Here is a 72089-nt window from a genome sequence, read left to right on the forward strand (position 1 = left end):
AGACAGACAGATGAGTGGCATCCGGAGCAGGTTCCTCGGCATCCACAAATGTTTAATGTAGGTAGGCAGACGAACGGGTTGTCCTTTTGTGACGCCCCCGATTCAATCGTACACTAATCATACACGCAAATGTGTACGATCAAGATCAGGGACTCACGGGAAGATAACACAACACAACTCTAAAAATAAAATAAGTCATACAAGCATCATAATAGAAGCCAGGGGCCTCGAGGGCTCGAATACAAGTGCTCGATCATAGACGAGTCAGCGGAAGCAACAATATCTGAGTACAGACATAAGTTAAACAAGTTGCCATAAGATGGCTAGCACAAACTGGGATACAGATCAAAAGAGGCGCAGGCCTCCTGCCTGGGATCCTCCTAACTACTCCTGGTCGTCGTTAGTGGGCTGCACGTAGTAGTAGACACCTCCTGTGTAGTAGGAGTCGTCGTCGACGGTGGCGTCTGGCTCTTGGGCTCCAGCATCTGGTTGCGACAACCAGAGAGAAAGGAAAGGGGGAAAAGGGGGAGAAAAGCAACCGTGAGTACTCATCCAAAGTACTCGCAAGCAAGGATCTACACTACATATGCATGGGTATATGTGTAAAGGGGCTATATCGGTGGACTGAACTGCAGAATGCCAGAATAAGAGGGGGTAGCTAATCCTATCAAAGACTACGCTTCTGGCCACCTCCATCTGGCAGCATGTAGAAGAGAGTAGATGGTAAGTTCACCAAGTAGCATCGTATAGCATACTCCTACCCGGTGATCCTCTCCTTGTCGCCCTGTTAGAGAGCGACCACCGGGTTGTATCTGGCACTTGGAAGGGTGTGTTTTATTAAGTATCCGGTTCTAGTTGTCATAAGGTCAAGGTACAACTCCAAGTCGTCCTGTTACTAAAGATCACGGCTATTCGAATAGATAAACTTCCCTGCAGGGGTGCACCACATTACCCAACACGCTCGATCCCATTTGGCCGGACACACTTTCCTGGGTCATGTCCGGCCTCGGAAGATCAACACGTCGCAGCCCCACCTAGGCACAACAAAGAGGTCAGCACGCCGGTCTAAATCCTATGGCGCAGGGGTCTGGGCCCATCGCCCATTGCAAACCTGCACGTTGCGAGGGCGGCCAGAAGAAGACCTAGCCTAGCAGGCGTTTCAGTCCAATCCGGCGCGCGCCGCTTAGTCGCTGACGTCACGAAGGCTTCGGCTGATACCACGACGCCGAGTGCCCATAACTGTTCCCGCGTAGTTGGTTAGTGCGTATAGGCCAGTGGCCAGACTCAGATCAAATACCAAGAACTCGTTAAGCATGTTATTTGAAAATAACCGTGAATGCCAACCAGGGCCAGGCCCACCTCTCGCCTAGGTGGTCTCAACCTGCCCTGTCGCTCCGCCACAAAGATCCACTCGCGGGTACTCCTCGAGCCGACCCGACTTTAGTCACCACAGGTATCATGTAAAGTATATAGATATATACCCGTGATCACCTCCCGAGTGATCACGGCCCGATAGTATAGCAAGGCAGACGGACAAGAATGTAGGGCCACAGATGGAATACTAGCATCCTATACTAAGCAGGTAGGATTGCAGGTAAGGGTAGCAACAGTAGTAGCAAGGACAGGCTATGCATCAGGATAGGATTAACGAAAAACAGTAACATGCTACACTACTCTAATGCAAGCAGTATAGAGAAGAATAGGCGATATCTGGTGATCAAGGGGGGGCTTGCCTGGAAGCTCAGCCGAGAAGGAGGGGTCGGCAACACCGTAGTCGTACTGGGTAGCAGCGGCGTCGGTCTCGATGTCTAGCGAGAGAAGAGGGGGAAGAAACAATAAATACAATGCAAATAAATGCATGATTATGCATGACATGACAAAGCATGATGCTAGGCGTGCCCAATCGCGGTAGTAGGTGATACCGGCGAAGGGGGGAACATCCGGGAAAGTATTACCGGTGTTTCGCGTTTTCGGACAGATGAATCGGAGGGGGAAAGTTGCGAGTTCAATAGGTTAGGGATGTGTGGCGGATGAACGGGCTGCGTATCCGGATTCGTCTCGTCGTTCTGAGCAACTTTCATGTAGAAAGTATTTTCATCTGAGCTACGGTTTATTTTATATGATTTTCTAAAGTTTTAAATCATTTTTAGAATTTATTTAATTAATTTAATTCAACATTATCCAGAATAGTGCATGCTGACGTCTGCATGATGTCAGCAGTCAACAGAGGTGTTGACTGGTCAAACTGACGTGTGGATCCAGTGGGACCCACCTGTCATACTCTATTTAGGTTTATCAGGATTTAGCTAATCTAATTACTGTTTAACTAACCTAACTAGTTAATTAGATTAATTAAACAGGATTAATTAACTTAATTAATTCATTAGTTAATTAATTAATTAATAATTAATCTTATTAATTCATTTTTATTTTTATTTATTTAATTATTATTTTTACAAAAAACGTTCTGGGGCGCTGGGGCCCGTTTGTCATAGGCCCCTGGGGCCAAACGGGCGCGGGCGAACGGGTTACGGGGCGGGCGGCGCCAGGCGCCCGACGGGGCAGCCCCGGGCACGCGGGCGACGGCCGCTGGGGCGTGACGCGGTGAGGCCACCGCGGCTGGGCGGGGCAAGGGGCAGGAGCAGGGCGCCGGAGCGCCGGAGATGGCCGCGGGCGTGGCGTCTTCGCCGGCACAGGGGGTGCAGGAGCGGGGCGAGGTCGACGCCGGCGGTGGGGCGAAGGCGAGGCGATGCAAGGGCGCGCGCCCGGCGGAGCAGCGGCGGTGCGCGCGGGGTGGCTCGTCGGAGCCGCCGGGAGCAGCGGCGGGCGGCCGGGCACGACGAGGCACCGGCGGCCAGGGCTAGCAGCGAAGCAGCAGCGCGCAGCAATAGTTAAAAGCAGCAGCAGGAGGAGGAACGGCAGCAGCGCAGCCGCAAGCAAGCAGCAGGAGCAGTTGCCACGGGAGCAGGGGCACGGCCCAGCGAACATGCGCGCGAGGAGGGCGAGCAGCGACGGGAGCGGGGCCGCGGCGACGCACGGGGTTCCAGGGGCACGGGCGCGCGCGCCCGGGCGCGTGCAGGGGTGCGCGGGGCGCCGGCCATCGCGGGCAGGGGGAGGTGAGCGGGGGGAAGCGGAGGGAGGCGGGGCCTCACCGCGATTTGTAGGGACGGGGGTCGAGGTGGGGAGACGGGGACGATGCGGCGAAGAGGAGGCAGGCCGGTGAGGAGGAGGAGGCAGTCCGGCGGGGAAGCTCCGGGCGCCGGCGTCGGCGTCGGGGGTTGAGGGGCGAGGGGATCGGGCTCCTCCCGATCCAGATCCAATCGAGGGGGAGTGGGGGAACGAGTGGGGCGACGGGGGAGAACGGCTAGGGTTTCGGGGGGGTTATGGAGAGGGAGTGGGCCGGCCGATTGGTTGGGCCAGGTGGGCCGGTCGGGCGGCCTGGTGGCCTGCTATGCCCGAGCCCAGTGGGGGGTTGCTTTCTCTTTTATTTTCTTTTAGTTTTTTTTCTTTTATTTATTTTCCTTTTCTGTTCTATTTATTTTAGAGCCTTTTAGCATTTTCTAAAAATGAGTTTCCTTCACAACAATTACCTACATAATATTTGGCACTAACCGAACATTTTTGTTCTAAAGTTTGAAAACTTTTGTTGTTTGCCATATTTTGAATTGATTTTTGAATCGGTTTTGAACTAACGAGAGATTAGCAACAGTAACGGAGCTGACGTGGCATCATTAGCAGAGTTTTACTATAGCTTAATCATCCGGGCGTTACACCTTTGAACATAGAGCAGTCACATGCACCGGGCAGTTTGGGCGGCGCTCTCAGCAGGCACGCCGCTTCAATGCTGGAGCAACGTGAGAGGTCATGTCCGCTATGGGCTGGCATGAATGCGACACTGGAGCGATGCTGACTGCTTCGGACGGGAGAAGGCATGGGCGAGGGAGAGGGTTTGCGTGGGCTAGGTTTGACCGACGTTTGTGTCGAAGCGGTCCAGATATCCGCAAAGCCTGGGGCTTGCTTCCAGTTTTGCCGGAAAAATGACGCTCGAACCGTCGAGCGGACTGAAACAGAACCGTGTTGGATGACAAAACATGTTCGAACCGCATGGTCCAAACGATTGCGAGCGATTTGAGAGTCGACATTGAAAACACTCTAATAAGTTTTCTTCTAACTTCAAATAGGTTATCAAATGCAACGGCAAATAAAGAATAAGAAAGTGCCTAGTTACTTCCCAGCTTCCATAGGTATTATGAGACACTTGAATCGTGACACTGTCAGAAGGTTTGCTTTTTTAAGGTATATCGTGCTTTACTGATCAAGAATAATTGAAAAAGTTAGGGCATCTCCAACACCGTCCCGCAAATCTTCCTCATACATCTAGACTGTGTTGTCTAGACCGCGGAAGCCGTCCAACACGGTCCTGTATCGGTCCGCGGCGCGGTCCAGACGTACTTTCTCCCGCAAATTGAAGACAAATGGGGGTGGTTTTGCGGGATTTCGAACCGCTCCCCACGCCCGCTTCTAATCGCCCTGGCCCACCCAAACCCCTCCTCCTTCGCCTGCGCGCATTCCCGCCCGGTGCCAGCTGCACGCATTCAAGCCCTTGTAGAGCGCACTGCTCCACATTGAAGACGACTCAGGCGGGCGCGACCTCCGCCACTGAAGCGGCAGGCTGGCCGAGGGCGCCGCCCGCGATGCATTTTTCGTTGTCCGCGCCCGTTTAATGCCGGAGAAGCGTGACTGGACAGGACGCGATAGATATCTACCACGCCCGTTCAATGCCCCTTCCCGTCCGTATGCCACCATTAAGCAGGCTCGCCGGCCGAGAAACCCACTCCGGCGCCGCGCATTGATGCACCTGGATGCCTCGCCTCACCGGAAATTGCTATTTAAAGGCGGACACGTCCAACTAACTCCACACCAAACACAAGCCGCTCCCCATCCTCCTCCCTTGCAGTGCATCTGCCATGACTACAGGCGGCGAAGCTCTGTGAGAGAGCCTTTCTACGGAGATGAAGCACACCGTGGCCACGCTTGCCGCCGTCTAGCAGAGTTGCCGTGCCAGGCGGATCGAGGCCGGCTTGCCGACCAGCTCGCCCGAGGTCTCCGACAACGAGGACGACATCACGATGGAGACGGGCTCCGATGACACCGCCTCGACTCCGCGCCTCCTATGCACGCCGGCTTCACCATGGAGCAAGAGCAGGCGCACTACAACGCCGCCATGGCGGAGGTGCAGCCTGCGTCGGCGCCTTTCTCGATGTTCCAGCAGGCACAAGAGGAACAACGGTACAACATGTTCCTCCTGGAGCAACACCGGCTGATGGAGGGCCAGATCTACGGCGAGCGCGTGAGCGAGGAGGCCGTGGAGGCCATGGCCACGACGAACCCTAACTTCATCACGGAGCAGCGTGCCATCTAAGATGTCGTGCGCGCTTAAGCCGCCGCTCGCCAAGAAGCCTCGATCGCGAAGGAGAACAATGCCAGTTGCGCCTCCTACGCGCTGCCGACGAACTATCAGGCGGCCCGGTGGGAGGACGCCAGTGCCGACGCTACCATTTCCATAGTGGACCTCACGACCACTGACGACGGACAGGCCGTGGACTCCTTCAAGGATGAGTAGGCCACAGGCATGAGCGAACCTTTTCAGAGCTGGTTAGGCGGCAGGTCCTTATGTCCCATGTGGTCCGGTTCGTCTCCCGTGTTCTACTCTTCCTCGCCGGAGACCGCATCTTCACTTCACGGGTCTTATCGTCGATGTTCATGGAAACGGCGGATGGAGGACGACATGGGCTTGGACGCCGGGCGCCGTCGCCATATGATAGGTTTAGGGCCGGGTGGGTTTTTTTGTTCTAAATGTAATGAAAATCCGTCGTGTTTGTATGAAATCCATCATGTTTATACGATATCAAGGCGTGTTTTCACGAATTTCCTCCGGGTTGTCGAAAAGGAGTTTGAAATGTATGCGGCTACGGTTGGATGTCGGCCTCCCGCATCCATGTCCGTCGACTTGCTCTCCCTGTCCGCGGACGGATGCGGGAGAAAATTTGCGGGTTGCCATTGAAGATGCTCTTACTAGGGGACTGAGAAGATGTAGTTAGATATGTGTTGTATCATTCGACGAACGGTTTATACATGACTAAAGCGAACGGACGGAAAGAACGACACCAACTCCTTGATATCAGCAATGATGAGCCCCACTGGCGAGCGACCAATCACCAAAACATTGGTTCTTTGAATAACGGACAAACAGTTTGACCGGAAAACAACCCTCGGAAATCTTTGCCTGCGGATGAGAGCCACCGCACATCGTAGTGTTGGTGCTTCAGCTAATTCTAGGGTGCTAAACTTGTCGGCGTGCTAGCGGCAAGCCAACAAGCAATCTCCGATGTGATTCCTAATCACCACGTCAATTCTCATCCGTCGAGACTTTTTAAAAAGTGCAGCATCCACATTGACCGTCACTACATCTGCTGGCGACGGAACCCATTTAACAGGAGATATCTGGATATCACGCCTTGAAACAATTGTAGTCCTACCACACTTCTGCACAATGAAATCAACAAAAGCTAAAGCGTTCTCAGCCATTCTACGAGGATGCATCCTAAAATCATTGTTTCTTCCAACATTTCAGGTCTCTTAAATGTGTCAAATTATTACTACCAAAGTCGTGGCTTTGAGAGAGGTGGCTCTCTTAATAAAACCAAATATTCATTGCGTGGTATGAACTATTTGATCTTAATAAAGCTAGTCATGATGGTCTTTAAAAAAAAATTACGGCGTAGACGGAAGCCTAAATTCGGCTTCAGAAGGTTTGCTAGACGCGTCAAAGAAATGAAATGGTCGGCGAATTTGGACGTGATTTACACAGCTCAAACCGGTCGCGACCCGGAATGAAAAGTCGTCTCACCGCGGAGATCGGGCTCGTCTCCTCTGTGTCGGCGCCAATGGGCAGCCACGACCGGCAGAGAGACCCCCCGCGTCGTCTCGCCCAAATCGGAGAATAGTTCCAACACATCGCACGTCGCACAGAAAAAGCTACGACTACGCGTCCCCTTTCCCACTGGTAGGAAGGAACCAGCATCAACTGCAGCGGCCTCCACTAGCAGCAGGACCAGCCGGAACGCGGGCGGGGATGGCGAACGCGTCGTCCATCTCGCGTAGCCTCCGGCGATCCCTCGCTCCTGACGCCCTCCACCGCCTCCTCCTCCAGCGCTCGCGGGCGTTCGTAACGGCTGAGTGCCACCGCCCCGTCGTCCTTCACAAGCGCGGCCCCGACATCCTCCACGACCCATGGTTCAACCGGGTACGCGCCTACTCGCTCGTCGTCGTCTCCTCGTTCCGTTTGCAGAGGGTGGCCTGACGCGCGCGGGTTGTGCTGCTTCTGCAGGGAACGGCGTTCTCGATGACGGAGAGGGACCGGCTCGGCCTCCGCGGCCTGCTCCCGCCCAGTGTCGTTTCCTCGCAGCAGCAGATCGACCGATTCAGTACGACATGATACCCCGCCGCTTCAATTCCTTCATTGCTTACTCCGTGTCTCGTTTACGGCTCTCCCAAAATTGGATTGGTCGGTGCCGCGCAGGGAGGTATTTTGGATGATGATAACCAGATCGGTCCATTTTTAGGGGTTTGGAGGGTGAGTGACTTTAGCTAGTACTCCAATTCACAGACATTGAGTGGGAACGACACTAATGTTGCTCAGTATGTGCGTTGCTGAATCGTTGCTGAATGCCGAGGAACTGCAGGCTAAACTTTTTGGTTTGATCTCTAGTCTAGTGTAAATGTGTGATTTGTGTTTAGGCTCCAGCTTGGAATAATTCCAAATTTCAAAACCGGCTTCTAGTGCTCTACAAAGCTAGGTCAAACAACTTCTCTGAAATCTAGAATCAAGTATAGCCGATGGCCCGATGTACCGGTTAAAGTTCAAACGGCAATCACAAACTCAGTTGAAAAATTGTCCAAACTACCAAGTGGCTCCAATGCTGAAGCTGCAAGTTTCACTCAGGTCTAGAGATGTACTCCCTCCATCCGAAAAAACTTGTCCCTCAAATGGATGTATCTAGCACCAAGTTAGTACTAGATACATCCATTTGAGGGTCAAGCTTGGGACAAGCTTTTTCGGACGGAGGGAGTATGAGGGTTTAGTACTAGCATACTAGGGGCTAAGGGTTTAGCGTCCATCGTGCCGTAGACGTCCGATGATTGTACTGGGGCTGAGTATACCCATTCCCTTTCATGCTCGCGCTAGCGATTACGCCATCCTTGTGTACGTAGCACTCTAGCCCCCCCCCCCCCCCCCCCTCCTCCTCAATGTACGTTCAATACTCTACCTATCAATGAATGATACGCAAGCTTTGCGTATTCGCGAAAAAAAAGTTAACTGAGGTTCTACAAGTGCTGATTTTAGCAGTGGATTTACCTCTTCTTTTATTTTTATTTATTTTGATTATAGTGGGTGACCTTAAACGGCTGGAGCAGAATGCAAGAGATGGGCCATCTGATACTTACCAACTGGCGAAATGGCGTATTCTTAACAGACTGCATGACAGAAACGAAACGATGTACTACAAGGTGTGCAACTCCACATCTCACACATTCTTTTAGGCGCAAACATATTTCTGTTGATGGTGTTTCTCTCATTATATGGTTGTGCAACCGCTTTGTTAACTCTATTGTATTGCAGTCTCAGATGTAGGCTCCTTTTCAAAGTGGTTACCTTATTTAACCTTATTTTGATTCTTCAATAGGTCTTAATAGATAATATTGAGGAGTATGCACCTATTGTTTACACACCGACTGTTGGCGCTGTTTGCCAAAATTACAGTGGCTTGTTTAGACGGCCTCGGGGAATGTATTTTAGTGCAGAGGATCGTGGTGAAATGATGTCCATGGTGTACAACTGGCCAGCTGATCAGGTATGCATTTGTTCTTGTCCATTTACTGATTTGGTCTTCTGTAGTTCAACTCTTTCAGTGTCTTAAAGTTATAAAGCTCTTTTGCTAAGAGGCTAAGATATATCTTTTGCCTTTTGAAGATCTCCTAGGGCTGGGAGAGCATCTTCTGACGACAAGTTTCTTATATTTCAAATAAACATAAGTGACTAATCTTTCACAGGTCGACATGATAGTGGTGACTGATGGAAGCAGGATATTGGGCCTTGGTGATCTAGGGGTGCAAGGTATTGGCATTGCTATAGGGAAGCTGGATTTATATGTTGCTGCTGCTGGAATAAATCCCCAGAGGGTATGCTTTTGTTACTCCTTAGGAAACTGTTAGACTTACCTTGTTCTCTATCTTCCATTTTTTACATCTATATTTTCATATTTGATATCTCTAATTTCAAATAACTATAGTTTGATATTTGAGCTACACGGATTTTATTCACAACAAAATAACGTTTTGCTACTTAATCTGATTGTGCCAATCAGCCTCTTCTCATAATAATTCAGGGAGATAAAATTTCTTTTCTTTTAGAATGTTATCAGTTTGGCTTGCTTTTGTACTGAACCAAGATAAATGATGTTTATCAAGCTGAAGCTTCAAATACGACTCTTGATGATCGCGTTTGTGTTGCATGACCTAACAGCTACAGCGCTGGTTGCTTAGATATTATGAAGTTGCAAAGTGTTCTACTGCTATCTATTTCCTACTCGCTCCGTTTCTTTTGTAAGACATATTTTGATTTGTTCAGATAATGCTTGAATAATAAATACTCTATTAATAGGTGGTGCATGTGAATATGTGATACAAATCACAATCATAAGCAATTACGTTTGTATTAGAATCTGATGACACCTTATGCTATATAAATTGCATACTGGTAGAGTAATTGATGGTGAAAGCCTTGTCTCAAAATACACCCTACCAAAAGCAACAGAGGGTGTATTATATTCTGTTGGTATAGTTTATATTTATATGTTCCATTGTTTAATATTCTTGTAGGTTCTTCCAGTTATGATTGATGTGGGAACTAACAATGAGAAACTCCTCAAGGATCCTCTTTGTAAGTTCTTCTTTGAACATTTTGTTAGTTGCGCATACTTTTCTCTAAAACATTTGACCACCCTTGTTCTCTAAAAGGAAAATAAATAAATATCAGAGTCACCTACTCACTATTATAGCTGTATTTTAGATTGATTCAGATTCCAGGAAAGATGCATATGTGTGATGTTGTAATCTTTACTAGCTCGTGAGAATCAATGGCCTTTTCTGTTCTTTGTTACTCTCAAGCATTATTCTAGAATTTCTTTAGAATATGATGCAGGCAATTGCACCTTTTTACTAGATAGTGAACAAGAGATCGAATAGTCTTTTCTGCTATTGTTTTCCTAAATTTTGTGCTGTACAGATCTTGGGCTACAAGAACACCGTCTTGAGGGAGAAGAATATGTTGAAATTATTGATGAATTCATGGAAGCTGTTTTTTCTCGTTGGCCCAATGTGATTGTACAGGTGCTATTTTGGTGTTTGGTGCTTGCTCAACTTTTTTCTGCATGTGGCTTTAGCTGGAACATTTTTTTTTGAGGGCTAGCTGGAACATTTTCAAAATTACTTTTTTATGTCCTCTAGTTTGAAGATTTCCAAAGCAAGTGGGCCTTCAGGTTGTTGCAGCGTTACAGGAAGACTTATCGTATGTTTAATGATGATGTGCAGGTAACTAGTTTGACTTATGCCAGTTATGTTTTTCCATTATGTGTTGTCTTGTGCTATGATATCTACATGTTCCTTCTGGCACACCAACACTTTTCATGGCTAAGAACGTTTTGTTCAATTACTTTCAGACTTACAGTCAAAATCAAGTCTGTTAATCTGAGGTTTTGACATCTCAGCATTTATATTTGAGAATGTGCAGTCTAGCTTCCCTAGTTGGAAGGTCCTTTTCAGGAAGATATCACTCTTATTTCCCTTAGAATACCTGCCCACAAAAGACAACCTCTAGTTGATTGGATTAGTCCTTCGTTGTAAATATGGGGGATCTCCCCCCCCCCCCCCTCTCATGTACATATGTTTGTTTCCTTCCTGATATAATTTTAAAAATACTGTGGGGGCATCCCACGGTCTCTCGGATCAAAAAAGATGAAGAAACTTTTTTTTCTATTTATTGCATATTTACTTCATTAACAATTGAAATAGTACTCCCTCTGTTTGTTTTTATAAGGTCTATCGTTTTTTGTATCCACTGTCAGAAATTAATGCATGCACATTTTTTTTTCAGAAGGTTTATTGCTATTTTTCCATTCTTGGCATCGTTTATCACATCTTCCCACCTTTATAAGAATAGAACCACAAACTGTTCGCTCTTCCATATCCAAGATATTTAAATAAGAATAGCATAGTCATTTCTTTTGATATTTTTGTTGGCTTATATACTTAATCCTTTTCACTCACAATGTGCAATATATTTGAAAATTCGTGGAGTAAACTTATCACACTTGAGATGACTATTATTTATGTACAAAGGGAACTGCTGGCGTTGCAATAGCTGGTCTTCTTGGAGCTGTAAGAGCACAAGGAAGGCCAATGATAGACTTCCCAAAGCAAAAGATTGTTGTCGCAGGTGCTGGCAGGTTCGGATAATTTCCAATGTTCCAGAACTTATTACAAAATTAGAGTATAACTCTTTCATGATTAATGACTGAATTGATCCCATGCACTAACTATGATGTTACTGAAACTTGATTACATCAATAAAGATCAAAAAATTATCATAACCTTTGATCAAGTGCATTTCAGAAGTATGACGTTAATTACATTTCACCTTTTGTAGTGCTGGGATTGGTGTTGTGAATGCTGCAAGCAGGACCATGGCAAGGATGCTGGGAAACAACGAGGTTGCTTTTGAGAGTGCTAGGAGCCAATTCTGGATAGTCGATGCTCACGTGAGTCGGATCCCTAAGAATTTTTCTTATGCCTGCTGGAGTTTTCTTGTATTTGTATGATAATAGTTTCAATAAGGATTACACTATGTTGTTCTATCAAAAATTAACTGCATGTTCTATCAAAGTCCACTCCACTATCACATTGCTTGTGAATGATTATCATGCTTATCAGCCAATCATAAGCTGAATAATTTGGCAATGTGTTGACACTTGACACGGTCTAGAATTTTTGTATCTTCACGATTGATCTTCCTTGCATGCACTTTTGTAAACCTTACTACATTATCTCTATTCTATTTTGGCCAGGGTTTAATAACAGAGGAACGTGTAGACATAGACCCAGATGCACGTCCTTTTGCTAGGAGAAAGAGTGAGCTAACTCATCAAGGCCTAAATGAGGGTGCAAGCTTGATTGAAGTGGTATTTATCTAAAGTTTATATTTATTATATTAGATTATAATAGATGGTTCTTTTCACAGCATATGTACTGTTAGGCATACATCTTACTGACTACCAAGATCCATGCATGGTAATATGTGCATGCCAGAGTTTATTCACTATTAGCAAGATTTTTTTCTAGCTTATTCGCTAAGTATAGTTGAATATTTTAGAAGTGCTCTTTTTAATGAGTTTTAAAATGAACCTAGATGCAAAATGTTCAGAAATACTACTATCTCTAGCGATCTCTCCCTACAGCCAGTGCTTGTATTATCTGGTATTCGCTGTTGTAATGTCTTTCACGAATTTTGTTGGCCTAGAACTAATGTCATTCACAAAGTCCACATTCCATGTGGGAGTATAACTCAGATTGCAAAAAAAAAAATCTGTTACAAAAAAACCCTAGGGCTCTAATACCATGTTAGGAAATATGCAACTTGTAATCCCATGAGGCCATAGGCCAGTATATATACATGTACAGGTGTAGGATATGCAGAAAGCCCCTTATACAATGGGGTAAATACAAAAGGCTACATGGCTATATAAATAGTACTCTTAACAACTTTTAACCTCTTCCGGTCTGGTGCCGCCACCAATGGTACTGTGTGTTTCTTTTACATTTTCCCTGAACTTTATTTACGAGATATTGCATTTTTCAAGTTATATCAGTATAAGCTTTCCATCGAAAAGCCAGCCTTAAGTCTGTTTAAAATTCACATTTACCTTACCGAAATAAAATTCAGTTCGTGAAAGAATAAGACATGTGGAGTTTAAGACTGATGCATATGAATAGTAGCAGTAGGATATATTACTGAAGCTCCAAATGACCCCATTAGAATTTAAGATTGTCCAGCTCATGCATTATTTAGTGTTGATCCTCTATAGTTTTGAGTTCAAGTTTTGGTGCTGCTGATGCTCAACTATTTATACTGTACCATGTGTATCGAACAGGTTAAAAAGGTGAAGCCTGATGTCATACTTGGACTATCTGCTGTTGGTGGTTTGTTCTCAAAGGAGGTATAATATTTTACAATAACTGCATGCCAAGTTTGTTCAGCATTGATTCCAAGCAAGTTTCACCGAAGCTAAAGCCATAAGCTAATTCACGATCTGTGTCCTATTGTTGTTACCGCCACTAGTTTCAGTGACTAGTTATATGACAGGACATTTAATATGTTGCAGATGGCAGAGCCATTAACTTCCCAGTTATGTCCGGACTGTTGTTAGTTAAATAATGAAATTCGTTATATTTATAGTACCCTTAGATTGTACTCCCTCTGTAAACTAATATAAGCCGTTTTAGGTCACTAAAGATATAAGACGTTTTAGGTCACTACTTTTACAGAGGGAGTAGGTCTTTTTTTTTTCTGCGTGGTGGTAATTCTGTCTATAGGGCCCCTGCAAATCCTATGTTTATCTGAAGTTATGGACCTTGCATCAGGACCAGTTTGGCACTCGTTGATTAGATTAAATCATTAGTTGCATGATGTCTGCTATTTTGACTTTTTGATAATGGTCAACAATTGAAGTGATGCCGCTGATTGTGGTGGTTCTTTGTACCTTCAGGTTTTAGAAGCACTAAAAGATTCGTCCTCTTCCAGACCAGCAATTTTTGCGATGTCAAATCCAACTAAGAATGGTTCGTGATATGAAAGTTTACTAACGTTTTCTTTACAGCTGCCATCTAATTCTGTGTTGGTTACATATTATAGCTGAATGTACACCTGAAGAAGCCTTCTCAATTATTGGTGAAAAGGTCGTATTTTCCAGTGGAAGCCCATTTGATGATGTGGATCTTGGTATGTCTGTCCAGTCTTGCGTCCTTCCTTTTGTGGTGCCCCTTCCAATGTCAGCTGAGCATCACTATGTCGTAATGTGTCAGTTATATCTTACTATGCTTGGCATCAGCTAATGCAATGGATCAAACATATTGCGTAACCAAAAATGTGATGATTTGATGAATCGCGGAGATACTCAATCTGTAAGATGTTACTCTGAGTAGCTTATACTGATTCTCTTGCAGGTGATGGAAAGATCGGCCACTCTAATCAAGGGAATAACATGTATCTCTTTCCTGGGTTAGTCCTGTTACTATTGTAAACTATATATATGCAACGAGACTTGGTTCTTGTGCAAATTATGATTCATTTCCGTTGCTTGACCACTGTGCAGAATAGGACTTGGAACCCTGTTGTCTGGTGCACGGATTGTCTCTGATGGAATGCTTCAGGCGGCGGCAGAGCGGTGACTTCCTTGACCTGTCATCTTTTGACGCAGGCTGCTTATTTAATCTAGTTTATTTTATTAACCATGAAATTGTTTAGCTTGGCTTCATACATGAAAGAGGAGGAGGTTCTCCAAGGGATAATTTACCCTCCAACCTCCAGGTTATATACTCGTACAATCAATGTTTCAGTTTTCCGTGTTATATGCCTATTGATTATATATGGTTACACACAGAATACGTGACATCACTAAGGAGGTGGCGGCAGCAGTTGTGAGGGAAGCTGTTGCAGAGGACCTAGCTGAGGGATACCGTGACATGGATGCACGCGAGCTTGCAAGACTGAGCGAGGTAGGAAATCACCTTACTGCTCATCCAGGATTTATGATTATGTTAGTTGATTAACTTTGAACAAAAAATTTGTGTTGCAGGAAGAAACAGTTGATTATGTCAAGAACAACATGTGGAATCCAGTTTATCCAACAGTAGTGTACAAGAAAGACTAGAATTCTACTCATGCTGTAAAATACATGCTCATTCATCATGTGCAATTTACCTTAGGCTATTCTTTCGATCTTTGGAAATATAGCCACCTCCACGACGAGCATTGAGTCTCACAATTGTTTTAATGCGATCGATCACATGATAGATCACAAGACCGGCCCCAGTTTTTAGTTGTCTAATGCTGTCAGAGGTACACCAGGTAGTGCGGGATAGGCTCGCAGCTCCCTGTCTGTCACATTTGAAGTTGATGAGGTACTTGCAATAATAACTGGGACTTGCATTCCTGTTTTCTCCCAACGGTCATATCTTATGTCGTGTGTTTCTAACTGGGACTTGGAAGCAGCAAGTTGACCGCTTGCCTAACATCATATGGTCGTTGGCAAAAGGGAGAGATGGCTTCAACGAGTAAACTAATTTGTAGCTCCTCTAGTTCCCCAATCTTGGTCAATGTTTTTCCTCCTTTCCAAGCTCCCATCTTTCTCCTAATCTCTTAACCTTGGTGCACGAGGCCATTGGCAACTAACCATGCAGGAATTCGCTGGTTTTGAAGGCACGTTTGGAACGACTGAATTGTGCTAACTACCCTGCTCCAAATCTGTTCGATGTGGAAGTATTGTCCATTACCTATCGCGTAAAGTAATCCCTCGGTACCAAAATACAGTTGTACGAACACTTAATTTGGAAAGGAGGGAGCATGTGCTTGTATGAGTAGTTTTTCCAATGTTACCTTTCATCGGGGTGCATTCAGCTTGAGTTCCGCCTTCTATAGATCCTTCTTGCTCTAGATTCTAGTTCCAGAACAATATCTTCTTTTAATGGAGGCAAATTTTTTTTGCCTCATTCATTACTTAAGAGGGAATAGAGTTTGTTACTCCCTCATTTCCGGTTCATAGGGCTCAATTCAAAAATCTCATCAACCAAGGTAGATGGTGAGTGGTGGAATATTTTTTGTAATTTACAAAAGCACTCAATTAATGCTTTTGTTTTTCTCAAAAATTTATGTTTACCAATGTATTAATTGTAAAAAATTTCTTAGTTCTTGCATGCAATTATTTAATGCACGTTAAAATCTGAACTTGTGATGGCGAACAACCAAATTGAGCCTTATAAAATAAAAAAACTAAGATTTTGAGATAAGCCCTATAAATCGGAAAGGAGGGAGTACATGGCCCATGGCCCCACATACATTACATTAGGTATTTAGTCATTGAAATATGTAAGTGGCAACCGTGTGGCAGATTGCAAAACTGCCACACGCATCCAGCACCGTCAGTTCCGGCCCCACGCGCCTTCCCGATTTTCAGGCAAAAATAATGCTTGGATTGGGATTTGATCTCTGGTCTGCAAGTAATCAACGAAGGGAGCTAACCACCTCATCTATGACACTCAATGTTGGACAAGCTAAGGGAAATACTCTTTTTGACATGTTTTGTCTTTAATATTTTAGCACTGAAAAACTTTTGTTTTACTTATCAAACCTGGCACATAAACTTTTCCCGTGGTAAATTCTCCATCACCACCACGATAAATGACGCACCACCAACATGATAACTTTTGCATACCACACGGTACATTATGTGTAAGTAGCATGGTCATAAGCACTGAAGGCGTGATAACTTTGGTGAAAGCATCGTGGTAACTTTGATCATTGGGAAGAAATTTGTTGAACCACGGCCCCTGGTAATTTCTGTAAATAGCACGATAACATTCACGCCATAGACCTGATAATTTAGATACAAACATCGTGGTAACTTTAACCATTGGGGAAGAAAAATGTGAAAAGATACCCGATAATTTATGTGTAACTAGATGATAATGTACACAACACACATCTGATAACTGAGGTAGAAACACCATGGTAACTTTGAACATAGGGAAGATTTTTTTGAAAAGATACTCCGCTATCTTCTGTGTAAAATAGCACGGTACTATACCTCCCTCCCCTGGTATTTTTATGTGTAAATAGCATGAAAACATATGCACTGCGATAACTAAACACCATGATAAGTTTTTGACCCGTGGGGGGGGGGGGGGGGGGGGGGATTTTGCTGAAACATACCCCTGATAAATTTTGTGTAAATAACATGATATTTTAAGCACTGCGGGCTTGATAGGTTACCTAGAATCACCATGATAACTTCTTGTCCTGGGAAAAAGTTGTTCAAAACATCCCTGATAATTTTTGTATGAATAACATGATAATATAAGCACCGCATAACCGATAACTTACAATATAAACATGATGGTAACTTTTTACCAAAGGAAAACAAGTTGTTAAAAACATACACTCACCTCGCGGGGCCTCTTAGATGAACACAACACATGGTGTGCCACGAAAAAGCCACATAATGTTTAGTGTGATGAGGGGCACACGTGCTCGTGGGTTGGCCTAGAAAAACGGCCCACTTTGACCTGCTATAGGGGTGATAAGTTACGCAAAAACATCATGGTAATTTTTGACCTATGGAAAAAGTTACCGAAACACATCCAGGTTTTTAAGTGTAAGTACCATGATAATATACGAACTGTAGACCCAGTAACTCATGTACAATCCCCCATGGTAACTTTGACCAGGGGCGAGGTTGATGTACACATACCCTGATAACTTATATGTAAGTATCACGGTATTTCACACATCGAAGACCTTATAACTTGTGTACAAAACACAGTGGTAACTTTGAAACGGGTGTAGTTGTTGAAACATAGTATCTGGTAAGTTCTATGTAAATAGCACGGTAACTTATGCAACACAGGCCTGATAACTTGCATGCGAATACCATGGTAACTTTATCCTGAGGGGAAATCGTGGTAATTTTCTATACCGTTTTCTATACCGTTTTGTAGTAACAAAAAAAATATTACGCATGTGGGATTCGAACCCACACCTTACCACGATTAGTTTCTTTAGTTTGAGCAACAAATACCTAAGAGTGAGTTGGCTGTGGTGGCGCGCTTTGGTGCCAAGGAGGTGTGGGTTCGAATCCCACATGCGTAATATTTTTTTTATCATGTGGTAGACATGAAGAAGTGGTAGTTTTCTCGGGGTGGGCGCGCGAGATGTGCGGGAGAAGCAGGTTTCTCGGGTGAGTTTGCGGGGTCGTTTGGGGAAGGCGGGGTCGAAAGAAGGGGGGTTGCGTGGTACTTTAAAGTGAAAGAAGTATAGGTGTCGCAGTTTTGCTTATATGGCACACATGTGCCAAATATCACAGTCCTTTAGTCATTACTCTCCCGACATTGATTAATCCTAACTTTTTCGTCCCGGCAATGGCATTGATTAAATCCCAACTTCCCCAACTTTTTTGCGCCGACAATGGCATTGATTAATCCCAACTTTTTCACCCTGGCAATGACCCAAAGCCTGGCATTGATTAATCCCAACTTTTTTGCGCCATTTAATCCCTACTTTTTCACCCTGGCAATGACACAAAGCCCGGCATTGATTAATCCCAACTATTTTGCGCCGGCAATGGCATTGATTAATCTCAACTTTTTCACCCCAGCAATGAACCAAAGCTTGCTTCATTATTTATATTCTCAAGAAGGATCATCGGTGGGGTGCTACTTACGTTCCTTTCATTCCATATTGTCCACGATGCGAGCTTGCTTCATTATTTATATTCTCAAGAAGGATCATCGGTGGGGTGCTACTTACGTTCCTTTCATTCCATATTGTCCACGATGCGAGCATTTTGAGCGAGGCCATGGCCTTTCTATTTGGGAAAGAGTCATCAGACATGCCAATCCACCAGTCCACAGAACAATATCTTCAAACAGGCCGGATAAGTATATAGTACAAAGAGGTGCAAAAGGCCAAAATACTCTTTTACATGAACTATAGCTTATGCAGCATAGGATGAACAAGAAGTTGCAGGTACACATACACCAGAGAGAAAAATGTCTCCAATCCCATGTCTCAGCCATTCAAAACCGAAGGGCAAAGGTTTCCAAATCTTGACTCATGAGAAACCCACAGCGGCTATAAATATACATGGTTCCATCTTCCTCTTGCATGCACCATTTCCAAAACTTGTTGCTGCATCCCCATACCACAAATGGCTCTTCCACTTCATTGTCATCTCACATCTATGTTTTTTCAGCTGCCTTTCCTCTCCATGGTGTTTGTAGACGCAAACTTCACCGTGTCAGAAGCGGCATATTACCCCAATTCTGATACAAAAGGGATCGAAAGTAAGTATTGCATATGAGATATGCTGCTAAAATTTGGAGGTCACATGTTGTCAAAAAAGAAATACTACTACTTGTTTCTGACAAATACTTTCAGATGGAGCATGTGAGTGGCACATTTCAGGCAACACTTAACAACTTCAATGTTTCTGCATCGGCAAGCCTCTACAGGAATGGGGTAGGCTGCAACGTGCCAACGCATGCTATCGGATCCATCTGTGGTGGTGCCCCAGGTTGCGTAAATCATAACACCATTTTTCTGTTCCGGGTACGAATGCCAATATCCAACAGGTGAGGTGCACAGATCCTTACTGCTGTGCAAATGGTGTGACAATCGTAATCACTCACTCTGGGTGGAGTGACGGCTCTAATTTCATCCTCAGCTTATGGCTCAGAGTGCGGATGGTGGTGAAGCGCTGCTTGCCCTTGGTCGTGTTGAACTGAATACAGGAGGTGTGTGAATACAAGAAACCTGCCTAAAATTATTGCATGCACGACACTTGGTTGCTTTCATCAGATGGCAAAAGGAAAAAAAAGAGGCAAAACTGGAAAGTACGCTAGTTCTGATCTTGAAAAATGAGTTAACAACAAAACTGACATGTTGCAGCTTCGTTGTTATCTCTCTGCTACAGGGTTTCTTGTAGCTACCAAGATAAGAACATTGTCTTCAAGATTACTGAAGGCAGCAATTTGCCCTACTAACTAGAATTTGAGATCACAGTTCAACAAGGCAGCAAGGACATCATCACAGTCCATCCTTGTGACGTAAACACTAATTAAACTGTGTAAATCATGCATAGAATTATTTACACCAAATTATACAGAAAGCTTTCCATGTGCATAAAATTCACAGTACTAAATACCTGTTGATGGCTGGATGCAGACTGTGAACCAGACATGCCAACTGGCCCCCTGTCCATAAGGATGCTGTTTAGCAGCAGAGCTTCCCGCAGTGGTGACCAGAAATGGCTAGTTCTGACAAACATAATACTCCCTCCATTCCACAATGTAGAGCGCTCACGCTTTCCGAGATCTAAGTTTGACCATAAATTTAACCAACGAGACCAACTGCAGTGGGAGCAAAAATACGAATTCAGTGGTATGATTTTTGCTCCCGCCGCAGTCGGTCTCGTTGGTTAAATTTATGGTCAAACTTAGACCTCGGGAAGCGCGGGCGCACTACATTGTGGAACGGAGGGAGTACCGCAGAACTGGACAGCAGGGGACATAAATGATTCTGGCATGCAAGTGCAGCTGCAGTAGTTTTATACAGAACTTAGATACAGAATATAGAGAAATATGAATTTCATATGTACTCGTCATGAATAATCTTGTGAAGTATTTGTGGTAATTTGTCATGGTTGTGCTTACCTGTCTAGTCTGTGTGCATTTTTAAATTGCACATGGGAGAATAAATATAGCACGAGTAATTTAGCAGCTCTTCTCCAACTGTCTTCAAAAGACACCAGTCCTTGTTTATTAGATAGAGATCATTGATCAACCAATCATCACATTTCATGGAATAAATGCAATGAAGTCAAAAAAATCATACTCTTATAATAATTGATTATAATTAGCACCAGTCTTACCAAATTGGAAACAGCAAGGTCTTCAGGATATACTTGCTTACATCAACATGGCAACATATAAGTACTGTACATAGCCATACTTCAACATAGATTTGGCTAAACTACAAGGAACCGACTGAACCTTTCAATTGTCCACTGGATTCAGGATAAGCAGAAATTCCCAACAAGGATGTCAGTCCTGATATTTTGTCAAGAAACAAACCAATTATCAGTAACCACTTAAAGTACTCATCAAAATAATAAATTTGACAGGAAGGTACAAATTAACACACAGTAATTGAATGAACAATATCGTGTAATATCCTGAATACTCAACAGTTTCAGAAGTCAAAAGTTCACAACACACACAAATTTAAACTTGAGTCAGAACCAGTTATAACTTAAAGAAGCAAGCTAATATGAAAATGACTCAAAATTTGTCAGGAAATTAGGTCAACGGTAAAGCAATTAGATGAGCTCACCCCAATCTCGGTAATATCATGTTATACAAACCACAGAAGCTGCAGAATTAACAGAGCTTCCAGTTTCTTGTTATAGAATATGTGGCGGCTATGCGCAACAACAAAGAAAAGCTTCTCGGTAAATAGCATTAATCTGCATGTCAAACATCTGACTGGGCACACACAAACTTTAGCATGGCGAGTGGGTGGTTGCAGGCATTAGGCAATAAGCATCAGCATGTTTTCTGCTTTCGTCTCATATACTGTCATGCCCTAGACAGCATTGCATTGTTTTTAAGGCGTCCTGCCTTGGACGCTTAGGCGATAAGGCGCCCTGGCAGCGCCTTACAAATATGCCCGCCTTAGGCGCTTAGGCGTCGCCTAGGCGCTAGAGCGGGTGGTGCTCGCCTTAGGTCGCCTTACCGCCTTAAAAACAATGCAGCATTGATCATGATTTCTCTTTTCTCTTTCTTTTCCTTTTTGTTTGTTTCGAGAAAGATATCGTCCGATTCTCCTTCTATTGATTCTTTTCCGATTGAGATGTACGGATCCATGTGTCTACATACATAGATTCTGTTCATGGATTAACGAAAATGTGCAAGAGCTCTATTTGCCTCTGCCATTCTACAGAGGGGTTTCCTGACAGATTTATCTAGAGATCAAATCCAAACTTACTTTAAACTAACACAATCTCATTTACCTTAAATTAACACAATCTCGTATCTCCTAACATAATGGGCAGGGCATAGCCAGGACGCCAGCCCTTAGCCTCACTGCCCCTAGCCTGTCCGCCGGTTGTGGTGGTCTTCTCCCCATGTTGGTGTATCATGGAAGTCCTCACATGACTAGAAAATAGAGACTTGAAACACGTTGGTAACAACACAGAGGACAAGAGACTAAATTAAAATTCAACATAGTTTTGATGCCTGCCCTCCAAGCATCCACCAGTCCAATTTAGGAGTCTCGCAACCTACAATCTGCCCCCTCTATTATAACATGCTAAACTATAATGAGTTGGAATGTTAAAACATTATACCATTCGCTGTATGTGCAACTGCTCTTGCTTGTGTTGTATGGTCAGGATGATTTCCTACAAAAGAAATTGCTTGACTACTTGAAGCAACATCATGGTTTCCATTCTCAGGATAGCCTGTCTGTAGAATTTCATCCAGATGCTTCAGAAGAACGCTTGATTGACTCTCAATGTATGACATTGCCTCCTCAGATTTGGCGGCCCTTGAAGCTATAAGGCTAACCATACGGCACATGTTAGAGAAGCGAACATCCAAAGATGACCGCATGATACTGCTAGATCCACAGTTAGGTTCTTCTCCCATTCTAACAGAGCGGGCATCTTTCCTCCATCTCTTCAAAATGTATTGTTCTGGGAGCTCCTTGATATTCTTGAGATCAAGTACCTTTAGTACATGACAACACTGGATTCCAACAGATTCAAACTTCCTGCAGCTGCAAGTGCCCAAGCCATCTAGTGCATCAAATTTCACAATGGCCTCTAATGGCTTCTCATCAAGTGTTATTTTGTACTCTGACACTGTCCCAACCGCACTGCAGGGGAAGGACATGCAGTTCATGTAAGCCTCAAACTCACCCTGGAACATCTTGAAAGCTTCAGGTGTATATGCATTTGAAGATTGTTTTAACATTCGCAAGGACGGGATTGGCAAAGTCACCTGATTTCCATCAACATCAGCCTGCAATTTCTTTGAGCGATGCTCTTCCAGTATGGTCTCATAACGCTTGAAGAACAGCAGAATATCTTCTTGCTCACTGAGCTCCCGTTTTAGCTCATTAATCATACTATCCTTTCTAAGAGTACTGAGAATATCAGCAGAAAACACAGTTCTCCTATAAGGCAGAGCCCATTTTTCTTTCTCTAGAAATAGTCTGCTGAGCCATTCACTCTCACCAATGTCATGTTTCTCAATTAGCTTTTCCCATGCAGACAAGAACTCCATCTTATCCTCACAGTCAAAGAGACACTGGCTCAAAGCATTGCCAAAACTTTTCGAGCTTTCGAACACCTGCTTCAAGTGCCTCTTTGAACTGTGGTATATATGCCACACGCTTGTGCAATGGTTACTCCCAGGCCAGACCTCTGCTGCTGCAATGGAACATTCAGAACGCTCATCAATCAGAATAGTCTTTGGCTGCCTATCACGCATGGCATCAGCAAACGCCTGAAATACCCATTTCAGTGACTGGATGCCATCATCATAGAGCAAGGCTGCACCAAACACGAGTAACTGCTTGTGGTTGTCCACACCAACAAACAATGCAAATGGTCGCCCATACACATTCAGCCCATATGTTGTATCAAAGCAAACGACATCACCAAAGCTTCTGAAGTCGATGATTGACTTTGCATCAGCCCAGAAGAAATTTACAGCTGAATTCCCATCAGGTGCCATTCCTACTGCATAATACAGTGAAGGGTTTCCCACCTGCAACCCTTCCAAGTATTCCAATGCAGCACCAGCATCCCCAAGCTGCACACCCTTTCCCTGCTTCCTTCGATGCAGTTCCCCTGGGCCAAGCTCGTGCCCTCGAGCCCTCATCTTATGGGACCGCAGCTTGTGCACGGTCTCTGAGTTAGCGAGTGGGTGATTATGCTCCGAAATAAATTTAGCAACCCGGTATGTTCGGCATGGGGTGATCTTGATCACCATTCTTGCCTGGCAACCTGTTCGTGTTGGTGGTGGGCCTGGCCTAGGTGTGCCTGGTGCCCCTCCACCAGCATTGGCGCTGATACTGGCTAGGCCATCATGCTTGGCACGGTCACTGACGCCCTCACGGGAACAAACAAAGATACGAGACACGATCACCCCATGCTTGCGCTTCTTGTATGAGCGGCGGACGCTGAAACCCACATGCTCGGCGTACCGGTTGTAGAAGGCATAGGCGTCATCTTCCGTCTCGAAGTGCATCTCTGGGCGTGGCCCGTCCCTTGGGTCCGGCAAGCTTGCCGCAGCGGCAATGGTGTGATGCGAAGAACTTGACGGAATCATTGCCAGTGACACCGCGGACACTGCAGAGGCGAGCGGGTGGTTGTGCTGGGCTACAAACTCAGTGACACGGAAGGCATTGGCCGAAGGGAGTAGCTTGATGGTGAGGGACGCCAGGCAGCCGGTGCGTGAGTCCGGGCACCTAGGAGGCGGTGGCGGTGCAGCAACGGTGACGTCGGTGGCGTTGGTCTCATCTTGAGGCTTCTTGGGTTCTTGGCGGAAACCTTGCTTGGAGCAGACGAAGAGACGGCGGGTGACGGTGTGCCGGGAGTTCTTGGACTTGTTGGACTTGCGGACGACGAAGCCAAGGCGGGCGGCGTATGCCTTGTAGAACTCGTAGGCGTCGTCCTCCGTCTCGAAGTACATGCCCATTTGGGGCGAGGAGGGTACGGTGGCGTCATCCCCGGCAGCAGAGGGGGTGGAAGTCGAGGTGGCTTGCCCGAGAAGCGCGGGCTCATCGGAGCCAGCGACGGCGGCGGAGGAGGAGGGGGAGAATGAGCCGGAGGTAGTCGGCGAGGAGTCCCCTGAGAGGGAGGCAGGAGGGTGTGCGGTGGTGGACATTAGGGTTTGCGCTAGGGTTTGGAGGAATGAAGGGGGGCGAGCAGCGGGAGGAGGAAGAAGAGGTTGGATGGATTGGCTGTGGAGGCGGCGGCTGTGGGTAGATGTGTGTGGTGGAGGGATTGATTAGCGCCATCGTGTGAGGGTTGGTCTTGGTCATGGATGAATGTGCTTAGAGCATCTTCAGCCGCGCCCCCAACAGACCCACAGGGCGACTTTTTTCACGCCGATGCCGAATTCGCCGGCTCGGCCCTTTTTGCCCGGCGGTCCCAGGCCGAACCCAGCGCACTGGGGGGCGCTCGGGGGCTCCGGCGGAAGGGGAAGCCACGTCTGGGCCACACTGTCAGGCGAAAAGTCAAGACAAACGTCCAGATTCGCCTCCCCCCATCCCGCGCGCGCCTCCCGCCACCATGCCGATCCCGGTGCCGCCCACCACCCACTACCGCTAGATAGGCCATTCCCCGCCGAAAAAAAAGGGTTTCGCCACGGCAACCTCTCCATCACCTTCCTGGGCGAGTTTTCCGGCGCTCCGGCCGCGCAGGGAGGGATATCGACTGTGCACCCACCACGCCCGCCAGGTGTTCGGCGATTTGTCTGCTCGGCGGTGGACTCAGACAACGAGGAGTCGCTCACGACGCTGCTGGAGGAGGAAGCCGATGCCGACGTCCAGGGCGAAGAGCATCTCATGGAGCATACGGAGCTCCCGGTGATTCACTTGACGACTATGGGCGCATGGCCGAGTCCACGACCATTGAGTGTTTCTACAAGTTCTGCAAGGCAGTGGTGGCAGTGTTTGGACCGCAATACTTGCGATCACCCATGTTGAAGAACTGCTCGGATCCTAGCACGGAATGCAGCAAAAGGATTTTCTCGGATGCTTGGAAGTATCGACTGCATGCATTGGAAATGAAAAAACTGTCCATTTGCTTGGTAAGGGACGTACAAAGGCGCCAAAGGCGGATGCAGTGTGGTACTTGGGGTAGTGGCCACACAGGACCTCTGGTTTTGGCACTCCTTCTTTGGTATGCCAGGAACTCACAATGACATCAACGTACTGCAGTGCTCCCCGGTCTTTGCCAAGCTTGTTGAAGGTCATTCTCCTCCGGTGAACTTTGAGGTCAATGGGCGGCACTACAACAAGGGATACTATCTATCCGAGATGGTCTACATTTTTGAAGACTATCTCAAACCCTGTGCCAGGAGGCAAGAACTCTCACTTTGCGAAGGTTCATGAGGCTTGCAGGAAGGATGTCGAGCAGGCATTTGGTGTGTTCCAATCTCGATTTGCTGTTGTCCGGTACCCCGCTCAGACCTGGTCGAAAGATAAAATGCGGAAGATCATGACTTGCCGTGTCATCTTGCACAACATGATCATTGAGAGCTAGCAGGAGAGCCACTATTTGACACTGGACCATATTACAGGCAGGGTCCTCTTGCCCAAGTTGATCACCAGCTACCGGCAACCTGGACTGCCCCGACAGGTGCATCAACAACTACAGCGGGATCTGGTGGAGCACCTATGGAGGCTCAAGGGCAACGCCTAGCGCGACGTGTGATGAAATATGAGTTTTTTTGTTGAACTGTATAATTTGTATTGAACTATTTGTTGTTGAACTATTTGTTAAACTATTTGATTTCTATTGATTTTTTGTGATGAACTATGTGATAAAAAATAACTTCTGTTGAATTTCGCCGAAGCACGGCGAATATGGGCCAATTTGCACCGATAGCGGGCCGATTTTGCGCCGAAAGTGGGCTGCAAGCGGGCAAATTTGCGCCAAAATTGGGCCGATATCGGCGCCTGGGAACCCAATCGCCTCCAAGCCGATTTTAGCATCGGATCGCACCCAGGCAGCAATTTTTCAAGCCACCTGGGGGGCCAACAGCTGGAGATGCTCTTAGGATTTTCAAGTGTCTGGCCATTCTCCTCCAAACCGTAACTACCAAAATCTTGATCAACGGTGTCCCAGGCAAGAGAATTGCATGCGCATGTGTAGGGGCTTGATACGTCTCCAACATATCTATATTTTATGAAGTATTCATGCTGCTATATTATCATTTTTGGATGTTTTACAATCATTTTATAGCAACTTTATATCATTTTTAGGGACTAACCTATTGACATACCCAGTGCCAGTTGCTGTTTTTTGCTTGTTTTTTACATCGCAGAAAATCAATACCAAACGGAGTCCAAACTCAGCGAAACTTTTTGGAGATTTTTCTGGACCAGAAGACACCCGGTGGGCCAAAGAAGTACCAGAGGGGAGCGAGGGGAGGACAACCCACCAGGGCGCACCTGGGGGCCCAGACACGCCCAGGTGGGTTGTGCCCACCTCGGTGGCCTCCTGCACTCCTCTTCGCCCTATAAATTGCCAAATATTCCAAAACCCCCGAAGATAACCCTAGATCAGAAGTTTCACCGCCGCAAGCCTCTGTAGCCACGAAAAACCAATCTAGACCCCATTCTGGCACTCCACCGGAGGGGGAAATCATCACCGGTGGCCATCTTCATCATCCCGACGGCCACCATGATGAGGAGGGAGTAGTCTACCCTCGGGGTTGAGGGTTTGTACCAGCAGCTATGTGTTTAATCTCTCTCTCGTGTTCTTGAGATGGCACGATCTTGATGTATCATGGGCTTTGTTAATATAGTTGTATCATATGGTGCTTCTCCCTCTCTATCTTATTGTGATGAATTGAGTTTTCCCTTTGAGATTTCATTTTTATTGGATTGAATACTTTTATGGATTTGAGAGCACTTGATATATGTCTTGCATATGAATACCCATGGTGACATTGGGGTATTATATTGATTCACTTGGTATATATTTTGGCACTCAACTCGCGGATTCCCGAGGTGACATTGGTGTAATCTACGCATAGGGTTGATGCATGTTCTGGTCTTTATTTCTCAAGTAGAAATCGTGGGGCACTCTTTGAGGTTCTTTGTGTTGGATTGAGTATTATGAATCTGAATTTATTTTGGTGTTATTTCAGTATGAACTCTTGGATAGATCGATCGAAAAGAATAGCTACTAACAATTTCTTCTTATGTTCTCCGCTAGATAAGAACTTTGGGGTGATTCTTCATCGCACTTTGAGGGATGGTTATATGATCCAATTAGATTAGCACTGTTGAGAGATTCCACTAGCGAAAATACGGACCCTAGGCCTCATTTTCAAGCATTGCAATACCGTTTGTGCTCCGTTTTATCAATTGCTACCTTGCTGTTTTGTATTGTTCTTATTACAAAAATCAATATCTACTATCCATATCACACTTGTATCACCATCTCTTCGCTGAACTAGTGCACCTATACAAATTACCATTGTATTTGGTGTGTTGGGGACACAAGATACTTTTTATTATTTGGTTGTAGGGTTGTTTGAGAGAGACCATCTTCATCCTACGCCTCCCACGGATTGATAAACCGTAGGTCATCCACTTGAGGGAAAATTGCTACTATCCTACAAAACTCTGCGCTTGGAGGCCCAACACGTGTCTACAAGAATAAAGTTGGGTAGTAGACATCAAGCTCTTTTCTGGCGCCGTTGCCGGGGAGGTGAGTGCTTGAAGGTATATCTTTAGGTCTTGCAATTGAATCCTTTTGTTTCTTGTTTTGTCACTAGTTTGGTTCATAAAATAAAACTACAATAAGAAATGGAATTGAGGTGGTCTCATATTGTTCATCTTTATCATGTCTTTCTTGAAAATGATGGAAAGGATAATTGTGCTCAATTGATAGAAGAAGAATTCAATAAAATGTTTGACATAAAATCTTTGAATGATGAGCATGATTGCAATGTTGTTGGTATGAACTCTTTGAATATCCATGATGCTAACGATATGCAAAGCCATAAGCTTGGGGATGCTATATTTTGATGAAGATGATATTTTTAGTCCCCCAAGTTTTGATGAGAAAATTTATTATGATGATTGCATGCCTCCTATTTATGATGATTATATTGATGAAAGTGGATTTTGAGAGGTCATGACTTTATTTAATTATGAATCCACTATTTTGGAAGAGGTTGCAATTGATTATGACAATAAAGTTCCTATATATGATGATTACGGCGATGGCATGTATGCTATATTGAATAATGATTACCATGAAACTTGTCATCATGGTTTTAATTTTCAATCACATGATAGTTATTTTGTTGAGTTTGCTCCCACTACTATTCATGAGAACAAATTTGCTTATATGGAGAGTAATAATATTTCCATGATTGTAGATCATGAAAAAGAATGCTTTATGTGATAGCTATATTGTTGGATTCATCCATGATGCTACTGAAAACTACTATGAGAGAGGAACATATGCTTTTACATATTGCAATAATATCAAGCTTCCTCTCTGTGTGTTGAAAATCTTGAAGTATTGCTTGTTTTGCCTTCCTATGTTAGATGATTCTTGTTCCCATGAATTAATTGGTCACAAAATCCCTATGCATAGAAAGTGGGTTAGGCTTAAATGTGCTATTCAAATGCTTCATGATGCTCTCTTTGTGTTTCAATTCTTTACTTTTATGCGAGCATCATTGAAATCATCATGCCTAGCTAAAAGGCATTAAAGAAAAGCGCTTGTTGGGAGACAACCCAATATTTACACCTACTATTTTTGTGTGTTAACATGATTAATCTACTGTAGTAATCATGTTTTAAAGCTTTTGTTTCAATAAAATGCCAAGTAAAGCCTTTGGGATAGTGTGGACGATAGTTGACTTGATTCTGTCCAAAAACAAAAACTTTTGGACTCAAACTAGGAATTTTAAAAATTCACTAGAACGTGCTTTTGATCTGAATTTTTTACAGGTGATAGATATACAAATTCCCTACGTTTCCTAATTTTTCAGAATTTTTGGAGTTACATAAGTATGGTTGGAGTACAGATTACTACAGACTGTTCTGTTTTTGACAGATTCTGTTTTCAATGCATAGTTTGCTTGTTTTCTAGTTTCTGTGGCTTATATTGCTCAATATAAATTGTGGAAATGATGAGGTACAGTAGGCATTGTGTGGGAACAATTATGAATCTTGTCTTTGACAGTACCAAAGTGAATGGTTTATCTTTATCATACTAACCCATCTCACGAAGTTCCGTTAAGTTTTGTGTGATTGAAGTTTTCAAGTTTTGGGTGAGATATTGATATGAGGAGAATAAGGAGTGACAAGAACCTAAGCTTGGGGATGCCCAAGGCACCCCAAGGTAATATTCAAGGAAGATCCAAGCAATTAAGCTTGGGGATGCCCCGAAGGCATCCCCTCTTTTGTCTCCAACATTACCGGTAACCTCACTTGGAGCTATATTTTCATTCGTCACATGATATGTGTTTTACTTGGAGCGTCATTTTATTTTGCTAGGATTTTATTTCTATTATTTATAATAATGTTTTGCACCTTTTATTTCAATAAAAGTGGCAATGATAGCCTTTACTATGCTTATTTTGCAAGTCTACATGTTGCTGTTTGAAAATAGAAAGTTTATCGCTGTTGCAAAAATACTCTAGAAAAGTCAGAATGTGATAAAATGTTGAATTTTTTTGCACAATAAGCTATGATAAATTTTCTACAGTATGGTAAAATTTCAGAATTTTTGGAGTTAAATAAGTATTGATATTATTGCATTCTTTACAGACTATACTGTTTTGACAGATTGCTGTTATGTTTGCATTGTTTACATATGTTTACTTGTTTAATGATTCTATTTGAGGATAGAAGTATTAAATATGCAGAGGCATTTAGTATGCAATGTTGAATAATAATTTTAGTGATTTGCTACAGTAGAGAATGATAAGGTTATTGCATTGATTTATACTAACTTATCTCACGAGTTCTTGTTGAGTTTTGTGTGGATGAAGTTTTTAAGATTTAGGGAAACCGTGATATAAAAGGAATTAAGGAGACACAAAAGCTCAAGCTTGGGTATGCCCAAGGCATCCCAAGATAATATTTAAAGAAGTCTCAAGCATCTAAGCTTGGGGATGTCCCGGTAGGCATCCCACCTTTCTTCATCAACAATTACCGGTTAGTATCGGTTGATCCTAAGTTTTTGCTTCTTCACATGATGTGTGCTATTGTTGGAATGAAATTTTATTTTGTTTTGCTTGCTGTTTTAATAAAATACTTAGATCTGAAAGTTTTAAATAAGAGAGAGTCCTCAATTAGCTACCCATTTACTTAACTACTCGCATGATCTTCACTTATATCTTTTTGGAGTAGTTTGTCATTTACTCTCGTGCTTCACTTATATCTTATGAGTAAATTGTTGAATAAATTGAATGTAATGAAGTTGAAATTATATGTTCATATCATGCCTAGTGGTAGCTTCACATTGGGTTTAGAAAGTGAAATCTTTTGAAGCTTGACATTCACAATATTGGTCATACAAGCAATTCATGAATGATTACTATAAGGAAGAGAACTTTCACATGCAAATATATTATCTTGGACATCTTCTATGATTGTGAATACCCATTATATTTTCAAACTTGAGCAAATTAGTTGAAGTTGGACAAGGAAGACAACGTAATGAGTTATGTTTGGGTATATTTGCATAGAAGTTATATTGTTATGGATCCTCCAGCATGTGGTGTTTGCTTAGGATCTTTTGCTAACCAAAAATTTGTACTAAGTAGAGATACTACTTGTGCATCCAAAAACCCTTAAACCCAGTTTCTTGCCACGAGTGTCCACCATACCTACCTATGGATTGAATAAGATCCTTCAAGTAAGTTGTCATCGGTGCATAAAGCAATAAAAATTGCTCCTAAATATGTTTGATCTTTTATTGTAAGGGAAAATTGAGCGTTGAACGAACTTGTGATGACAAAGTAATAAAAGCGACGGACTGCATAATAAAGGTTGCTATCAGAAGGGGAATATAACATGACGTTCCTTTGCATTAAAAGCTTGGGCATCCGAATAAAAAGCGCATGACAGCCTCTGCTTCCCTCTGTGAAGGGCCTATATTTTACTTTTCAGTATTTACTTTTATGCAAAGAGTCAATAGTATGCATTCCCATTTCAACCTCAATTACTCTCTAGTTGGCAAGCATCATGTGGTGGGGAAAGATCTAGGCACATATGACCAGTCAAATATATTTGATCATGATTTATTATTGTTGACAATTATCTCTATGATAAATGAGTTGGGAGGCAAAATATTAAGCCCCTATCTTTCTCTGTGTTTGATGGATGCCATTTGTTCTAAGAACTAGAAGAAAACCCCGCGCGTTGCTGCGAGAATTTTGGTGGATTTTGGTGCATAGATTGTGAGTTTCATGAAGGTAAATGCTAATTTCGGGCAATCCTATCTTTAAATTGAAACAAATAATGCATAGGGTAAGGTCATGTATATGAATCCTGAAATGTATATAAATTGCTTAGAAACAAATATAGCTGGACTAAACAACCTGGTGAAACTTTGTTTAGGTTACCCAAGCTTTTGGCAAACGTGAACAACACATACATATGAAAGTTGCATAGCATAAAGTATGATATGTATGAACAATTACATTATATATAGAATATTATTATGTTTTGCACAACACTTTGTCTTTCCAAACTGAAAGTACAAGAAATTTTAATCCGTAAGCAAGATGTTGTATACCACTTTCATCATAGATATTTTTTGCCTCGTAAGAACAAACAGATTTACCGGCTAAGCTAAGCTAATAACAAATATCTGTAGACTTCAATGGCTACAAGTTTGCAACATAGTAGTATGCGAATATAGATAAAAAATAAGACTTTATGTAGCTTACAGAGCAATGCTCATTACACAGAAAAACAGTAAAATCATAAGCACAATATGTGCATGAAATGACCAAATTCTAGTTATTTGACGTCCAAACCATTCAAGTTGATGCCCTTCCCATGGAGTCTTATTCCAAGCAAGCTCATCTTTCCTATTAGGGTTGAACAGAAAACCAAAATTAGATGCAGGTAGCCTCGACTTATAGACTTAACTGGAACCTCACTTCCATGGTCCAATGGGCTATCTCCTGCAGCAAAGTACATATATATAGGTATTCCCTTAATTTATTAATTTATGCTAAATAAATCTGCAGAAAAATATCCTAGTTTGAAATTTTTACCTACCTTGTGAGGACCAGGGAGTTTCACCATCGCATCACACCCATAGAAAGGATAGAGGCAGGCGGGCGGAGACCAGGAGATCGCCATAAGCACGACAAACATACAGATCAAAAGTATCGTCAAGCATGCACTGGGGAATTGACATTCATCGCGTGCCTTGCCAACATTGGTTGTGCCAAGCTCACATTAGGCGGTCGTGCCAAGACCAGGATTATATGTTTGATGCTCAATGCATATGCATAGATTGCGGTGGCAGCTGCAAGCATGAGTGGCCAGGACGTCGCAGCTCCAGTACTCTAGTGCGAGCCCCTTCTGTGTAGATACGGCTTGCCTACGGGCAGGAGAAGGAGGCTGTGAAGTATGTTTCAGTTGTGAAGCACGACATATCATAAAGCATCTCCAACAAATCAATGGTAAAAGTCTCACTTCAGTTATATGGTCTCACAAACAAATGATGAATGGGTACCTTTGCCAGATCAGATATGATCACTAACTATGGCCATTAGTGTTACTTGCATGTGGAATACTCCCTCTGATGCATGGATGCTAACTAATCTTGCGTTCAGTTCTGAAACCAACAATGGATCAAAATATTGTAAGTAACAAATAATAAACCATAACGCTAACAGGGTGTCCACTGTAAAGGCGAAAAGGGTGTCATGCCATTACACATCAATACCATTGCTGAAAAATTATGAGACAAACAAATATGTATATTAGCAAAAACACTTGTCTCAGACAAATGAAAAGAAAACCAAAATCGCATTGTCCAATCTAAAAGGAGTGTAACCCATCACCATGTATGTGGTAAGAATTCTGATTGTGAAGGCTTAAGTAACCCCTTCTTATCCATTCCATTTTATTTCATTAACACAATATTGGTAGGTCAACGAAAAATATAGATCAATACTGCTCCTGGAAATATAGATCAAAACTGTTCTGAATAAAACCCAATTCGCAAATCTGAATGAACTGCAACAGGACAGATCATTCAACCAATAATTTCAACGATCTTCAGATTCGGTGATGTAAAAGTAATTAGGGTAAGAGTAATACAATACTGAATCCCACGTACCTTGCTGACGAGAACATTGACGCCAATGCTAGAGCAGTTCAGCTTGCGCATTGCAATGAAATCCCACAAGCTTCCTACCGCGCTAGTGATGTTTCGGCATGATTGAGAGTGCACGGGGACATGAGCAAAGAAAATATTTTGGTAGAGGCAAGTAGAGCCCAGCCGCAAGGAGCCCCTCTTATTTTCTCTTGTCGCAGTCACGCCAACCGGGATCTACAGATCGGCGTTCTTCATGCCAGGGCAAAGGGAGGAGTGCCTCAGGGGCTGGACGACGGGCTGCACGACTGAGGGGCAAAGCCGATACGAGGCGTCAGCCAAGCGCTGTCGTCCAGGCGCAGCATCGAGGTGCGAGGCCCATCTTGGCAGGATGAGGTCGCGCGTCGAAGCTCTATTCCGACGGCTACGACTGGATCAAGAATATAGGTGGGATGGGAAGATGAGATGTGCGGACCAGGTCTATTCATTGGAGAGATATAATATGGTGGGGAGATGAGACGATTGTGACGCCTGGATAATTAAGCTATAGTAAACCTCTGCTAATGATGCCACATCACCTCGGTTACCGTTGCTAATCTCGCGTTAGTTCAAAACCGATTTAAATTCAAATATGAATTAAGGCAAACGACAAAAGTTTTAAAACAATAAAACTAAAATGTTCGGGTTGTACCAAATAATGCATAGGTAATTATGGTGGAGAAACCGCCCTTTTATAAAATGTTTAAATACTCAAATGTGAATGAGACAACATCATAACCAATTTAATAAATGCCTTTTGTTATTTATAAAATGTTAAACTATTTTGTTTAGTTACCCAAATTAATGTGGCAGTAATAAATATAGTAATACTAATTTAGAAACCATTTGTATATTTTATGAAACTGTAACCATTAAAGAAATAAAAGAAAACAGGAAAGGAAAAATAAATAAAAAAGTAAAGAAAACAAAATAGCAAAACAAAAGAAAACAAAAGGGCTCTCCTGGTCCAACTAGGCCCAGCTGGCCGCCGAACCAACCGGCCTAGGCCGACCCCCACTCCCTTATAACCCCTCCCCGAAACCCTAGTCGCTACCCCTCTCCTCGCTACTCTCCCCTCATCCCCATTTTTCTCAATCTGGATTGGGGCGCTCGGGCCCCGACCTCGCGTCGTCGCCGTTCGCCTAACCAAGCGCCCAACGCTCGCCGCCCCAACCCCGACGCCCCGTTCGCCGCTTGCCCGAGCCACCGCACCGGCGCCACCCCGTCGCACGTCGTACCGTCCTCCTCCTCGACAACCGCTGCCATTTCCCTATGCCCCGCGGTGAGGCCCTCGGCCTCCTCCTCCCCTCTCCGCTGCCTCGCCCCCCTCCCGACGACCACGTCGCGCGCCCGCCTTCCCTGGCCACGCCACGTCGCACGGCAGCGCCGCTCGCCTCGCTCCCGCTCCTGCTGCTCCACATCACGCGCCCGGCCACCACCCCGCGTCCCGCCTCGCGCGCCCGCGCCCGCACGCACGCGCACCGCCCCACCACGCTCGTCCGCGCTCGCTGGTGCCGTCCCGCGCCCGAGCACGCGCTCGCGTGGCCACGTGAGCGCGCGTCCGTCGCCTCCCCGGTGCTGCTACCGCCCGCACATGGCCACGCCCAGGCGCCCGTCGCCCGCACGCCCGCTCACTGGTGGCCTCGGTCACTCCCGCTGCAGCCCCCCTGCTCGCCCGGGCTCCACCCTGCATCAGCCGGTGCCTCCGATTGCGCCCGACCGCCGCCGACGGCCCATGCTGCGTGCTGTTGCTACCCTGCTCCGCCTATGCCGCCGCTCGCCTGTGCCGATGCGTTCCCCCGCGCTGCCGCCCGCGCCTCGCATCGGGCTCGCGCTCGCGCCAGCCACTCACTGGCTTCTCCCTGGCCAGTGGCCACAGCCGCACCCTGCTGGTGTGTGCGCGTGCGTGGCCATGGCCCCTGCTGGCCCCATGGCACTGACCTTTGGGGCCCACGTCCCTGTTAGAACGAAAAAAAGAATTTAAAAATAACTAAATATAATTAATAATTAATTAATAAGTTGTACATGAAAGTTGCTCAGAACGAAAGACGAATCCGAATACGCAGTCCGTTCATCCGCCGCACGTCGCTAGCATAGCGAACATGCAACAATCCACCTCCATTTCATCTATCCGGAAATGCCTATCACCGGGAATACTTTCCCGGATGTTTTTCCCCTTCGCCAGTGGCACCTAGTACCGCGTTAAGGCACACCTAGCACCGCTCATTGTCATGTCATGCATCGTCATGCATATGTTTTCATTATATTTATTGTTTCTCCCCCGTCTTCTCTCGTTAGACACCGAGACCGACGCCGCTGCTACCCAGTACGACTACGATGTTGACGACTCCTCCTTCTCTGCCGAGCTTCCAGGCAAGCCCCGCCCCCCTGGTCAACCCGATATCGCCTATTCCTTCTCTCTACTACTTGTATTAGAGTAGTGTAGCATGTTGCTGCTTTCGGTTAATCCTATTCTGCTGCATAGCCTGTCTTTGCTACTACTGATGTTACCTTTATCTGCAATGCTAAATGCTTAGTATAGGGATGCTAGTTTATCATCAGTGGCCCTACATTCTTGTCCGTCTGCCATGCTATACTACTGGGTTGTGATCACTCAGGAGGTGATCGCGGGTATATACTTACATACATATTATATATGATACATGTGGTGACTAAAGTCGGGTTGGCTCGTAGAGTACCCGCGAGTGATTCACGGATTGGGGGCTGAAAGGACATTTGTCCTGACGGCCCTCTGGGTGGATCTTTGTGGCGGAGCGACAGGGCAGGTTGAGACCACCTAGGTGAGAGGTGGGCCTGGCCCCTGGTCGGTGTCTGCGGTTACATCAATTAACACGCTTAACGAGATCTTGGTATTTGATCTGAGTCTGGCCACTGGCCTATATGCACTAACCAACTGCGCGGGAACAATTATGGGCACTCGACGTCGTGGTGTCAGCCGAAGCTCTTTTGACATCAGCGACGGGGCAGCGCGCGCCGGATTGGACCGTAAGCCTGTGATTGTATTAAGGGGGCTAGGTCTGCTTCCGGCCGCCCTCACAACGTGCGGGAGTGCAATGGGCGATGGGCCCAGACCCCTGCGCGCTTAGGATTTAGGCCGGCGTGCTGACCTCTCTGTTGAGTCTAGGTGGGGCTGCGACGTGTTGATCTTCCGAGGCCGGGCATGACCCAGGAAAGTGTGTCCGACCAGAGGGATCGAGCGTGTTGGGTAATGTGGTGCACCCCTGTAGGGAAGTTTATCTATTCGAATAGTTGTATCCCTCGGTAAAAGGACGACCCGGAGTTGTACCTCCACCTTATGATAACTAGAACCAGATACTTAATAAAACACACCTTTTCAAGTGCTAGATACAACCCGGTGATCGCTCTCTCACAGGGAGATGAGGAGAGGATCGCCGGGTAGGATTATGCTATACGATGATACTTGGTGAACTTACCAGCTACTCTCTTCTACATGCTTCAAGATGGAGGCGGCCAGAAGCGTAGTCTTTGCTAGGACTACCTATCCCCCTCTTATTCTGGCATTCTGCAGTTCAATCTACAGATACTACCCATTTCATTGATACCAATGCATATGTAGTGTAGATCCTTGCTTGCGAGTACTTTGGATGAGTACTCACGGTTGCTTTGCTACTTCTTTTCCCCCCTTTCTCATTTATTGCGATCATATGATGGAATCCAGGAGCCAGAGGATCCCGAGGATGATTCTACGTGGAGTTCGACTTCGAGGAGTAGTTAGGAGGTTCCCAGGCAGGAGGCCTTGCCTTTTCGATCATTGCTACTTTTGTGCTAGCCTTCTTAAGGCAAACTTGTTTAAGTTATGTCTGTACTCAGATATTGTTGCTTCTGCTGACTCTTGTGTATTCGAGCTGATGTATTCGAGCCCTCGAGGCCCCTGGCTTGTAATATAAAGATTGTATTATTTTATTTGTGACTAGAGTTATGTTGTGATATCTTCCCGTGAGTCCTTGATCTTGATCATACACATTTGCATGTATTATTAGTGTACGGTCAAATCAAGGGCGTCACAAGTTGGTATCAGAGGCGACTGCCTGTAGGAATCGCCCTTCCCAACTCCTTGGTCGAAGTTGAGTCTAGTTATTGCAAAACATTTACTAACATGGCTGTGTGGCTCACGGGCCCACGTCGCCATTGGGTGGTATTAGGATCTTTTATTCCTCGTCTTTACTCTGGGAATCTGATCTCTCTTCTATTCGGGTTAAATCAATTTTGCTAACTCTAACATTAGGGTCTCGTGATCACTTCCACCCAGAGAGCCCCTAATTACAGATGATCGCCTGCTGCACCAGAAGATTCCGAAGATACTCTATGATGTTCTCTCGAGACTTTGCGCCATCGCTGCAATTCCCTTCCATCGATTAACCTCTATGGATAACCATGTACACGTGCCATTCATACAATCATTCCCCATTGATCTTGGTATTACAAGATACCCCAAAATTCTCTCTATTGTTCCAAGAATACCCTGTGCCTACTGCCTTGCAGTTCTTTGCCACATGAATACCCCTACGAATATTCCTTGCACTTACCGAGTATCCATTCATCCCCAGTTGTTTATGTGTTTCACAAAATTCTTCGGAATGCTATTCGATCTTCCAAAATCCTCGGTAGCCTATTGTTCCTGATCTTCCTTACCTGCTTGCAATATGGCTAATTCCATATGAATAGCGATATTCATTAGCATCCTTTGACATCTTCATAATGAGCATTTGATTCGATATGTTTGCGAATGCCCACAATCATGGTTGATCCTTATAAATTACCTTTCCGGCTGAGCTGCCATTCTTTTAACTGGAATTGGTTCTCGACCAATCAAATTGCCATCGATTGTACCCCTAAGGCTATTCAACTTATCCATCCCTAATCAGAGCATTGCTTCTGATCCCTTAATTTGGAATTCATAATTCCTATGCAATTGAGCTTTGAATTAGTCGGCTGTTTCTATAATCTGATCTCCTTACATTATTTCCTCCTCTGGTTGAGTATAGATGCTCACATCAGCTCCGTTATGGACCATCAGTTCCTTTGTTGGATTTTATCTGACAGCGACCTTCGTATTCAATAAACTTGTGAGCCTTCCCTCGGATACATAATGCCTTTGGTAAATTCTATCCTCTGCTTTCTCAACCATGCTCTACTTCCGAGCTTGTATATATTACTCCTGAAGTTGTGGTATATGTTTCTAATATGCCCCGATGGGTTGAACCTATGCCTTCCTTAATCTGTATGAACCCGAAGGTTTTCACGGGTCATACTCTTCTGGTACTTCACCAGGTAGGTTTTCACACCCAATTCACTTTTTTAATAGAGCAGTGAATGAATGATTATGCATTGGAGAAGCGGGAGTCGATCTTGAACTTTGAGTTCATGCCCATGGACACGATGTAGATCTTATCATGGAAGCTTCTCTTAAATTAATCATTCCCTTGGTATAAGTTCATATTATATCCGGGATTTGGTCTTTTGCAATCGTGGTTTCGACCATATTGTCTTTCTTTGATCCCATTTCTCGGACGAGTAAAATACTCGCCTTCTCAGATCAGTACGCCTGCCCAACCTCTATTTTGATCTACCTTCGAGTATTACCCCCTGGTATCTCGAGGATATCACCCCATTGCACTACATGTTATGAATTTCTGATGAAGTAGTAGCTTCCCCGTCATAGTCACTCCATGGGTTCTGGGTTGTCGTCAACCGAGAACACCGATCAGTGAATCGAATCAACACTGTGATTCAATACTCCTAGTACTTTGTCGTTGAGACGTTTAATACTCCATCACGCACTCCTAGCCTGATCGGTTACTTCATGATCGTGCTAATTTTAACCGTGCTACCTGGTCATATGTTTCTAATATGCCCCGATGGGTTGAACCTATGCCTTCCTTAATCTATATGAACCCGAAGGTTTTCACGGGTCATACTCTTCTGGTACTTCACCAGGTAGGTTTTCACACCCAATTCATTTTTAATAGAGTAGTGAATGAATGATTATGCATTGGAGAAGTGGGAGTCGACCTTGAACTTTGTGTTCATGCCCATGGACACGATGTAGATCTTATCATGGAAGCTTCTCTTAAATTAATTATTCCCTTGGTATAAGTTCATATTATATCTGTGATTTGGTCTTTTGCAATCGTGGTTTCGACCATATTGTCTTTCTTTGATCCCATTTCTCGGACGAGTAAAATACTTGCCTTCTTAGATCAGTACGCCTACCCAACCTCTATTTTGATCTACCATCACTACTGCAGGATGCTGCTAACACGACACTACGATCAGAGACCCTTCGAGAAACTGTGTGCGATGCCATAATCGCAAACGGTGCTGTATGAAAACCGTCAGAAATGTGTAAAACGTTTGCGATGACGGATGCATCAAACACGGTTCAGGTTTTAGTTGCGTGTGCGATGAAGGGCATAAGGTTCAGTTCAATGAACTGTTTGCGATGAGGAGGAACAAAAGAAACGGGCAACCAGATGGAGGCGTGTGCGATACACAATATATGATTCACTCGGATGAACTGTTTGTGATTAGGCAACACAAAAGAAACGGTCAGCCAGATCAAAGGTGTCTGTGATGTACAACATACGGTTCACTCGGATGAACTGTTTGTGATTAGGCAAGAGAACAGAAACGGTTCAATATAACAAGATGTGTGTGATACGCGGCAAACAGGTCTGTAATCAGAAATATGTGCGAAGACCGATAATAATGCACACGATTGCTTCTAATAAGACGTATGTGATATGCTTTGTCTACACAACATCTATTGGCCATTGTGAGACGGGCGGTCATCCGGATACGCCATAAGGATGCGAAGAGGCATTCCTATCAGCAAGGACTAGCTGTTCCACCAGTAGCTTATGTAAGAAACTATCAAGTTAAGTGTGCTCAGGCTGGAGCAGCCATCGGATGGGTGGTTGGATGGGAAGTTGTGTCGATGTTAAATTAGGTGATGGGATGGGTCATTTCGGTCAAATGACCGAAATGCCCATTCCCTCAGCTAATTTAACCTCGAGGTCCTTGTTTTTTTATTATTATTTTTAACACATGTTAAAGAAGGTCTACCGCATTACTTTTTGACAATGTGCGATACGTGGCATACTGTTGATCCATCCGACCTATTTGTGATGCAATAGGCCATGTGTGTTGTGGGCAAACGCTTGCTAGTATTCAACCATTTGGGATTGGTGAATTCACCACCGACGGGATCCCTAGTGTGGTCCGTGTTCATCTGATCATCATCTACTTCTTGTGCTAGCTCGATGCTAAGTTTCCATTAACTGATGGCGTTTTATGAACACACCACCGTTTCCCGCCATTTCCTCACTTGTTTCCCGCCACCCTGCTATATTGCACATAGGGGGCATGCGATGCACGGAGGTGACAAGCGCAGCCTGTAGCACATCCACCTTTTCCAAGCATGCCAACCCACCAAAGCGCCGCCTCTGCCATCAACCTCATCGACGAGGAAAACGAGCAGGCGCCACGTCCCGTCGAGGCCGAGGCGCTCCCCGGCAACGCGATGGACGACGCTGTGATGCGCGTCATTGCCAGGGTTGAGCAGACCTTTGGTGCATGGCGCTTGAGCACCACGAATCAAGATAGGCATGTCAGCGCCGACAGGCTGCAGCTCGCCGCACAACATGATCGATGGCGCGCCACAGAGCAAGCTAGGTGCGACCGCACGACGAGACCGTTGGAGCGCCTCAGAGCGAGAGGCGCGGTGCGCCGCACAGCAAGAGCGGATCCATCGGTGCTTGCCTGCTGTCGACTCGACGTCGCGGCTGGGTACACGTCCCGTCAGTACCCCCATTCCTTGCCAGGAGTGGGCAGAGGCCCTCAGCGCCGTCATGATTGATTCATATGGTTGCCTAATTCTTATTCTAGGGAAGTGTTCCATACCCTTCCTAAAAGGAAATTGGAACTTAATATTGCCTTCTTTCATATCAATCACGGCACCGATAGTGCGTAGAAACGGTCTACCAAGAATAATAGGACAAGACGGATTGCAATCAATATCAAGAACAATAAAATCTATGGGCACATAATTCCTATATGCAAGAATAAAAACATCATTAATTCTTCCCATAGGCTTTTTAATAGTAAAATCCGCCAAGTGCAAATTTAAAGAACATTCTTCAAGATTGGTAAAACCAAGCACATCACATAAATATTTCGGAATTGTAGAAACACTAGCACCCAAGTCACACAAAGCAAAACATTCTTCAAAAGCTTTCATCATAGCATCAACAATATGTTTAGTAAAAGCTTTATTTTGTTCATAAGCATGGGGTGAATTTATCATGGATTGCAACAAAGAAATACAATCAATCAAAGAGTAACTATCATAATTAAAGTTTTTGTAATCCAAAAGAGTGGGCACATCACTAGCTAAAGTTTTGACCTCTTCAAACCCACTTTCATCAATTTTCTCAATAAGATTTTCACCCTCCGAAATATTGGGACGCCTTCTACCTAAAGTTGACTCTTCTCCAGTACCTTTTTCATCAATCTTAACTTTAGTAAACAAGGAATCAATAGAAGAAACACCAATCATTTTAAGATCTTCATCACTTTTGCGAAAGAAATCACTAGAAAATGTTTTTTCTAAAAATTCTCTTTTAGCTGTAAGCATAGCGGTTATTTTCTTACTTTCATCCATAGAAACATAAAGAGCTTTAATTGATTCATCTACTTTAGGCACAAAAATTTTCATCTTGAGATTTTCCACATCATGAGCAATTCTATCAACACTTCTAGACAAATCATCAGTCTTACTCAACTTTTCTTCTATGGAAGTGTTGAAAACTTTTTGCATGTTGATAAATTCTTTAATACTGTTCTCAAGATCAGAGGTGTTCCTATTATTATTATAAGATTGATTTCCATAGGAATTACCATAATTATTAGTGGAATTACTAGGAAAAGGCCTAGGATTAAAATTACCTCTATAAGCATTGTTATTGAAATTATTTCGAGAGATAAAATTCACATCTATGGCATCACTATTTTGCTCAATCAAGGTAGACAAAGGCATATCATTAAAGTCAATAGGAGCACTTTTACTAGCAACCAATTTCATAAGAGCATCAACTTTTTCACTCAAAGAAGAAATTTCTTCAACCGAATTAACTTTTTTACTAGTAGGAGCCCTTTCGGTATGCCATTGTGAATAATTTGCCATGATATTATCAAGAAATTTGGTGGTTTCACCCAAAGTAATTTCCATAAAAGTACCACCCACGGTGGAATCTAAAAGATCACGAGAAACAAAATTCAAACCCGCATAAAATTTTTGTGTGGTCATCCAAAGATTTAACCCTTGAGTTGGGCAATTCCTTAGCATCATTTCCATCCGTTCCCAAGATTGTGCAACATGCTCATGTTCAAGTTGCTTGAAATTCATGATCAAGGTTCTAAGGGAAATAATTTTTGCGGGCGGAAAATACTTAGTGATAAAAGCACTTTGCATTTATTCCAAGAATCGATACTATTGCGAGGCAAAGAAGAGAACCAATTTTTTGCAGAATCACGCAAAGAAAACGGAAATAATTTCATCTTCACCACATCATTGTCCACATCTTTTTTTTGCATATAGCATAATTCCACGAAGGTATTAAGATGGGAAGCGGCATCCTCATTAGGAGTACCGGAAAATTGATCTTTCATAACAAGATTCAACAAAGCAGTATTAATATCACAAGACTCCGCACTAGTGGCGGAGAAGCAATCGAAGTATCAATAAAATAATTGTTGTTGGTATTTGAGAAATCACATAACTTGGTGTTCTCTTGAGTCATGATGACCACACAACAAGATTGCACTCAAAAACAAATCTGGCAAGAAAACGGCGAACAGAAAAAGAGGCGCGAATAAAATGGCATTTTTTTGTGAAGCGGGGGAGATGAAAACGAGAGGCAAATGGCAAATAATGTAAATTGCAAGGAGATGAGATTTGTGATTAGGAACCTGGTATATGTTGAAGATCCTCCCCGTCAATGGCGCCAAAAATCCCTTTTGATGTCGCTTGAAGCTACGTTGATATTTCCCCAAAGAGGAAGGGATGATGCAGCACAGCGGCGGTAGGTATTTCCCTCAGATATGAAACCAAGGTCATTGAACCAGTAGGAGAACCAAGCAACACAACGCAAACAGCCCCTGCACCCAGATAACAAATCCTCGAAACCCGACGTGTTAAAGGGGTTGTCAATCCCTTCCGGGTACGGTGCCTCAAGATAGGCAAACAGACATGAGATAAATTGCAGTAGATTCATAGATCGAACGCCAAATGAAATAAATAAGAATAGATTGCAGCAAGGTATTTTTGTATTTTTGGTTTAATAGATCTGAAAATAAATGCAAAGGAAAAGTAGATCGCAAAGGCAAATATATGAGAAAGAGACCCGGGGGCCGTAGGTTTCACTAGTGGCTTCTCTCGAGAAAAATAGCAAACGGTGGGTGAACAAATTACTGTTGGGCAATTGATAGAACTTCAAATAATCATGATGATATCCAGGCAATGATCATTATATAGGCATCACGTCCAAGATTAGTAGACCGACTCCTGCCTGCATCTACTACTATTACTCCACACATCGACCGCTATCCAGCATGCATCTAGTGTATTAAGTTCATGGAGAAATGGAGTAATGCAATTAGAACGATGACATGATGTAGACAAGATCTATCTATGTAGAGATATACCCCATCGTTTTATCCTTAGTAGCAACGATATATACGTGTCGGTTCCCCTTCTGTCCCCGGGATCAAGCACCGTAAGATTGAACCCACTACAAAGCACCTCTTCCCATTGCAAGATAAATAGATCAAGTTGGCCAAACAAAACCCAAATATCAAAGAAGAAACACGAGGCTATAAGCAATCATGCATATAAGAGATCAAAGAAACTCAAATAACTTTCATGGATATAAAAAGATAGATCTGATCTAAACTCAAAGTTCATCGATGCCAACAAACACACCGCAAAAGAGTTACATCATATGGATGTCCAAGAGACCATTGTATTGAGAATTCAGCGAGAGAGAGGAAGCCATCTAGCTACTAACTACGGACCCGAAGGTCTACAAAGAACTACTCACGCATCATCGGAGAGGCACCAATGGAGGTGGTGAACCCCATCCGAGATGGCGTCTAGATTGGATCTGGTGGTTCTGTATTCTGCGGCGGCTGGATCAATATTTCGTCGACTCCCCTAGGGTTTGGGAATATTGGGGTATTTATAGAGCAAAGAGGCGGTCCGGGGGGCACCCGAGGTGGGCACAACCCACTATGGCGTGCCTGGGCCTCTTGGCGCGTCCTGGTGGGTTGTGCTCTCCTTGGAGCACCCCCAGGTGCATCCAGGGCCCATTATGTTCCTTCTGGTCCAAAAAAATCTCCGTAAAGTTTTGTTGCGTTTGGACTCCATTTGATATTGATTTCCTGCGATGTAAAAAACATGCAGAAAACAACAACTGGCACTTGGCACTATGTCAATAGGTTAGTACCAAAAATGATATAAAATGACTATACAATGATTATAAAACATTCAAGATTGATAATATAACAACATGGAACAATCAAAAATTATAGATACGTTGGAGATGTATCAAGGGGCAATAAAACGCGACATTCTTTTGAACTAAGGGGTTGAGCATACAAACAAATAAGCGCATGGCAACCTCTGCTTCCCTCTGCGAAGGGCCTATCTTTTACTTTTATGTATTTACTTTTATGCAAGAGTCAAAGTTTTTCTCTCTATTCTTTTTTATTTTTCTCCTTTGTTAAGCATCATGTGGTGAAGAAAGATCTAGGCACATATCTCCAGTTGAATATGGGTGGCATAAGTTATTATTGTTGACATCACCCTTGAGGTGGAAACGTTGGGAGGCGAAACTATAAGCCCCTATCTTTCTATGTGTCCGGTTGAAACGTTTTGCCCATGTGTACGCGGTGAGTGTTAGCAATCATAGAAGACAAAATGATGGTTGAGTACGTGGACTTTCCTAAAGGATCTGATACGTGACCCTTCCTGAAAAGATGATGAATTGTAGTTGCAAAGTTGACCGAGAACATAGTTTGTTGGTTTCTAATAGAGTTTATGCTTTATACTTTGATTGTGTGATGAATTGTTGCTTATTCATGAGAAGTCTATAATAAAAGTTCTATGATAAAAGTTTTATGTTTAAATTTGTTGATGTTATAATAATCTACATGATGCTTCTATGTCTGTATTTTGTTTTTTTCGACACCTCTCTCTCTAAGCATGTGGACATGTTTTTCGATTTTGGTTTCGCTTGAGGACAAGCGAGGTCTAAGCTTGGGGGAGTTGATACGTCCATTTTGCATCATGTTTTCCTATTGTTATTTATGATATTTTTATGCATAATAATGTTTTTTGGAGTAATTCTAATGCCTTTTCTCTCATAATATGCAAGGTACACACAAAGAGGGAGAATTCCGGCAGTTGGAAATCTGAACCTGGAAAAGCTACGTCAGGCTACCTATTCTGCACAACTCCAAACAAGCTGAAACTTTATGGAGAATTTTTATGGAATATATGAGGAATATTGGAGCCAATAAGTACCAGAGGGGGCCCACCAGGTGGGCACAACTCACCTGGGCGCGCCAGGGAGCCCAGGCTCGCCCTGGTGGGTTATGCTCACCCAGGCCCACCTCCGGTGCCCATCTTCTGGTATATAAGTCATGTTGACCTAGAAAAAAATAGGGAGAGGACTTTCGGGACGGAGAGCCGCCGTCTCGAGGCGGAACTTGTGCAGGAGCACTTTTGCCCTCCGGCGGAGCGATTCCGCCGGGGGAACTTCCCTCCCGGAGGGGGAAATCATCGTCATCATCATCACCAACAACTCTCCCATGTTGGGGAGGGCAATCTCCATCAACATCTTCAACAGCACCATCTCATCTCAAACCCTAGTTCATCTCTTGTGTTCAATCTTTGTACCGAAACTATAGATTGGTGCTTGTGGGTGACTAGTAGTGTTGATTACATCGTGTAGTTGATTACTATATGGTTTATTTGGAGGAATATTATATGTTCAGATCCAATATGCTATTTAATACCCCTATGATCTTGAGCATGATTATCATTTGTGAGTAGTTACTTTTGTTCTTGAGGTCACGAGAGAAATCATGTTGCAAGTAATCATGTGAATTTGATATGTGTTCGATATTTTGATAGTATGTATGTTGTGATTCCCTTAGTGTTGTCATGTGAACGTCGACTACATGACACTTCACCATATTTGGGCCTAAGGGAATGCATTGTGGAGTAGTTATTAGATGATGGGTTGCGAGAGTGATAGAAGCTTAAACCCTAGTTTATGCGCTATTCCGTGACCGATTGGATCCAAAAGTTTAATGCTATGGTTAGAATTTATTCTTAATAATTTTCTCATAGTTCTGGATGCTTGCGAGAGGGTTAATCATAAGTAGAAGGTTTGTTCAAGTAATAACAACTCCTAAGCACCGGTCCACCCACATATCAAATTATCAAAGTAGCGAACACAAACTGAACCAACATGATGAAAGTGACTAGATGAAATTCCCGTGTACCCTCAAGAACGCTTTGCTTACTATAAGACACCATTTTTGCCTTTCCTTTGCCTCAAAAGGATTAGGCTACCTTGCTGCACTTTTGTTACTATTATCGTTACTTACTCGTTACAAATTATCCTGCTATCAAACTACTCTGTTACTTACAATTTCAGCACTTGCAGACATTACCTTGCTGAAAACCACTTGTCATTTCCTTCTGCTCCTCGTTAGGTTTGACACTCTTACTTATCGAAAAGAGCTACAATTGATCCCCTATACTGGTGGGTCATCATACACATCATAAGAAGCCTTGCAAGCAAAGTGACTAATGAGTTAGTTGCAGGATGATGTATTACGGAACGAGTAAAGAGACTTGCCAGTAACGAGATTGAACTTGGTATGAAGATACCGACGATCGAATCTCGGGCAAGTAACATACCGATGGACAAAGGGAATAACATATGTTGTCATAACGGTTCGACCGATAAAGATCTTCCTAGAATATGTAGGAGCCAATATGAGCATCTAGGTTCCGCTATTGGTTATTGACCGGAGAGGTGTCTCGGTCATGTCTACATAGTTCTCGAACCCGTAGGGTCCGCACGCTTAACGTTCGATGACGATATTGTATTATATGAGTTATGTGATTTGGTGACCGAATGTTGTTCGGAGTCCCGGATGAGATCACGGACATGAAGAGGAGTCTCGAAATGGTCGAGAGGTAAAGATTGATATATAGGACAATAGTATTTGGACACCGGAAGTGTTCCGGAGTGTATCGGGTATTTATCGGAGTACCGGAGGGGTTACCGAAACCCCCGGGGGAGGTATATGGGCCATAAGAGGGGATCACACTAGCCCACAAGGGTTGGCGCCCCCCTTTGGCATGTGGTCGATTTGGAGAAGAAAAAGGGGGGTTCGGCCCCCCTTCCTTTCTCTCTTCCCCTTCCTTTCTTCTCCGGTGGAAAAAGGAAAGGGGGGTGCCACTTGGGGAAACCCCAAGTAGGATTCGAATCCTACTTGGGGCACCACCTGGCTGCCTCTCCTCCCCTCCCACCTATATATATGTGGGAAGGGGGGCTCCTAGAACACACAACATCAATTGTTAGCCGTGTGCGGCGCCCCCCTCCACAGTTTACACCCCCGGTCATATTCTCGCGGTGCTTAGGCGAAGCCCTGCGCAGATCACTTCACCATCACCGTCACCACGCCATCATGCTGATGGAACTCATCTATAACCTTGACACCTTGCTAGATCAGGAAGGCGAGGGATGTCACCGAGCTGAACGTGTGCAGAACTCGGAGGTGCCGTACGTTCGGTACTTGATCGGTCAGAGCTAGAAGAAGTTCGACTACATCAACCGCGTTGTCAAACGCTTCTGCTTATGGTCTACGAGGGTATGTAGACACACACTCCCCTCGTTGCTATGCATCTCCATGGATAGGTCATTGCATGTGCATAGATTTTTTTTGTTTTCCATGCAACGATTCCCAACAGTGGCATCATGAGCAAGGTCTATGCGTAGATGATATGCACGAGTAGAACACAAAGAGTTGTGGGCAGTGATAGTCATACTGCTTACCACCAATGTCTTATTTTGATTCGGCGGTATTGTGGGATGAAGCGGCCTGGACCAACCTTACATGTCCACGCACATGAGACCGGTTCCATCGACAGACATGCAACTAGTTTTGCATAAATGTGGCTGGAGTGTGCTTGTTTCTCCTACTCTAGTTGAATCAAATTTGACTGTGGCCGGTGACGATGACATGTACCTAGGGTAGGGTAATAGACCTGATCTAGACACCCTTCCCAAGGACACTGCCATACAGTCAAAGACATTTAAAGGACAACAACATCTACCGACTGAAATCACCTCAGAGTGCAACCCACTCGACCAACGGTTCCACTCGGATAACTCAATTCCATTCGACCAGGAAATAGTCATTCGACTATATCAGAAACCACTCGGAGTACAGAAGATCTAAAGTCACTCAGGATGGCAATGATCATTTATATGACTTTATTGCTGGCGTTACCAGTAACGTCTCACCTTTATGTACATTGAACCCCATGTAACGTGGGATGGCTGGGGTCCTGGCGCACTCTATATAAGCCACCCCCTCCACTGGCACAAGGGTTCGCACCCCCTGTAACTTCACACATAATCCAATCGACCAGCCTCCGGGCACCAAGACGTAGGGCCGTTACTTCCTTTGAGAAGGGCCTGAACTCATAAATCTTGCGTGCACAACCTTATCATAGCAAGGATCTTGCCTCTCCTAACCTACCCCCTATTCTACTGTCAGACTTAGAACCACGACAGTTGGCCCCCACCATGGGGCAGGTGTCTTAGCGACTTTCTGATGAGGTTGCAATTTTTTCCGATTCCCATCATCATGGTTTCGGGCGGTGGATTGGCTGAGGGCCGCGAGATCCGTCTCGGCGCGCTCGTCTTCGTCGCGGACGACTCCGCCTAGCTCTAGGAGGCCCCCCTTGACGTCGAAGAGCTCCCCATCCGCGGGGCGATACACTTTCGTGCATGCGTTCACGGAGTTCTTCTGCGGCAGCCGTCGACCCAATATCGGTCGGCTCCTGTAGCATCTTCGCTCCCCACTGTTCGCCGTCGCAAGCGATCCGGTCGGTCGCGGCTTCAGCGATGGGTGAAGCATGCGGTGGCGTGTCAGTCCGCCATCCCTCAAGTCGTGGCAATCGAGCCCGACGAATCTCTCTACGGCCTGTTCGACTGGCTCCGTCGAGACCTTGTCCGAGTGCAATAGCAGTGACCCTGCGGCAGAAGTCTTGATGGTCGACACGCCGTGCAGCCCGCCTGGTTTCTGCCGCGACGGCGACGGCGATCCGTCGCGTGTTCACGAAGAATACCACCCCGAAGCCCTCTCTTCGCAGCGGAGGGAGGAACTGCACCACCGCAACGTGGAGGCGCTCCACACTCCCATCATCGGAGAAACCTCCGAGGCTCGGTCCTTGGAGGCCGTGCGCCTGGCCACTTTGGCTGAGCGCACTCGACTGGAGAACCTTCAGCATGCACTCGACGAACGCCGTCGACAGCAGATCCTTGAGTCCAGTCGACGGCGACAATTGTTCCCGCCTCAACCTCAGGTATACCACACTCCGATTCAGAATCTTACAGCTGCAGCCCGTATAGCAGAGTCCATCCAGTCGTCCCAGTCAGAGGCTGGACGAGGTTTGATGCAGATCCGGGCACTGCTCCGGGCAGCAGGAGAGCAAAACAGAGCAGTATCTCAGTTGCGTAACAGAATACATAGCAGATCTGTGGTGGCTGACACAGTTCAGTCGGCTCACAGCCCAAGATCGCCTCCACGGCATGAGGAACGTGGCATCGCCAAGAGCAGTACTTGGGTCGGAACCACGAGTAGTACGATCATCGGCTTGGCCGTGATGACCGCCGTCGAGTGCCTACGCCCCCTCCGAGGGGAGGATCATATGTGCCCCGGCATTATGAAGACAGACGCCCATACAGAGATGAGCGGAGGTTGCCAGTCTTCCCCAGAGAGCCGGGATTTGATGCGAGGTCAATTCTGGTGCAAGGCTTGGCCGACAAAAACCAAGCACACAGAGAAGGGCAAGACAGAGATTGCCCGACTGGAAGCAGAGTGCATGTTTCTGATCCTGAGTGTTTTAGCAGAGCCATCAGAGCCGCAGAGATCCCTCCCAACTTCAGGTTGGCGACTGGAGTTAGTAAGTTCACTAGTGAGTCGAAGCCTGACACTTGGCTTGAGGATTACCGAGTGGCTGTACAGATCGGTGGTGGTAATGATGAGGTGGCCATGAAGCACCTCCCCCTGATGCTTGAAGGGTCAGCTAGAGCTTGGCTGAATCAGTTGACTCCATGCAACATATTCAGTTGGGAAGAGTTAGCCCGAGTGTTTGTCAGAACGTTCGAGGGTACATGCAAACGACCTGCAGGGTTGGTAGAATTACATCATTGTGTCCAAAACCCGAATGAAACTTTGAGGTATTACATACAGAGGTGGAGCACTTTGCATCACACAGTGGAGAATGTATCTCAGCACCAAGCAGTTTGCGCCTTCAAGGAGGGTGTTCGGTATCGAGAGCTTAACCTGAAATTCGGTCGGACAGGAGACATGACCCTGACCCGAATGATGGAAATAGCCACTCGGTATGCTAATGGCAAAGAAGAAGACCGACTCCGCAGCAGCAAGAGCAAACCAGTCGGTCAGGACACTGGAGGAGGTAATTCCGATCGGAAGGAGAAGAGCAAAGCCGAGCCTGCGGGTCCTAGAGAGGTTGCAGTTGCGAACGAAGGAAAATTTAAGGAAAGCCTAAAGGGCCCTGGATCCCCAAGAAGGTAAAAGATCAAGCAGGAAACGGTGTGTTGGATTTGCCATGCCACATTCACACCAAGAAGGATGAAGAGGGTAATCTGATTTATCCCATACATACCACTCGACAGTGTCGACTCCTTATCCAGCAGTTCCGAGAGAAACAACCCAGTGAGAAAGAGAAGGAATCTGATAAGGATGAGGACAAGGAAGAGGATGATGATGGTTTCCCCAACATCAATTCCACTTTGGTGATTTTTGCTGACATTGAAAGCAAAAGTCAACTGAAGGTCATCAATAGGGAAGTAAACATGGTTGCTCCGGCAACGATGACATATTTGAAGTGGTCAAAGACTCCCATCACATTCGACCAGTCCGACCACCCTCCGCGCGTTGCCACTCCCGGGAGGCAAGTGTTGGTGGTCGACCCAGTCATTGGGGGCACCCGACTGACCCAAGTCTTGATTGGCGGCAGTGGTTTGAACATTTTGTATGCTGAGACCCTTCGAGGGATGGGTATTCCGATGTCCAAGCTCAGCGAGAGCAACATGCGGCTCCACGGAGTCATCCCTGGAAATAAAGCCGATTCACTCAGCCAGATCACTCTTGATGTGGTTTTTGGTGATTCAAAGAATTACCGTAAGGAAAAGTTGACATTTGAAGTTGTGGATTTTCACAGTGCTTATCATGCTATCCTGGGCAGAACTGCATATGCTCGTTTCATGGCTCGACCATGTTACGTGTACCTCAAGCTGAAGATGCCTAGCCCTAGGGGCGTGATCACTGTCACTGGTAATCGGCAACGAGCAAAAGAGTGCCTCCAGAAGGGCTTAAAGATTGCTGATGAACAGATGGCAACAGTAGAAATGGAAGAATACAAGAAGACTGCAGATCCGAGTGATTTATTGAGAGCTAAGAAGCCCACTTCAGACTCTACATTTCAGTCATCTGGTGAAACAAAATCAGTTCATATTCACCCGACCGATCCCAATGCTGCTCCGACTCATATCTCAACAAACACTCGACAGCAAATAGGAAGAAGCGCTCATCCAGTTCCTCCGTGAGAACTAGGACATCTTCGCATGTAAACTTCTGACATGCCAGGTGTACCCAGGGGACTGGCTGAGCACCGTTTGCGAGTCGACCCAAAGGCAAAACCTGTCAAAGAGCATCTCCGATGGTCCGTCGTGGAGAAAATAAAGGCAATTGGCGAGGAAGTGGCTCAGCTTCTGGCAGCTGAGTTCATCCGAGAGATTTACCACTCCGAGTGGCTCGCCAACGTTGTCATGGTTCCCAATAAAGATGATTCACTCTGTATATGTATCGTCTTCAAGCATATCAATCGGGCCTGCCCGAAAGATCACTTCCCTCTTCCCCGCATTGATCAGATAGTCGACTTGACTGCGGGATGTGAGCGATTGTCCTTTCTGGATGCATATTCTGGGTACCACCAGATCCGACTGTATGGACCCGACGAAATAAAAACAGCTTTCATCACCCCGTTCGGGTGCTTTTGCTATGTTACTATGCCCTTTGGTCTCAAGAATGCTGGTGCCACATTCATGCGCATGATACAGAAGTGCCTGCTCACTCAAATCAGTCGGAATGTGGAAGCATACATGGATGACATCGTGGTTAAGTCGCGTAAAGGTTCCGACCTGCTGACTGACCTCGCTGAAACCTTTGCCAATCTGAGGAGATATGATATCAAGCTTAATCCGTCGAAGTGTACATTCGAGGTTCCAGGTGGAAAGTTTCTCGGTTTCCTTGTTTCCGAACGTGGGATCGGTGCAAACCCAGAGAAAGTTGGTGCAATACTCCGAATGAAACGCGCTGTGCGTGTACACGACGTTCAGAAGCTTACTGGTTGTTTGGCCGCTTTGAGTCGATTCATCTCTCGTCTCGGTGAAAAGGCATTGCCTCTTTACCGATTGATGAAGAAATCTGATAAGTTCAAGTGGACTCTTGAAGCTGACGCAACGTTTGCAGAGCTCAAAACCCTGCTTTCCACCCAGCCGGTGCTCGCTGCTCCAATTAGCAAAGAGCCTTTACTGCTTTATATTGCAGCCACTGGACAAGTTGTCAGTACAGTACTCACGGTCGAGCAGGAAGAAGAAGGTAAAGCCTACAAGGTTTAGCGCCCAGTGTACTATATTTCTGAAGTCTTAACTCCATCCAAGCAGAGATATCCGCATTATCAGAAGCTTGTCTATGGAATTTACTTGACCACGAAGAAGGTTGCACATTATTTCTCAGATCATTCGATCACAGTCGTTAGTGATGCTCCATTGTCAGAAATTCTGAATAACAGAGATGCAACTGGTCGAGTGGCAAAGTGGGCGATTGAACTCCTTCCGTTGGATATAAAGTTTGAGGCAAAGAAAGCAATCAAGTCCCAAGCAATAGCAGATTTCCTCACCGAGTGGATCGAGCAACAACAGCCGACTCAAATTCACTCGGAACATTGGACCATGTTTTTTGATGGGTCCAAGATGCTGAATGGTTCTGGTGCTGGAGTAGTCCTGGTATCCCCGTGAGGCGACAAACTCAGTTACGTTCTCCAGATTCATTTTGATTCCTCCAACAATGAAGCTGAATATGAGGCACTTCTGTATGGGTTGCGTATGGCCATTTCACCCGGCGTCCGTTGCCTAATGGTCTACGACAACTCAGATTTGGTGGTCAATCAAGTGATGAAGGAGTGGGACATTAGGAGCCCAGCTATGACTGGCTATTGCAATGTAGTGAGAAAGTTAGAAAAGAAGTTTGAAGGGCTAGAGCCCCACCACATTCCCCGACTGAAGAACCAGGTAGCTGATGACCTGGGAAAGATAGGTTCCAAGCGGGGGCCCGTTCCCAGCAATGTGTTCTTGGAGCATCTTCACACACCACTAGTTCAAGAGGATCCTGTGACAGCCTGGTTTTTGCCCTTTCTTATTTGCTTGAAATTTCATTGGAAAGTTTTTGAAACTTGGAGTTTCTGAATCTTTTCATTTGGACTTAAACACTTGGGCATCCTTGGCTTTCACCCAAGTGTTCACTTCTCTCCCAAACCATCACTTCACTTCTGATCCACCACAAAATAACCTTCGGAATATTTTTCTTAAATGAAAAATATTCATTTTCTCTCAAAAACCCTAAGCCAGATCTGTTTGCTTCAAGGCAACCCTAATTTTTATGGCTCAGAAAATTCTAAGATAATTCACAAATATTCTAGGGACCCTAGGGCACCTCCCTGAGCAAAAATATTTCATCACTTTTTGGAATATTTTTGCTACAGAAAATCTTTTCTGTTCTGGACAGAAATGGTGGTTTCTACAGCAACTACCATTTTACTTGCTCCATTTGACTGAACTTTCTTGTGCATCTTTACCTTAGTAACTTATAACAAAGTTACTGACCAGAAACTTACCTGGCTTGTAAAATCTTCTCTACTGCACCTGGATCCAAACCAAACCGTGGTAAACTTCAAAACTACCACGAACAACATGGCAGACATGATTTTTGGACGAAGGCTGGCCTGAGGAGAGAGTTCGCGCGGTGACCACGCGTGTCCATGATGCCAAGCATGCATGTCGACGCGCTCTGGGTGACGCCGAGCGCTCTATTCGAGCGTGCTCGCTTCCCCCGCCTGCCCAACCATGCCAAACCCCGCCACCATCATCGTCTCGACCTCCTTAACTCCTCCCTGGCACTCGCCAACGCCGGAGCTCGCCGCAGCGAGCATGGGCAAGGTCCGGCCAGCCCAACAATGCGGAGCGCACTGTGCTCGTCGCCATCCCCTTGATCCTGTGCTCGTCTCCGCTCGCCCACAGTGGCCGCGTGACCTCCGTCGCCTTCTCCCCCTCTCACTGACGCCGCTCGTCGTCGGGTGCCGTGGACAGGTGTCCACCGGCGGAGCCCGAAGCACCCTCGCCGCTCGCCTATAAATAGAGCCACCCCCAGCCTCCTCGAGCACCATCCGGTACTCACACACACCCCACGATCGAGTAGGAAGCCGTAGCCCGGCCGGGCAGGCCTCGGGCTGCCGTCCCCAAGCTCGAGCTCGCCGGCGATCCCCTCTGGTCGCCGCGGTAGCTCCAGCCCGTCCCAGGCCTGGGCGACCCCTCCAAGGCCTCCGCCTCTCTCCGGTGAGGCCATCTCGCCCGCTTGGAGCCTCTGGAGTGACCTCTGCTCGCCGTCTTCCTCAACTCCGGCGACCTCCACGTTCTGCCTCCGCTTGTGAGCTAGTTTCCGATGCCGTCCGACCACCCCTAGCCACGCTACGGGTACGGGCAGGTGCGCCATCGTCCCCTCTCTCAATCCCTCCCTCTCGTTTGGGCCAAGGATCCCTCGTCACCGGCGAGAGCTCCGGCGAAGCCGCGGCCCTCTCTGTTTCTCTCTCCCTCTTCCCCCACCTGACTAGCGGGGCCCGCTAGTCAGCCACTCAGTACATGCGCGAAGCGGTACGAGTGGTGGCGCCCCCGGGCTTTACGCCTTCGACGTCACCCCCAGCTGTTTCTTTTTATTCAAATTCATTTATATTCCAGAGAGCTTCAAACAATTTTAACCTTTTAACCATAAGTCCAAATGAGATGATTCTTTTTGCATTGTGTTCTTTGAAAGGAAATCTAACAGCTCACCAAAGATGAGATTTTTCTGAGCTGTTTAGAATTTCTGGTGAATTTCAGAAGTGTTCTTGATATTCTCTTTTTGTGTTTAAAATTATTTTCAGAAGGTGAGGCTTGTCTTGAGGATCACCAGGAGGCTTGTGAACCTCATCTGCACTAAGGCAAGCCACAGCAACATTTTTATGATGCCATTTCAATATTTGTGATTTTCTCACTTAAATGAAATGATTAACCCATGCATTTAAATAATTATTGAATTATTTGTATTCTGTTAAGTATTGGTCAGTTGTTATGCTTGATTTACAGAATAGTTGAAACTAGTTTAAGTGGGTAAAGCAAGTTAAAATTTATTTGAGGTGATGTTAGAAATAATTTTGTTATGCATGTTAGTAATTATTTAAAGCTTTGTGTTTGCATTCTTAAATTGATAAAAATTTGTTAGAAAATATTCTGTTAAATACTTGTTTAATCATATTACTTGTCTTACAGAATGTTTGAACCCAACTTAGTGATAAAGAAATTAAGAGTTGTTGATAATGATATCTTTTGGTCAAGCATATGAACAATTTATCGGAGTTACTTTCTTGCGTAGGAAATTAATAAAACTTGTTGCAAAATATTTTGGTTAAGTTGTGAGTCATTTTGAGCAAGTAGAGTAATATGAGTTGTTGACGTTTATGCTTGGTGTGCATATGGATGACGTCGGTCATTTTTATCAATATGTGATGCATGTGTTGTTTTGCATTTCATGGCATGCTATGACACCGGTATTTTTAGTAAAAAGTTAATCCTGAATATAACTCAACTTGAATATACCGTTGACTGGGTCATGGTGCCGCTGAATCGAGTTTCTTTCCAATGCAACCACATTTGCCTTGTGGGAAGGCCTTGATTCGGTCCATTGACACGGCCTCTGGTCGGTGCCTCCATCTAGGGAAGATTATGTCGTGTTTGCCCTGGCCCGGTAAGCACACATAATCTTGTGTGCTCGTTGATGAGATTATGGTACCGAGTCCCCGAGTGGGAGTGTTTTGACCACGACGGTGGTCGGGGTGTCTTTGGTAGACACGGGGCCACCCAGGACCAGCCCGTTGGGGATTTGGGTCGGAGTGGCCGGGAGAGTGCTGTGGCAATGGAGGGGTTTTGTCGGAATGCCGTTGGTCCACCCGAATGGGAATGCGAGGCCATGGGTTCCGTGGTGTGGGTACAGTGTGCTACCTCTGCAGAGTGTATAATCTATCGATAGCCGAGTCCACGGTCATGGACACCTCGTACTAGGTCCCACCATGAGTCAACGTTTAATAAAAATTGCACACTAAGCTATGAACTTTGCATTGTCAATGGATGGCAGAAAGGCCATCGAGGTATTTGGGACCAAATGATGGTCGTGGTTGTGGTCGCCGTAAGGATCACGAGTTGTTCTTGAGAAAGACCACTATGGTGGTGTGTTTGTGGTCCAGAGATGATCACAGTTGGTAAGCTGTCCTGAGGGACGTTCGGGCTTGATCACAGCATGTTGACATATAATGTTGCATTATTAATAATTGGTTAAATATCATGATATTGTTTGTCATTATGATTATGCTTGTTTTGAGCTTGCAAGTACATTCAATGTACTGACCTGGCGTGTCATGCCAGATTTCAGGAAAGTCTCGTTGGAAAGGAGCGCTGTTCGAGTCTAGATCGTGTCCACATCAGTGTCCCTGTGATATGGAGCTTCCGCTACAACGTTATTCTGCTGCCACGTAGTTGTTCGAGTCGAGGCCCCTTTATGTTCACTAAATAATGTACATATTGTTCCGCCGCACCGAGTGTGCCGCTTGGCCTCGACCACTGTTGTAATATGGACTCTGTTCCGCTAGCATCAATAAAGCGGTTGTTTTCTGTACCAATATGTTATGTGTTGCCAGAAGACATGACCTCTGGGCTGGCAATGCAGGGTAAACCGGTCGCTCTGAGCCGGGGTGCCACAACGGTTGGTATCAGAGCCGCCCTGACTGTAGGACACGCTAGACTACGACGTGTTAACTGGACGCTAGACACGAGTAAATGTGAGTGTCGGTAGCAGTTATAGCTGGTTGTTGCATTGTAGTCATTTCATTATTATTTTTATGCTAACCTGTTAATGGTTGTGAGTGTAGATGGCTCCGGTGCCATATCCGTGCCAATTGCAGTTGATGCCGTACACGTCACTGCACCTTCTCCGCAACGTGTGGCGTCGGCTGTACCGTCACGGAGACGAACCAGTCTACCGTGTGTACCGGGAGCGTCTAGAAGACTCAGTGTATGAGTATCACGCAGTGGTTACTCTGCGCACCAGTTCCGATTCCGGCTCTTACACTCGCACTTCTCGGAGCGGTTACGCCTCCACCGCTTCTCAGGCTGTCAAGTTTGCCACATTTGAGGTCCTTGTCGAGCTTCGTTATACCAAGGTTCAAATGCAGCATCACCCAGGATTCTATTACTACCCATCACTGCACGACAACGGTCGTGTCCATTTTCCTCTCGTTAACCCGGAGTCTGATAGTGTTGCTAGCCATCTTGATCGCTATATCACTGCTAGCTATCTGATGATCCACGAGCTGGCTCGAGAGCTGACTCGTGCCCGTACTGCTTTAGCCGCTACCTTGGTCACTACTAGATCCACCGCTACTCCATCCTCACTGGGATTTACCCCTTATGTCCTAGTTAGCTCTAGCTCCCCTATTTCGCCGGTTACTCCCCCGAGTAGCACAGGCGTTCCGGCCGTGAACCCTCTCAGTACTCCTGCCGAGTGGGTCTCACTTCTTGCTACTCCTGCAGCCCCGATGCTTCATCCTACCCCTGCCCCTGAGGGAGAGCCCTCGAGGCAGCGTCGTCGTGTTACCTTTAACCTGGAGGTTTCCGTTAACCACGTCAGTTCGGGATCTGAGACCGCTTCAGTGGAGGACACCGCAGCACCAGCAGAGTAGTAGTGTCTTTGAGTATTCGCAGTCGTCTAGATGGTGTACGGATGTAGTTGTACGAGTCATGATGCTTCATGTATGAGAGTAGTGGAACCAGTCAGGTTGTTAAATTTTCATGTATGAGTCTATGTATAATTATGATGGGACTTTAATCGCCGTATTCTCTTCGCTCTTTTATCTTTTTTGAGAATTGTTGCTGGCTTTTCCCCAATTTTATTCTTGGATGTCTCTCATCTCGATTTTGTTGCCTTGGAAAAAATACTCAATAGGATGACGCGGGGAGGCGGCAGTAGCAACGTTCGTGAGGGAACTCCTGTTCGTCGTTCCGCACGACAGGCGGGATATTCTCGTGAGCCGTACGTTCAGCCACCACCTCCTCCGCCTGATCCTCCCTCCACCGAGCAAGTTCTGCGTATGTTTGAAGAAAAAAGGAACAATGATCTGATTGAAATATTGAGAAGTGTGCAAGCTATAGTTGGACAAAATGGAAATCAGAATGGTCATCACTCAAAGCTGTCAGATTTTCAGAGGACCAATCCACCCAATTTCAGTCAGGTTGTTGACCCATTGGATGCAGACGATTGGTTGCGCACCATGGAGAAAAAGCTTGAGATCGCCCGTACTGAAGGAAATGATAAATTCCCATTTGCAACCCATTACCTTGAAGGCGCAGCTGCCATATGGTGGGAAAATACAAAAGCCATGTGGCCGATTGATGAGGAAGTCACCTGGGAAAAATTCAAGGATAAGTTCCACAAATATCACATCCCTACTGGAGTTATGAAGGCCAAGCAGTGTGAATTTCTCGCGCTTGTCCAAGGAAATCAATCTGTGGCTGAGTATCTGCAAAAATTCAATCATCTGGCCCGTTACTCTCTGTATGACGTAGCCACCGAAGAAAGGAAGATGGACAGATTTCTTGGAGGTTTAAATCCGCAACTTCGGTGTGCTCTCAGTATGTTTGATTTCACGGATTTCCAAACTCTGGTAGACAAGGCATTCATTGCTGAACAGGAACACAAGCTTATATCAGATAATAGGCCTGTTAACGACAACAAGCGCAAGTTTGAGCCAAAGAAGGATGGGCAACCTATGCAAAAGGCTCGTACCTGGCAGCAGACTCAGGTGGAATACCGGCCAAATTGGCAGCAGAATGTTAACAAGACCACCACTCAAGTCAAGAATGTTGGGGCCAATCCAATGCATGAGGAGCGGCAGCGCAATAATTCTTGTTTCACATGCGGGCAACCCGGACATTATGCCAAACAGTGCCCCAAGAACCACAAGGTGAATGCGCTGAGCAGGCCACAAGTCAACTTTATGGAGTTAGGGCCAACCCAACTAAACTTCACTGGGAATCATATCTCCGCCGATGAATCCCAAGAGAAGCCAGAAGTCATCATTGGTATGTTTTCTATTAATGACATACCTGCAGTAATTTTATTTGACTCTGGGGCTTCCCATTCTTTTATTTCTCGGAGTTCTGCCGCCCAAAACAATTTTCCTTGCACAATTTTGGGCAAAAATATGCTGGTACAAACCCCGGGATCTATAATCAAGAGCAATCTAGTCTGCCGTGATCTGGAGATGAATATCAACGGGGTCCACTTTCCAACATCTCTGATAATCATTGAGTCTGAATAGTTGGATATTATATTGGGAATGAATTGGCTGACGAAATATCAAGTTTGTATAAACTACGCAACTCGAGAAGTCAATTTAACCAGTCTGAATGGGCAGCTCACCAAATTCTATGCTCGCAAGCATATACCCAAGCCAGAACTAGTGTGCACTGCTGTGGTCGAATTGGAATTTATTCCTGTGGTCAGTGAGTACCCTGATGTGTTTCCAGAAGAACTGCCAGGCATGCCACCAGATCGGGAACTGGAATTTGCCATAGATCTTGTGCCCGGAACCGCACCATTATACAAGAAGTATTATCGGATGCCCTCATCAGAATTAGTGGAACTAAAGAAACAGCTTGACGAATTACTCCGGAAAGGTTATATTCGCCCCAGCTCTTCACCGTGGGGGTCACCTGCAATCTTCGTGGGTAAAAAGGATGGCAGTCTCCGTATGTGCATAGATTATCGCCAGCTGAATGAGGTCACCATCAAAAATAAATATCCACTGCCAAGGATTGATGATCTGTTCGATCAGCTCAGTGGGGCTAAAGTATTCTCAAAAATCGATTTACGGACCGAGTATCATCAGCTCAAGATTAAAAGGGAAGATATTCCTAAGACCGCATTCACTACACGATACGGTCTTTACGAATATACTGTGATGTCCTTTCGTCTCACCAATGCCCCTGCCTTCTTCATGCATATGATGAACAAGGTGTTCATGGACTTCCTCGACAAATTTGTGGTAGTCTTTATCGACGACATCCTCATTTACTCCAAGAGTGAAGAAGAGCATAAGGATCACCTCCAGGCAGTGCTACAACGGCTCCGCAACCATCAGCTATACGCCAAGTTCAGTAAGTGCGAATTTTGGCTCAAGCAAGTTGGGTTTCTCGGGCATGTACTATCCGCCGAAGGCATAGCCGTGGACCCGAGCAAAGTAAAGGATGTGCTCGATTGGGTACCACCCACGACTGTAACACAGATCCGGAGTTTCCTTGGATTAGCTGGATACTATCGTCGTTTCATTGAAGGGTTTTCCAAAATTGCTAACCTATGACAGAACTGCTCAAAAAGGATACAAAGTTTGAGTGGACCAAGGACTGTGAGAAGAGTTTTGATGAGCTAAAGACGCGTCTGACAACCGCACCCGTATTGACTCTCAGACATTTATCGCAGCTTTGACGTGTACTGTGATGCCTCCAGACAAGGTATTGGTTGTGTATTGATGCAAGACGGCAAGGTAGTAGCCTATGCATCACGACAACTACGACCACATGAGGGAAATTATCCTACTCATGATTTGGAATTGGCTGCAGTGGTTCATGCATTAAAAATTTGGAGGCACTATCTCATTGGAAAAAGGTGCCAAATTTTTACCGACCACAAAAGCCTCAAGTACATCTTCACTCAGCCAGATTTAAATCTCCGTCAGCGAAGATGGTTAGAGTTGGTCAAGGATTATGACCTTGGAATAAATTACCATCCAGGCAAGGCCAACGTCGTTGCCGATGCGCTCAGTCGAAAGCCCGTCAGCTTAAGTGTCATGTTAAAATCATTGCCTACCGAACTTCAGGAGGAGATCGCTCAGCTCAACTTGGTCATCGTGGATGCTGGCCTCACTAATATTTTGGAAGTTACCCCCACACTTGAGATGGAAATCCGCAAGGCCCAGCCAGATGACGCCAAGCTACAAAAACATGCAAGGCAGCCCCCAGATTTCTTCAAGGACAACTTCGGTACCCTCCGATTCCGTGGAGAATTTGTGTACCAAATCAACCGGATTTGAAGAGGAAAATCTTGTCAAAAGCACACGAATCCTCGTATTCCATTCATCCAGGAAGTACGAAAATGTATGAAGACCTTAAACAAATATTCTGGTGGAATGGGATGAAGAAAGACATTGCCTATTTTGTAGCCTGTTGTGACATATGCAACAAGGTGAAAGCAGAGCATCAGAAGCCAGTCGGACTTCTCCAACCACTGCCAGTTTCACAATGGAAATGGGATGATGTTTGCATGGACTTCATCACTAGATTGCCTAGGACTCAGCGAGGCAAAGACGCAATATGGGTTATAGTGGACACCCTAACCAAGGTTGCTCATTTCATCCCGGTCAGCACCAGATACAGAGCAAATGAACTAGCGCAACTGTATGTATCCAGAATCGTCAGTCTGCATGGGGTACCTCGGACTATCACTTCCGACCGAGGTTCTTTGTTTACCTCCGCTTTCTGGTCCCGCCTCCATCAAGCCTTGGGGACAGCACTAAAATATAGTACTGCTTATCACCCCGAGACAGACGGTCAGACAGAGCGAGTAAATCAAATACTCGAAGATATGTTGCGAGCCTGTGTGCTAGCCAACGGGGCGAACTGGGAAGATTGCTTGCCATACGCCGAGTTCTCGTATAACAACAGTTTCCAGACCAGTCTAAAGATGTCACCCTATGAAGCTCTATATGGTCGTAAGTGCCGCACTCCTCTAAATTGGTCTCAAGCTGGAGATAGCCATATCTTCGGAACCGATCTCATGATGGAAGCCGAGAAAGAAGTCAGGGAAATCAGAGACCGACTACAATTGGCCAAATCCCGTCAGAAGAGTTATTATGATGCAAAGCACCGGCAGGTCAGTTTTGAACCCGGAGAACATGTGTACCTCCGAGTCACTCCTATGAAAGGAGTTAAGCGATTTCAGACTCGTGGAAAGCTGGCACCCAGATTCATTGGTCCATTCTCAATTATGTCTCGAGTGGGTACGGTTGCATACCAACTAGAACTACCCCCGGAGTTGTCAGAAATACACAATGTGTTCCATGTTTCGCAATTGAGACGATGCATATCCCCGCTTGAGAAAAGGACTGCAATGGCTGAGACAGAATTGGCAAAGGATTTAACTTATGAAGAAAGACCGTCCAAAATTTTGGATCAAGTGGAAAGGGTCACTCGCAGCAAAGTCATAAAAATTTTCAAGGTTCAGTGGGAGCATCACACCGAGTCAGAAGCAACTTGGGAGTAGGAAGAGTTCCTTAAGAGTCAGTATCCAGAGTGGTTTTCCCAAGCAACCGAATCTCGAGGACGAGATTCATTCTAAATGGGGGAGGTTTGTGACAGCCTGGTTTTTGCCCTTTCTTATCTGCTTGAAATTTCATTTGAAAGTTTTTGAAACATGGAGTTTCTGAATCTTTTCATTTGGACTTAAACACTTGGGCATCCTTGGCTTTCACCCAAGTGTTCACTTCTCTCCCAAATCATCACTTCACTTCTGATCCACCACAAAATAACCTTTGGAATATTTTTCTTAAATGAAAAATATTCATTTTCTCTCAAAAACCCTAAGCCAGATCTGTTTGCTTCAAGGCAACCCTAATTTTTATGGCTCAGAAAATTCTAAGATAATTCACAAATATTCTAGGGACCCTAGGGCACCTCCCTGAGCAAAAATATTTCATCACTTTTTGGAATATTTTTGCTACAGAAAATCTTTTCTGTTCTGGACAGAAATGGTGGTTTCTACAGCAACTACCATTTTACTTGCTCCATTTGACCTGAACTTTCTTGTGCATATTTACCTTAGTAACTTATAACTGGCCTCCAAAGCACAGCCCCAAACTCCCAGCCATTTGACCATAGTAACATCACAAAGTTACTGACCAGAAACTTACCTGGCTTGTAAAATCTTCTCTACTGCACCTGGATCCAAACCAAACCGTGGTAAACTTCAAAACTACCACGAACAACATGGCAGACATGATTTTTGGACGAAGGCTGGCCTGAGGAGAGAGTTCGCGCGGTGACCACGCTTGTCCACGATGCCAGGCATGCGTGTCGACGCGCTCTGGGTGACGTCGAGCGCTCTGTTCGAGCGTGCTCGCTTCCCCCGCCTGCCCAACCATGCCAAACCCCGCCACCATCATCGTCTCGACGTCCTTAACTCCTCCCTGGCACTTGCCGACGCCAGAGCTCGCCGCAGCGAGCACGGGCAAGGTCCGGCCAGCCCAACAGTGCGAAGCGCACTCTGCTCATCGCCATCCCCTTGATCCTGTGCTCGTCTCCGCTCGCCCACAGTGGCCGCGTGACCTCCGTCGCCTTCTCCCCCTCTCACTGACGCCGCTCGTCGCCGGGCACCGTGGACCAGTGTCCACCGGCGGAGCCCGAAGCACCCTCGCCGCTCGCCTATAAATAGAGCCACCCCCAGCCTCCTCGAGCACCATCCAGCACTCACACACACCCCATGATAGAGTAGGAAGCCATAGCCCGGCCGGGCAGGCCTCGGGCCGCCGTCCCCGAGCTCGAGCTCGCCGGCGATCCTCTTTGGTCGCCGCGGTAGCTCCAGCCCCTCCCAGGCCTGGGCGACCCCTCCAAGGCCTCCACCTCTCTCCGGTGAGGCGATCTCGCCCGCTTGGAGCCTCTGGAGTGACCTCTGCTCGCCGTCTTCCTCAACTCTGGCGACCTCCATGTTCTGCCTCCGCTTGCGAGCTAGTTTCTGACGCCGTCCGACCACTCCTAGCCACGCTACGGGTACGGGCAGGTGCGCCATCGTCCCCTCTCTCAATCCCTCCCTCTCGTTTGGGCCAAGGAGCCCTCGTCGCCGGCGAGAGCTCCGGCGAAGCCGCGGCCCTCTCTGTTTCTCTCTCCCTCTTCCCCCACCTGACTAGCGGGGCTCGCTAGTCAGCCACTCAGTACACGCGCGAAGCGGTACCAGTGGTGGCGCCCTTGGGCTTTACGCCTTCGATGTCACCCCCCAGCTGTTTCTTTTTATTCAAATTCATTTATATTCCAGAGAGCTTCAAACAATTTTAACTTTTTGACCATAAGTCCAAATGAGATGATTCTTTTTGCATTGTGTTCTTTGAAAGGAAATCTCACAGCTCACCAAAGATGAGATTTTTCTGAGCTGTTTAGAATTTCTGGTGAATTTCAGAAGTGTTCTTGATATTCTCTTTTTGTGTTTAAAATTATTTTCAGAAGGTGAGGCTTGTCTTGAGGATCACCAGGAGGCTTGTGAACCTCATCTGCACTAAGGCAAGCCACAGCAACATTTTTATGATGCCATTTCAATATTTGTGATTTTCTCACTTAAATGAAATGATTAACCCATGCATTTAAATAATTATTGAATTATTTGTATTTTGTTAAGTATTGGTCAGTTGTTATGCTTGATTTACAGAATAGTTGAAACTAGTTTAAGTGGGTAAAGCAAGTTAAAATTTATTTGAGGTGATGTTAGAAATAATTTTGTTATGCATGTTAGTAATTATTTAAAGCTTTGTGTTTGCATTCTTAAATTGATAAAAATTTGTTAGAAAATATTCTGTTAAATACTTGTTTAATCATATTACTTGTCTTACAGAATGTTTGAACCCAACTTAGTGATAAAGAAATTAAGAGTTGTTGATAATGATATCTTTGGTCAAGCATATGAACAATTTATCGGAGTTACTTTCTTGCGTAGGAAATTAATAAAACTTGTTGCAAAATATTTTGGTTAAGTTGTGAGTCATTTTGAGCAAGTAGAGTAATATGAGTTGTTGACGTTTATGCTTGGTGTGCATATGGATGACGTCGGTCATTTTTATCAATATGTGATGCATGTGTTGTTTTGCATTTCATGGCATGCTATGACACCGGTCATTTTTAGTAAAAAGTTAATCCTGAATATAACTCAACTTGAATATAACGTTGACTGGGTCATGGTGCCGCTGAATCGAGTTTCTTTCCAGTGCAACCACATTTGCCTTGTGGGAAGGCCTTGATTCGGTCCATTGACACGGCCTCTGGTCGGTGCCTCCATCTAGGGAAGATTATGTCGTGTTTGCCCTGGCCCGGTAAGCACACATAATCTTGTGTGCTCGTTGATGAGATTATGGTACCAAGTCCCCGAGTGGGAGTGTTTTGACCACGACGGTGGTCGGGGTGTCTTTGGTAGACACGGGGCCACCCAGGACCAGCCCGTTGGGGATTTGGGTCGGAGTGGCCGGGAGAGTGCTGTGGCAATGGAGGGGTTTTGTCGGAATGCCGTTGGTCCACCCGAATGGGAATGCGAGGCCATGGGTTCCGTGGTGTGGGTACAGTGTGCTACCTCTCCAGAGTGTATAATCTATCGATAGCCGAGTCCACGGTCATGGACACCTCGTACTAGGTCCCACCATGAGTCATCGTTTAATAAAAATTGCACACTAAGCTATGAACTTTGCATTGTCAATGGATGGCAGAAAGGCCATCGAGGTATTTGGGACCAAATGATGGTCGTGGTTGTGATCGCCGTAAGGATCACGAGTTGTTCTTGAGAAAGATCACTATGGTGGTGTGTTTGTGGTCCAGAGATGATCACAGTTGGTAAGCTGTCCTGAGGGACGTTCGGGCTTGATCACAGCATGTTGACATATTGTTTGTCATTATGATTATGCTTGTTGTGAGCTTGCAAGTACATTCAATGTACTGACCTGGCGTGTCATGCCAGATTTTAGGAAAGTCTCGTTGGAAAGCAGCGCTGTTCGAGTCTAGATCGTGTCCACATCAATGTCCCTGTGATATGGAGCTTCCGCTACGACGTTATTCCGCTGCCACGTAGTTGTTCGAGTCGAGGCCCCTTTATGTTCACTAAATAATGTACATATTGTTCTGCCGCACCGAGTGTGCCGCTTGGCCTCGACCACTATTGTAATATGAACTCTGTTCCGCTAGCATCAATAAAGCGGTTGTTTTCTGTACCAATATGTTGTGTGTTGCCAGAAGACATGATCTCTGGGCTGGCAATGCAGGGTAAACCGGTCGCTCTGAGCCGGGGTGCCACAGATCCCTTGATAGAAGAGCCCCCGCAGCCTAAGAGTTCTACTGATCCGACTAAAATCAAAATCCCAGCCATAATCGACTTAATCATGGAGGTTTTGGTCGTCATTCCTGATTGGACAGTACCGTATATTGCATATATTCTCAGGAAAGAGCTTCCAGAAGATGAAGATGAGGCACGTCAGATTGTCCGTCGATCCAAAGCCTTCACGGTAATAGGTGGACAGCTTTACAAAGAGAGTGTTACTGGAGTTGCTTAGCGGTGCATCACGCCAGAAGAAGGTCGAATGATTCTCGACGACATCCACTCGGGGACCTGTGGTCACCATGAGTCCTCTCGTACCATTGTGGCCAAAGCATACCGAGCGGGATTCTATTGGCCGCGAGCAAATGAAATGGCAAAAGACATAGTAGACAAGTGTGAAGGCTGTCAGTTCTACTCCAACATGTCTCACAAGCCCGCGTCAGCCCTGAAGACCATTCCACTCATCTGGCCCTTTGCTGTTTGGGGGTTGGATATGGTCGGGCCTCTGAGGACTGGCAGGAGTGGCTTCACTCATCTGCTTGTGGCAGTCGACAAGTTCACTAAGTGGATTGAAGCCAAACCCATCAAAAACCTTTACTCAAGTACCGCCGTCAGCTTCATCAGAGAGTTAACATTCAAATATGGGGTCCCGCACAGCATCATCACGGACAATGGTTCAAACTTTGATTCAGATGAGTTCAGGGCTTTCTGTGCTTCCCAAGGCACTCGGGTCGACTATGCTTCAGTCGCTCACCCGCAGACGAATGGACAAGCAGAAAGGGAAAATGGTTTGATCCTCCAAGGGCTGAAGCCCAGTTTGATGTGTGACCTCAAACACGTGGCAGGTGCCTGGGTGGACGAGTTACCATTAGTATTGTGGGGGTCTAAGAACAACGCTGAATCGGTCGACTGGTCGGACTCCCTTCTTCATGGTCTATGGAGCTGAAGTTGTGCTGCCGTCTGATTTACTCCACAATGCTCCGCGAGTAGAACTTTTCTCAGAAGCAGAAGCAGAACAAGCCCGGCAAGATGCTGTTGATCTTCTGGAAGAGGAAAGAGAGATGGCCCTGATCAGGTCGACCATTTATCAGCAAGACCTCTGTCGATTCCATGCTAGAAATGTGAGAGGTCGAGCATTTCAGGAAGGAGACCTCGTGCTCCGAGTGGATCAGCAACGGCCTCACAAGCTTGCTCCCGATTGGGAAGGCCCCTTCATCATCACCAAGGTGCTCCACAACAGAGCATACCACCTGTACGATGTGGAGCACAAGAAAGACGAGCCACATGCTTCGAATGCGGAGTTGCTTCGCCATTTTTATACTTAAGCATTCAGACTGTTGAGATGTAATAAGAAGTACCTTTCAGGTTGTTTATCAAAGGCATGGTTTTACAGTCTCCTAAATGATTGTTGTTACTTATACATGTGTTCAAAATCCCCCAGTGGGTGGCTTAGCTGCGAATCCGATTCACCTAAGTTTGAAAAAAGAAACACCGAGTGAAGAGCAAGCCTCTCACTCGGGGGCTTAGCCGCGAACCCGATTCACCTAAGTTTGAAACATCCCACCGAGTGAAGAGCAATCCTCTCACTCGGGGACTTAGCCGCGAACCCGATTCACCTAAGTTTGAAAAAATCCCACCGATTGAAGAGCAAGCCTCTCACTCGGGGGCTTAGCCGTGAACCCTATTCGCCTAAGTTTGAAAAATCCCACCGAGTGAAGATCAAGCCTCTCACTCGGGGGCTTAGCCACGAACCCGATTCGCCTAAGTTTGAAAAAAATCCCACCGAGTGAAGAGCAACCCTCTCACTCGGGGGCTTAGCTGCAGTTCCGTACTCGCCTAAGTTTGAAAAAATCCCACCGAGTGAAGAGCAACCCTCTCACTCGGGGGCTTAGCTGCAGTTCCATACTTGCCTAAGTTTGAAAAAATACCACCGAGTGAAGAGCAACCCTCTCACTCGGGGGCTTAGCTACAGTTCCGTACTTGCCTAAGTTTGAAAAAATCTTACCGAGTGAAGAGCAACCCTCTCACTCGGGGGCTTAGCTGCAGTTCCGTATTCGCCTAAGTTTCAAAAAATCCCGCCGAGTGAAGAGCAACCCTCTCACTCGGGGGCTTAGCTGCAGTCTCGTACTCGCCTAAGTTAAAACACGTTTCAAGTGAAGAGCGATTCTCTCGCTCGGAGACTTGTCCATACGCTCCATCCTAATCTGCAGGGACGACAAGGTGCAGGTCGTCTGCGACCTTCTCCTCAGAGCTGCGCCACAAGTACAACGTACGCTTCATCCTGATCCACAAGGATGATGAGGTGCAGGTCGTCTGCGACCTTCTCCTCAGAGCTACGCCACAAGTACAACGTGCGCTTCATACCAATCCGCAAGGACAACGAGGTGCAGGTCGTCTGCGACCTACTCTTCAGAGTTGCATCATGAATTCAAAAGTCTGTTCCGAGTGAAGAAACAACTTCCGCTCGGGAGCAAAGACAAGCATATTCAAGGAAAAACCAAGTCCAGATAAATCCCATGAGGTTCCGAACCGCAGATAAAAGTACTCGGGCATCAGGCCCGAAGGAGTTTAACGGTCACAAAATCACTCGGCATACCGAGGCAAATTTAATTAAGGCTTAAAGTTTGTTCACTCCGCGGGAGGAGGGCTGGCAGGCTCGACGAACTCATCCAAGTCGATTCCATCTGCAATACAAGTAGCCGCAGTAATGAAGGTCTCCATGAAAGACTGGAAGTCAAGTTTCTTGGTGTTGGCAACCTTGATTGCTTCTAGTTTCTTTTCTTTGGCCTCCTTGCAATGGACGCGAACCAGGGACAGAGCTACGTCAGCACCGCCCCGAGCAGACGATTTCTTCCATTCCTGCACTCGACCAAGGATCTCATTGAGTCGAGTCATCGGAGACTCGAGGTCATTCTGGAGCGTCTCCCTTGGCCAGAGCGCCGTGTCGATCCACGACACCGCAACCTTCAGTCGAGCGAGGTAGTCCGTGAAGCTGGCAAGTCAGGATTCCAATCGAAGCACATTCATGTCAGCTTGATCTTTAACAGAGGAATTGATGGGGTCCAAGCTTGTCTCGATTTGCCCAGTCTCTTCCTTGAAGTTTTGGCGGAATTCTGCACTCACAAAGAAATAATGAGTCGACGGCTTTATGATGAATCGACAATAGCAAATCAGTCGGACAAGGAAAGGTACCTTCAAGCATAAGGAATAACTTCTTGGTGAGTCCTCCCAGATAAACCTCCAGCTCGTCCCTCCTCCGACTGAGATCACCAACCTTGTCAGTCAAAGCTCCCTTGTCCTTCTTCAGCCGAGTCACCTCCTTGTTGGCTTCATCAAGAGCAGTCTTCAGCTTGGCATTTTCTTCTTCTAACCTTCCGACTGAAGCCAGCTTTTGGTCGGCAAGTGCTGTTTTCTCTTCGGCTATTTTTTGTGCAGCCGCAAGGTCAAGATCCTTCTTCTCCAAAAGCCTGTCTCATTTTTTCTAGAAATAACATTTGGGTCAGAAAAAAGAGGGAAAAGATGGCAAGAGAATCAGTCGACAAAGTTTTCCATACCAGCAGTTTCATCCTTAGCCTTCTGCAAGTTCTCCTTGGCCAACTCCAGATCAAGATTGAGCTGGATCTGCTTCTGCTCCAAGTCAGCAAACCAAGCTCCAAGTTCACAAGATCTCTGTGGTCAGTGGACAGTCAGTAGACGGAAACAAAGTTCAGTTGCTTCCGAGCAATAAAGTTCGAGTTCAAAGAGTTCTAAGACTACTGCCGAATCAAACATCCAACAGCAGTCTCGGGGACTACACCCAGTGAGTGCACTAAGCGTGCCCCCACTGGTTTGACTTTCCAATCGACTTGGTCCGTCCAACAAAAAAAATCGACTTGAGGAAGCAACATTTATCCTCAGACCACAACCGACTGCCCACAGTCGACTACGGTCTCGGGAAGGACACCCAGTGGGTGCACTCAGCGTGCCCCCACTGGTCCAGATTTCACTCGACCAGACCTATCTAGGCCGAGTGGAAGAACTGAAAAGAGATATTTTTATCAAGACCCCCGCTGAATCACACATTCGACAGCGGCATCGGGGACTACACCCAGTGGGTGCACTTTGCGTGCCCCCACTAGTTCAAAGATACAATCGACACAA

General features: G+C 45.6%; 2 protein-coding genes, 1 long non-coding RNA gene and 1 pseudogene across 6 annotated transcripts; 2 read left to right on the forward strand and 2 right to left on the reverse strand.

The window, feature by feature from the left end:
- Window positions 1-6848: 6848 nt before the first annotated feature.
- Window positions 6849-15342, forward strand: LOC109765298 (NAD-dependent malic enzyme, mitochondrial). Its single transcript, XM_020324089.4, has 19 exons — window positions 6849-7306; window positions 7391-7487; window positions 8453-8571; window positions 8748-8915; window positions 9115-9243; window positions 9943-10003; window positions 10349-10452; window positions 10570-10653; window positions 11461-11567; window positions 11768-11879; window positions 12186-12299; window positions 13269-13334; window positions 13884-13956; window positions 14030-14116; window positions 14341-14395; window positions 14490-14561; window positions 14642-14704; window positions 14778-14892; window positions 14973-15342. The coding sequence occupies exons 1-19, from the start codon at window positions 7136-7138 to the stop codon at window positions 15045-15047; spliced, it is 1872 nt and encodes a 623-aa protein (XP_020179678.1). The 5' UTR covers window positions 6849-7135; the 3' UTR covers window positions 15048-15342.
- Window positions 15343-18786: 3444 nt separating this feature from the next.
- LOC109765299 (protein FAR1-RELATED SEQUENCE 5) lies at window positions 18787-24963 on the reverse strand. 4 transcript variants are annotated; one of them, XM_073508450.1, is made up of 6 exons: window positions 21960-24963; window positions 20820-20997; window positions 20602-20679; window positions 20391-20484; window positions 20094-20298; window positions 18787-19212 (listed from the first exon to the last, which is right to left on the reverse strand). In XM_073508450.1, exon 1 carries the CDS (start codon window positions 24841-24843, stop codon window positions 22282-22284), a length of 2562 nt encoding a protein of 853 aa, XP_073364551.1. In that variant the 5' UTR covers window positions 24844-24963; the 3' UTR covers window positions 18787-19212; window positions 20094-20298; window positions 20391-20484; window positions 20602-20679; window positions 20820-20997; window positions 21960-22281. The 4 variants fall into 4 exon arrangements, with proteins under 4 accessions (XP_073364551.1, XP_073364553.1, XP_073364550.1 ...); XM_073508452.1 differs by having other exon boundaries at window positions 20602-20683; XM_073508449.1 differs by having other exon boundaries at window positions 20602-20701.
- LOC109765301 (expansin-like B1) lies at window positions 19098-20493 on the forward strand (annotated as a pseudogene).
- Window positions 24964-32548: 7585 nt separating the features above from the next.
- LOC120973279 (uncharacterized) lies at window positions 32549-34328 on the reverse strand. The gene is made up of 4 exons (XR_005767872.3): window positions 34020-34328; window positions 33411-33512; window positions 32948-33275; window positions 32549-32850 (listed from the first exon to the last, which is right to left on the reverse strand). It is a non-coding gene; the product is annotated as an uncharacterized lncRNA (long non-coding RNA).
- Window positions 34329-72089: the final 37761 nt, after the last annotated feature.

Source organism: Aegilops tauschii, chromosome 2 (assembly GCF_002575655.3).
Source record: "Aegilops tauschii subsp. strangulata cultivar AL8/78 chromosome 2, Aet v6.0, whole genome shotgun sequence".
NCBI classification, from domain to species: domain Eukaryota; kingdom Viridiplantae; phylum Streptophyta; class Magnoliopsida; order Poales; family Poaceae; genus Aegilops; species Aegilops tauschii.

Bases quoted from the DNA above. Each gene is read 5' to 3' on its own strand.
- LOC109765299 (XM_073508450.1), bottom strand. From the start codon at position 24,843: ATGTCCACCACCGCACACCCTCCTGCCTCCCTCTCAGGGGACTCCTCG.
- LOC109765298 (XM_020324089.4), top strand. From the start codon at position 7,136: ATGGCGAACGCGTCGTCCATCTCGCGTAGCCTCCGGCGATCCCTCGCT. The intron at 11,568-11,767 runs GTTCGGATAATT...CACCTTTTGTAG, and splicing joins GTTGTCGCAGGTGCTGGCAG to TGCTGGGATTGGTGTTGTGA. The intron at 13,957-14,029 runs GTTCGTGATATG...TACATATTATAG, and splicing joins GTCAAATCCAACTAAGAATG to CTGAATGTACACCTGAAGAA.